The 64,118-nt window shown below is 69.3% G+C and overlaps 5 protein-coding genes across 20 annotated transcripts in view; all 5 read left to right on the forward strand.

Annotated features, from left to right (window-relative positions):
• The first annotated feature begins 1,126 nt into the window (after positions 1-1,126).
• TEX22 (testis expressed 22) lies at positions 1,127-24,555 on the forward strand. 6 transcript variants are annotated; one of them, XM_016121460.2, is made up of 4 exons: positions 1,127-1,391; positions 1,790-2,043; positions 9,473-9,601; positions 9,678-9,873. In XM_016121460.2, exons 2-4 carry the CDS (start codon positions 1,888-1,890, stop codon positions 9,831-9,833), a joined length of 441 nt encoding a protein of 146 aa, XP_015976946.1. In that variant the 5' UTR covers positions 1,127-1,391; positions 1,790-1,887; the 3' UTR covers positions 9,834-9,873. The 6 variants fall into 6 exon arrangements, with proteins under 6 accessions (XP_015976946.1, XP_015976945.1, XP_036094057.1 ...); XM_016121459.2 differs by lacking the exon at positions 1,127-1,391 and adding an exon at positions 1,419-1,562; XM_036238164.1 differs by lacking the exon at positions 1,127-1,391 and adding an exon at positions 24,537-24,555 and having other exon boundaries at positions 1,622-2,043; positions 9,678-9,841.
• MTA1 (metastasis associated 1) lies at positions 13,881-44,802 on the forward strand. Of its 4 annotated transcripts, XM_016121456.2 has the most exons (22): positions 13,881-14,008; positions 24,537-24,604; positions 29,220-29,313; positions 32,141-32,191; positions 32,262-32,388; positions 32,460-32,523; positions 33,609-33,726; positions 36,172-36,274; positions 36,504-36,603; positions 37,046-37,234; positions 38,492-38,566; positions 38,751-38,809; positions 39,145-39,260; positions 39,491-39,642; positions 39,728-39,917; positions 40,035-40,124; positions 41,132-41,284; positions 41,423-41,458; positions 42,891-42,902; positions 43,750-43,781; positions 43,989-44,140; positions 44,224-44,802. In XM_016121456.2, the coding sequence occupies exons 1-22, from the start codon at positions 13,981-13,983 to the stop codon at positions 44,372-44,374; spliced, it is 2,160 nt and encodes a 719-aa protein (XP_015976942.2). In that variant the 5' UTR covers positions 13,881-13,980; the 3' UTR covers positions 44,375-44,802. The 4 variants fall into 4 exon arrangements, 3 of the variants coding, with proteins under 3 accessions (XP_015976942.2, XP_015976943.2, XP_036094055.1); XM_016121457.2 differs by lacking the exon at positions 42,891-42,902; XM_036238162.1 differs by lacking the exons at positions 41,423-41,458; positions 42,891-42,902.
• Positions 44,803-48,285: 3,483 nt separating this feature from the next.
• Positions 48,286-52,784, forward strand: CRIP2 (cysteine rich protein 2). Of its 3 annotated transcripts, none has more exons than XM_016121513.2 (8): positions 48,286-48,425; positions 50,812-50,906; positions 51,020-51,077; positions 51,334-51,474; positions 51,552-51,620; positions 51,699-51,793; positions 52,033-52,090; positions 52,172-52,784. In XM_016121513.2, exons 1-8 carry the CDS (start codon positions 48,383-48,385, stop codon positions 52,237-52,239), a joined length of 627 nt encoding a protein of 208 aa, XP_015976999.1. In that variant the 5' UTR covers positions 48,286-48,382; the 3' UTR covers positions 52,240-52,784. The 3 variants fall into 3 exon arrangements, with proteins under 3 accessions (XP_015976999.1, XP_036094072.1, XP_036094073.1); XM_036238179.1 differs by lacking the exon at positions 48,286-48,425 and adding an exon at positions 48,790-49,021; XM_036238180.1 differs by lacking the exon at positions 48,286-48,425 and adding an exon at positions 49,073-49,846.
• A 4,688-nt stretch (positions 52,785-57,472) lies between these two features.
• On the forward strand, positions 57,473-60,845 carry CRIP1 (cysteine rich protein 1). 3 transcript variants are annotated; one of them, XM_016121493.2, is made up of 5 exons: positions 59,170-59,324; positions 60,142-60,236; positions 60,311-60,368; positions 60,570-60,616; positions 60,715-60,845. In XM_016121493.2, exons 1-4 carry the CDS (start codon positions 59,285-59,287, stop codon positions 60,608-60,610), a joined length of 234 nt encoding a protein of 77 aa, XP_015976979.1. In that variant the 5' UTR covers positions 59,170-59,284; the 3' UTR covers positions 60,611-60,616; positions 60,715-60,845. The 3 variants fall into 3 exon arrangements, 2 of the variants coding, with proteins under 2 accessions (XP_015976979.1, XP_015976978.1); XM_016121492.2 differs by having other exon boundaries at positions 59,254-59,324; positions 60,695-60,845; XR_004956165.1 differs by lacking the exons at positions 60,311-60,368; positions 60,570-60,616; positions 60,715-60,845 and adding an exon at positions 57,473-58,601 and having other exon boundaries at positions 59,254-59,324; positions 60,142-60,168.
• A 2,125-nt stretch (positions 60,846-62,970) lies between these two features.
• Positions 62,971-64,118, forward strand: part of TEDC1 (tubulin epsilon and delta complex 1) — a 6,245-nt gene continuing 5,097 nt past the window's right edge. For 2 of the 4 annotated variants that reach the window (XM_036238176.1, XM_036238177.1), the window contains exons 1-2: positions 62,971-63,711; positions 63,802-63,880. In XM_036238176.1, coding sequence (XP_036094069.1) covers positions 63,571-63,711; positions 63,802-63,880 — 220 coding nt within the window. In that variant the 5' untranslated portion in view covers positions 62,971-63,570. The remainder of the gene's footprint in view (positions 63,712-63,801; positions 63,881-64,118) is intronic. The other 2 variants (XM_036238175.1, XM_016121489.2) reach the window with 2 other exon arrangements.

A 64,118-nucleotide genomic window follows, 5' to 3' on the forward strand; every position in this document is an offset into this window, starting at 1 on the left:
GGAAGAAGGGGCCTCCGGGCCCAGAGTGGCAGGGCCTGTCTGCACAGAGGCTGGCGGGGTCAGAGCAGCCAAGGCCGGCCTTGCTGCCCTGGCCTCACTCCAATGGGAAGCCTTGGCTGCCCCTGGGGCCAAATTTTCGCTTCAGAGGGCCAGAGCCAGCCAGCCAGCCAGCCAGCCAGCCAGCCGCCTGACCTACACCTACCTGTTCCTTGACCCCTCCCCAGACCTGTCCTGTCCTTCCTGAGGTATCGGGAGAACGTGGCTCTGCAGGAAGCCTGCCTGAGGGCTGAACTTGGTGACACCCCTGGGTCTGTCCCTGCGGGCCACGGGGCCCCTGCCACCTTGCATTCTGCAGACCCTCATCCAGTTCATTGTGCATTGTTCGATTTCCAGAATGTATGTGTTGATAGTTTTTTTTTTAAAGAAAAATGACTAATGTACATAGCCTTTTTGAGGAACAGAGTCTGTCACGTGTGTGACCACGTGGACTATTTTAAGGTGCTGAAGCGACACTAATAAACCCGGGAGCACTCCCCCAGGCCCGCCCTCGCCTGCCGATTCCTCTCGGGCGGCCACCGCCCCCTCCCTGACCCTCCGTCCGTCCAGGCGCAGGCTCCGCCCTGTGTCAGCGCCGCGGGTAGGGCGCTGCCGGGGTGGGGGCGGGGCAGCCGGTCGGGGGTTCAGGGGGGCGGGGGCGGGGGTGGGGGGCGGCCAGGGGGCCGGACGACCTTGGGGCGGGAAGCGCGGGCGCAGGGCGTAGGAGGGCTCCGGCGGAGGAACCCCGAGTCCCGGCAGACGCCTTGGAGACGGCCTGGGGGCCGGGGCGTCTGCGAGGGGCGCCCCACGAGCACCGCAGGCCCGGCGGAGGCCCCGGGCCGGGCGCGAGGAGGCGCCGCCGACCGCGGTCCCGGGGGCCGGCGCGCGCGGCCGGAAGCGGGGCGGGGGGCGGGGCCTGCGCGGCGGAAGTGCCGCGGCCGGGCCTTCCGGGGCGCACCCCAGGGGACCCCGACCTCGCCCGCACCCCAGTGGACCCCGCCCCCGCCCCGCACCCCAGTGGACCCCGACCCCGCCCCGAGAGGACCCCGCCGACCCCGCCCGCACCCCAGTGGACCCCGACCCCGCCCCGCACCCCAGTGGACCCCGCCCCGCACCCCAGTGGGCCCGCCTCCCCATACCCTTACCCCAGTGGACCCCGGCCTTCTCCCACCGCCGTACTCCAGTGTGCCCCGCCCCTGGTACCCCAGTGCACCCCACTCAGACGCCGGAACCCCACGCCTTCCCATGTGTCCTCCCGACCCCCCAGCTCTGCCGCCCCCACCTGGCGGGCTCCTCTGCCCCGTCCCCGCAGTGGAGGGGGCGGCCTCAAGCCAGCCAGGCCTTGTGGCGTGGAGGTGAGGTCACAGGCGTCGTCCTGAGCAGGGAGGCGGGGCGAGCTGGGGCCCTTCAAGCTCACTGGCCCTGGTTCTGCGCGGTCGTGGGGTGCGCCTTAGGCGCCGGGGCCTCCTGGGTCCTGAGAAGGCGCCGTGTGCAGGCACACAGCTCAAGCCAGGAGGGGACCCAGGGTGGGAGGCCAGGAGGGCCAGGAGAGGGGCCATCGGGGTGGGGTGCTGGCTGCGCAGCTGGGGGGGGGGCGGGGGGGGTTGTGTGGAGGAAAGTGGCAGCAGCAGCTGGGGGACCCAGGTCATCCAGTGGAGTCCGCCTTGGTCTCACTGGCCTGAGGCCCACGGGTACTGTCTGGGCAGTGGCAGAGGCCAGTCTAGCAGAGCCTGACGCTGCCTCCATTTGCCAGAGGGGCCCAGGGAGCCGTGGGAACACAGGTGGCCTTGGGGACCTTTCCTCAGAGCCCAGAAGCACAGACAAGCAGGCTGCTAACTGGCCGTGAACAGCATGAAGCGTTTGCTTAAGGACCCCCCAGGGGAGAAGCAGGGACCCCAGCTGTCCCAAGAGCACAGGCCACCCTCTGCCCTGCTCAGCCCGACCCCAGCCTGGGGCCAGCGCGATGCCCAGAGCAGCATTCAGCAGGGACTGCAGACTCAGGACTGGGTAAGCTAAAGAGAGCCTGGCCTCTGCCCCCCGGGCCCGCCTCCGGAACCCCCGGAGCCAGCTCAGCAGGCGGACTGGTTGGGTGCGTGTGGGTGGACAGGGCTGAGTGGGGCCTGAGGACGAGCAGGTGCCGTGGCTGGGGCAGAGTTCAGCACTCCTGCAGGTGAGCACCCTGCCTGCCTCACCTCAGCACCCCTCAGGGCTGAGAGGGCACCCAAGCACAGGGAGCCCGGTCGGGAAGCTGCCCCCACAGTGGGTACCTGATGGCACCCTACCTCTCAGGTCAGCGGGCAGTCGTCTCTGAAAGCCATGACCAGAACATTCCTGGAGGCTCCGCTCATGCAGCCTCACACGGCAGGCCCCTCTCAGTGCCCCGCACTCTGTGACGCAGTGGCGGCCGTGACAGCAGAAAGCTGCCCCCGCCCCAAGGGACACTGCATGGGCAGAACGCGCCGGATGCTCCCGAGTTCTGCAGGGTGACCCTGTGCACAGGGTCGAAGCCTGGCCGGAGGGATCAGGCTGTGAACAGCCGGGCGCACAGGGTGCCGGCCGCGGGGCAGCGTGTGGCCCTGTCTGCGCGTGTCGGAGGGTCCGAGGCTGACGGAGGCGGTGGGAAGAGCGTGCACTCCCCGGCTGCCCAGTGCAGCTGCCACGTGCCCCGCAGCAGGCCCCTGCCTGGTGCTGGGTGACCACCAAACCCGCGGGCCCCTTGGCCTCCAGGAGGCTGACCTCTTAGGACAGACGGTTTGGGTCGCAGACACAGCTGTGTGTCTCCTGTTGGGGATGCGGGCTTCTGGGAGGAGGGGCGCATGAGGGGCTCCCTCCGGAGCAGGCGGCGGGGACCGGGGCCAGCAGCGTCCGAGCCACGTTCTGCAGTGGACGGGCCTGGTGGCTCTTGGGCGGAGCGCACCCCGGCACTCCGCGTCCGCAGCTCTGAGAGGTGGTGGGGGGCCAGGCTGGGCGGCAGGGGAGCAGGCCGGATGGGTCTGGCGGAAGGTGGCACAGGGGAGAGCGGTTCGGGTGGAGACCAGAGAGGGGTGCGGGCCTCTCTGCAGGCTCCCAGGACAGCACTGGGGGGCAGGGGTCCCGCTGTGTCCCCCACGCCCTGTTCACCTCTCTGGTGCCATCATCCTGCCTCTTGTGCCTGCTGCTCCTGGCCCTCGGGGACGTCACCTGCTCACTGTGGCCTCGAGGCACCAGGCCACCCCCCGTCTGACCATCCTGCGTGGTGCGCTTCCTCCCAGCCCCCCAGTGTGCCCGGCTCCTCTAGTTCTCCCCACGCCCGGCCCCTTTTCAGGCACCGTCTCCCGGCGAGCCCCTAGCCCAGCTAACATACGTCGATCCTACCTTCCCCTTCCCAGCCTGATTCCCAAGGGAGTCGCCCTCACCTCCAGGGGTCCCTGCAGGTCCCCAGGGCCCCCATGATGAGGACGTGCTCACAGAACACCAGCAGCCTCGGGCTGAGGCCAGAATCTGAGGACATGTCTCCCGACGTAGAGCCCCAGCCTTGCACAGAGGGCTGGGCAAGCCTGTGTCCCTCTGTTTGCTAATGAGCCTGCTGACGTCACCACAGAAGGCTCTGGGAGGCAGGAGCCCACAGGACAGAGCATGGGCGGGGGGCCAGCCAGCAGGAGGTGGTGACCACATCCAGCGGGGGCCCAGGCTGGGCAGAGCAGGAGGAGTGGCTGTCAGCTGTGTGGTGAGAGCAGGCGCTGCCCTGCCCCCCAAGCCTCAGTCTACTCACGCTGCTGGGCTCAGCCCCCCCTTTAAGTATGAATCAACAGCTGAGGGCACCACACGTTTGAAGGAAGCCTCTACCGTGACGGAGAACGAAACACCTCGAACAATAATGAGAAGACCCGCAGGGGTGCCAGGCGGGCAGGGCAGGGCTGGAGAGGTGCCCTGTGCCCTCCGCGGAAATCTGGCCCGTGCAGATCCCAGCACTGTGGAGGCGGTGACGCGGCACCGTGGGGGCCTGTGGCTGCGTCCGGTCAGTGCGGGAGGTCGGAGGTCGTCCGCGTCACGAGGGCCGGGAAGAGGGCACGACCATAGCCCTCGCGGATGGGAACAGGCCCTAGGAGACGGACCAGCAGAAAGGGCACGTCTGCCAGCAGAGCGGGAAGTCGCAAACCTGTTTGGGGCCCACTGTCACACCCGCGGCCCCACGGAGAGCCCCGTCGGGGGCGGGGGGGCCTGCGATGCGCACGTTCTCCTGGCGTGTCACGACTCGGTGTCATCGACGACCCAAACGCCGAGACCTCTTTCGACACGGCACCGCGCAAACAGAAAAACAAGGATAGATTCAGCCCCGGCAGAAGAGTGAGAATAGAGTCGAAGCTTCAGTTTTCAAAGCGAGAGGGCCCTGGCACGTGACGCGTGAACGGCGGAGCCGACCGGGACGTCTAGACGTGGACCCGAATGCCTGCGGACACTCAGGGAGGGGGACGGACCTTCCGGAAAGTAACGCGGCCAGCCGTCCTCCCATGGGCACCCCGGTCAGCTCCAAGCGTGTCGATGGTCCCTCTACCGCAGGGCGGGGCGGCGGGCCTTTTAGCCAAAGGGTAGAAGCCACAAAAGGAAAGACGGCTACATTCAACCATGTGTGTAAAGCGAACCGAACAGCTGCTGAGGCAAAGTGAGCGCCGTGAGCGAGGTCGAGGGTAACCGACGAGGGGCAAGACCCTGCAGCGGGGACAGGACAGACTGGACGTCCGCCTGCCAAAGAATGGTGTCGCGCCCTTACCTCAGATGGAAGTTGACTCCACGTGGACCAGAGGCGTGAGGGAAGAGCTCAAAGTACGAAGCTGGGAGAAAACACAGGAGCAGGCTTCGTGCCGTTGGCCCCGGTGGTGACTTCTTGCATCTGGTGCCAATGGCACAGGCAACAAAAGTAAAGAGATGAACTGGACTCCGTCAAAACTCATCGGAGGACACGACGCACAGAAGAAGTCGACCTGCGGAATGGGGAGAAACGTGCAAGTCTTACTGATAAGGGGTTACTATCCAGAACGTTGAGAATTCCTACAACTCAAGGAAACAAAACAAACCGACTCAAAAATGGACAGAGGGCTTGAGACGCTTCTCCACAGACGTGTAAGGGGTCAAGCCCACGGAAAGACGCTCAGCGTCAGTCGCGGCCGGACGCCACCTCGCACCCGTTCGGGGGGCTGTGACAAGTAAAACCGAAACAGGGTGTGGAGAGACCGGGGCCCTGCGCGCTGCTCGCGCGGACGTAGATGCTCCCGCGTCTGGGACACGGCACGGAGGCGCCTCGGAAAACTAAACGTAGGATCGCCGTGTGGCCCAGCGATCCCAGCTGCGCGTTGGAAAGAATGAGACAAGCGAGCAGGCATCTGCGGCGTGATTCATGACAGCCTAGAGGGGGAAGTAACCCCTGGGGCCAGTGAAGAGGAACTGTGACTCGGCCTCAGGAAAGGGTGGACTCGACACTTGCTGCGGCACCGATGGACCTCGAGGACGTCACGCCGCGTGAAACGGACCAGACACGAAGCACGAATGCTGTGCGAGCCACCGGCACGAGCCCCCGGTGGAGGGCCCTGCGGGACGGAGGCCCACGGCGACAGGAAGCAGGCGGTGGGGCCGCGGCCGGGGCCGGGGCGGAGCGCGGGTGTGTGACTGGGCAGGCGGTCCGTGGGGAGGACGCGGCGGCCCGGGGACGGGCAGGGGGGCGGCAGCTCCGCGCCGCGGAGGCGCTCGGTGCAGCTGCGGTGTGCGCTCCGGGGCCGTGGCAGGGCCTGTGCGTGGTGCCGCGGCAGAAACGCAGAGGGGAGAGGAGTAGGAACGAGACACCGTCCGAGGACGTGCAGCTGCCCACGGGGACCAGGGCCCGGCAAGCGAGACCCATCAGCGGTGCTTCCGGGAGCGAGCGGGCTCTGGCTTGGCCCAGGGGAGGGAACGAGGGCGCGGCGCCCCAACAGCCGCACGGCAGGCACGTGAGGGCTGAGCCCGGGCGCGCAGGGGGCGCGAGCCGCGTGCGCCCGGCAGGAGTCCCAGGAGGCCGCGGGAGCCTGGCCAGGCGGCCGGGCCCTGGCGCCCCGCCGGCTGAGTGCGCGGCGCGGGCCCCTGGGCTGGACACCCCCGGACAGGCGCGGCCAGCAGGTTGCGCTGAGAACGGAGGTGAACGCGAGCACCTTCCCGAGGGGAACCCAGGCCCCTTCCTGTCCCCAACACCCAGCGCCTGCCACGGGCACCGGCCGTGAGGCCCAGAGGCAAGACATGAACCGCGTACGCAGAGCGCCCGGTGTGGGGGCACACAGCACAAGCCCCTGCGAGAGAGGCACGCGGCCCCCGGGACGCACAGGCCTTGCTCAGGGGAGGAGCCCCGGCAGGCGTCTGGCGTCGGAAATAAATGAAATAAATTTACTTGACAAAAATATGAAAGGCGAGGCCCGAGTGTTGGCAAGGGGCGGGGGTCGAGCCAGTGCCCCCTGCTGGTGGGAGGTGCGGGGGCGGCCGCCAGGGTGCCCGGCTGTCCAGGAAGAGCCCACGGGTGGGCCCCGGGAACAGCCAGCTGCGCCGTCCCCTCAGCTGGGGGCAAGAGCGGTACAGCCGTGACAGCACGTGATTCAGCCCCTTAAGAACCGCGTGGAGCTGTCTCAGGCGCGAGCTCAGGGAGGAGCGGAGGGAAGAGGCGATGTCCGCGCCCCCCGCAGCAAGGCCAGCGCGGAGCCGCCGTCCCCGGTGGCCGTGGGGCGGGAGGGGCGGGCGGCCGGCTGGGGAACGAGCCGGAGCCGTCCGGGCTGCGCTGCGCTCCGGCCGGGGGTCGGGGCCTTGGCCGAGGAGGCCTTACCAGCCGCGTTTTGTCTCTTGGGGAGAAAACCCGAAGCACGTGTGGGATCGTTCGTTCGGGGCAGCGAGTTCCGGAGTCGCTAAGGATGGTTCCTCTGCATTTCCCATGTAATTATCCTTCGCAGTTTTAAAGTCGTCACCTGCCTAAGGTTGCGCTGGCACGGCACAGCCCTCCCTCGCTGCAGGGACCGAGGGCCCCGGACGTGGCCGAGGGGGTGGCCCAGGTGCAGCGCCTGCGGCCCCGGGGCACAGAACCGTGGGGTTTGGGGACACCTCAGTCGTAAATGTAGAGAGAGATGACCAAAGTCACCACCCCGAGGATTTAATGTGCTTTTCTGAGAAGAAAATGATCAAGGGACAAAATCGGTAACGACAAAAAGACGTAACAGATTTGGGGAGCACGGCCACCAACAGGTTTGGCTGCCGGGTCCTTGGGTGTCGAACATAAGCAGGGAATTGCCTTCTTTCTGCTGGATTTTAAGGGACCCACAAAGGGGACCCCCTTGTCCCTCCTGAAACCTCGGAGTATGGCAAGAAGGGCGTTTGAGCAGCAGACGTCCCCAGGATGGAGACCCAGAGAGGCCGCAGCAACAGAGTGTGAGGGGAGGAAGCAGGTGGCCGAGTGGTCACTGACGTCACAGCAGAAGGGCCGGACGGCCTCGTCCTGCAGAGGCCCGTGGCCTCCGTCGCAGGTGCAGGGGCCCAGGGGAAAGAGGATGGGTCAGCGAGTAGGTCCCAGAGCCTCCGGGTAGGAGACGGGGGTACAGCTGCGGAGGCCGAACGAGAGACTGTCGGGCGCAGAGGCCCCACGGGGACACAGGGACAGGTGTCTTCAGAGCAGCCGCGGGGCAGGGGGGGCACCGAGCGGCTCGTCCCCACTCGGCAGCCGCTCGGTTCTCCCCCCAGAGCAGGGAACCTGCAACGGAGGGGCAGGCGGGAGCCTCTGCTCTGCCGGCACGAGCTCCTCGGAGGAGGAGGAGGAACCGTCCCCTGCCCACCACGCGGGAAGGACCCCGTCCTGCAGAAAGGAACGCTCAGGAGTAAGACAGCTCTCGGGACACGAGCAGGGTGGCACTGGGCTGTTGGGTGCAAGGTCTGGAACCTGAAATTGAGGAAACTGCCCGGAGAGCAGGAGAGGCAAGGAACGGGAAGTGGGAGGAAAGGAGAGACACCGGGAGGAGGCTTCCAGAAGGCCCCGCAGGCGGCCGAGGAGCAGAGTCCGTCATCAGAGACCTGCAGAGCATCTTCTACCTGGGACAGTGGTGGAGAAGCTGCAGGACACGGGACCGAGAGAAGGCGGCCGGCGCCATCTGGGAGGAGCGGCAGCGAGGCTGCCTTGACCCCGACGGGCGGGTGACGGGCAGGTGCGCGGAGGGAACGCCGCCGCTCTGGGGCTCCGCGCCCAGCAAGACGCCTTTCGGGAGGGGGCAGAACAAGTGAGACAACAGGCGGGTGTGGGCCCGGCCGACCCTCGCCCGGTTCTGAGGACAGGCCTCGCGCGGCAGGGAAGCGGCCGCGGGCGCAGCCAGGGGCACAAAGGCAGCGTGGGCAGATGGACGCTGCGGTGGACGGGCCCCCGCCGCGGCCGCCACTCACCGAACCAGGCTGAGTCGACAGGCGCCCACGACGGCGCCAGGGCTGGGAGCCCGTGAGCCGAGCCGCGTGACCCGGATTCCTGCTCCGTTCGAGAAGACGACAGCGGCCCGGTCCCCTTTGGACTTCGCCGAATTTGCATATGCACCATGGTGACACCGGAAGACCAGAAGGAAAGCCGCTCCGAACCCGTGGAGGGGACCGGGGCGCAGAGACAGCACCCGGTCGGCCCAGAGGAGAGCAGCGAGGGCAGAGGAGGACTCGCGAACCAGGTGAGACGAAGCTCCGCGAGTGGGCCCGGCTCCCCGGGGCAGGGCCTGAAGGCTGAAGCCAGCGCGGCCCCTGGTGCATGTGCGGCCGGGGAGCGAACCTGGGCGCCCGGACCAAGCGGGGTGCAGACCCACGCGGACCGCCTTCCGCCGCTCACAGCCGGCTTTGCCGCACGCTCTGCCCTCTGCCCTCGAGGGGAGTCAGGGGGGTGCGCCTTCCCGCAGGGCGGACGCCACCCACTGTCACGTAACCTCGAGAGCCCCGAGTGGCCGTCTCCATGGACACGACCTGCCGGGATCTGAGTGCGCCGTCCTGCCCCAGGTCACAGCCCCCCGCCTCTGAGGTTCTCGCTCCCTTGGCCGGCGGGGTGCCTGGGCTCAGGGGCATGGGGTGCCTGGGCTCGGGGGCCTCTCCCGAGGCCGCGACAGCTTGGCCCGTTCTCCCACCTCCCCCGAGCGTGCAGCCGGGCTCAGGCGCCACGTGTGGGCCGGGGCCTCTGCCGTGGGGGCCTTCGCTGTCCGCGGCCTCCCGGTGGGCAGAGAAGCAGGCTAGGTGCTGGGCTGGCGTCCGGACGCAGAGCTACTGTGCAAAGCCACCAAAGGCCCCAGGGCCAAGGCGCGCCTGCCGTCCTGGGAGCCCGAGCTGCACCCTGGAGGGCTCGGCATCGCCCCTACCGTGCAGGGTGCAGAGGGTCGAGGGTCGGCGGGTGCAGGGCCCCTGGGCGTACCTGGTGTGAACCGCTGCCCTGTCACTGCAGGTGTGTGAGCCACCGCCAAGCAGTCATCGGAGCCGCCACTGGAGCCTGAGCATCGAGGAGCGCCGGCAGCGGGCCTCCCAGGGCGGCTGCGAGAGGCGGAGGGCCGCGGGGGTCTCCCTCCACTGCCAGGTGCGCGGGGCAGGCGGGGCGCAGGGGCCGCCCCTTCCAGCTGCACCCCGCCCCCTGACCCTCCTGCCTCTCACAGGAAATCATGCAGATTGTGGCCCAGCTGGTGTCTGAGGACGTGGACAAGGACGTGCTCATCCCACACCCACCCAGATCCTCGGAGTCCACCCACGCCTTCCACGCCTTCCTGGCCCGCAGCTCGCCTTTCTGGCAGAACGTGACCTTGGAGCCCTAGGCCTCGAGGTGCCGACCTTCCTAAGAGCCTGTTCAGCTGATATGTGTGTTGCAGAGCCTTTCCTGGGGGTTCTGGGGGAGACTGCCACAAATCAGGGTCCCTCTGGGCTGTTTCACATCCAGCCGGGGACCATGACGAGCCAAGGGATGAGCAAACCGGTCCAGGGGCACCACCGGCTGCCCCCTGCAGAACGTGCACTCTGAGGCTTTGGGAGCCACTTCCAGGATGGGGGTGTTGCCCCAGCCCAGCCAAGAGGCACCTGGAGGGGCCCTGGGGACAGGGCAGGGCAGGGCTATGCCAGGAGAGGCTGCACACAGCTGCCAAGGGTCAGCATCCTGGGGACAGGCAGCTGCGGGCAGCCTGGGAGGGCCAAGTTCATGACCAGCTCTTTTGCTGGCCTGGGCAATGGTATCTGGGCTGGGGAGCCTGGCCCCCATGAGGAATTGGGTGCCTACCTGCACGGGGCAGTGAGGGGGTTGGGACCAGCAGGCCTCCAGGAGGTTGGGGGTTTTGAGGTCATGAACTGTCAGGTACCAGTGCCTGTCCAGCCCTGGGGTGCTGGTCTCACACTGGGCCCTGACTCCAGGGGGCCCACAGTGGCACACATAACCCAGGGGCTGCAGGAGGCAGGCGGCGCTGAACACAGGGGCGGCTTCGTGGAGGAGGCGGTACCTCCCCACCCCTGCACAGTGAGCTCGTTGGTGGACGAGCCAAGAAGGCAGTGTGGGCGGAGGTCTGGGGGAGCTGCGAGGAGCTGGCCCGGGGCCCACCGCGCTGGTGCAGGGCAGGCGGGAGGCTCCCGAGGCAGGGCTGCATCGGGGGGACCAGGCTGGCGGCGGGAGGAAGTGGAAGGGGGCGGAGGGGGTTGGCGGTTCTGAGCTCCGAGCTCTCGTGGGTGGAAGGATAGTGGCCGGGTGGGCACCATCCCCTGGACTCGGTGACCAACTATCGGGGGCCTGACCGCTTGTGCGGGGCCAGCGAGGTGACTGACTGTCGGGCTGACTGCGCTTGCGCGGGGCTGGCGAGGAGGACGGGGCTTTGGGCACGGTGAGCTGGTCAGCCCCAGGCCGGGCTGAGGCAGTGCTGCCCTGGCCTCACGCCCCCCGCCGGTGCCCGCCGCCCGGAGGCCACTCCCCGCCTGCTGCCTGGGTGCTCCGTGCCTCCTGCCCGCCCCCCTCCCCCTGCCTTAGTGCAAGACTCAGGAAGCCTTTCCAGGTCACACAGCCAGGCGCCCTCATTCTCTCTGGGGTCCCCTGAAAGTTATTTTGATTCAGGCCTGTGCATTTTTCAGCCTCCCTAGAGTGAGTGGAAGGCCAGAGACAGTGGGGTGGTGGGTGGACGGGGGTGGGGGAAGATTAGGCAGGGCTCTGGAGGGTCTCTGGTCCCCCTCCCCCCCACCAGACCGCTGACGATGAAGTGAGGGACAGGCGTCCGGGACGGACCCCGCCCCAGGCCAGCGCAGCGTCAGCAGGTACAACGGAGGCGGCAGCTGCTGAGCGGCCTCGCGGACTCCGCGTCAGTCGCCCGAGGTCCAGGGGTTCGCTGGTCACCCTGCCGGGGTGCTGGACGGCCAGCCCGCCGCCCTCTGCGCGGCCTCAGCCACTCGCTGCACAAGGGGCCGACGCTCCTGCGCCCTCGGACGGCCCCTGCGCCCGGAAGCCCGTCGACTGCGTGCCCCTCAGCAGCTGGGTTAGAACCAGCTTTTACATTTTGAGACTTCAGGTTCTAGATTTGAAAACGTTTTCCTGGGCCTTGCTCATCCGGGGGGCGGGGCCTGGGAGGTGTGGAGGCTCAGTGTGCAGGTGCCGAGCGCTGCACGGCTGTCCGGGCCGCCCGGGCCGCCCTCCGCCCCGACTGGTGCAGGTGCTGGGAAGAAGGTCCTGGGCGGGTCATGCCCTGGGCTCCTGGGGCCACGGCCTGAGCCTCGTGCACCACTTCCGGTCCTGACCCCTCTGAACCACCAGCGCCCTCACAGGACCGTGTAGCCACTGCGTGCCATTCGTCCCCTCCCCTCTGCCACCAGGGCAGGGAGTTCAGTCACCCCGGCCCTCGCCTCGAGGGCGGGGCCAGCAGGGGGCGCCCAGCCAGCCGTGGAGGGCCCAGTAAACCGCTGGCGTTGCCGAAGCCCCAGCAGCCTCTCCTCTTGTCACTCCACCGTCCCGCCCGGCCTGACGTCCCTGGCACCCGTGGGACTCTGCACACACGTCCCCGGCTGCTGAGTCTCACTCCCGGCAGGCCCTGGGGACACTCCCGGCTCCCAGCTCCTCTCCCTGGGCTGTGGCCCTCGTGGAGAGCCCGGCCCCCCACCCCCCACCCCGGCCCCCGCGTTTGCTGCTGCTGCTGAGTCGTGGACGAGTTCGGCCGCCTTCACGTGTCAACCCTGTTCTGAGAAGAGTCTCTTCACTCTGCTACCGAATGGGCAAATGTGTCTCTTTTGCAGCGTATCCAAGATGCGTCGTCTTGGCCGTGAGCTGGTTATGGGCTCGGCCTGTCTACGACCAGCTTCTTCCGTCTGGAGGGGGGAGGCCAGGTCGGGACGCTGGCGTGTGGTGTCTCCTGAGACTTCATTAAATGTCACTCTGCTTTGTGAGGAGCACATCTTATCTCATGGGGAGACCTGGAATTCAGGTGGCCTCCACCACACGCCGGCCCCCCAGGGCCTGGCTTCCCGTGAAGGTCAGCCTTGACGGCCACCGTCCAGCAGCCCTTCCTCCTCCCTGCTGCCCACTGGACGAAGGGAATCCGTGGGCTTCTGTCCTCGGCTGGGTCCAGGGAGCGTGGCCGTCAGGCCCAGGCCTCTCCCGTCCCTGAGGGGGGCAGGCGCCCCGGGAGGCCGGCCGTGTGTGGCTCTCGACAGCCCGGGCGTTTCTCGGTAGTCCTGACTTCCCGGTCGCTTTGTTGGGTGGAAGACGATTCTCTGCTGCAGTTTTGCTTTCCAGAGGAGACGCAGGCCACGAAGTGAGGACAGGCTTGTGGGCAGGAGGGGGCCATTCCACCAACACCCGTCCCTTCAGAACCTCACGTCCTGTGCCTAAGCCCTGCCCCCGCTTCTCCCTGCACGCCTGTCACAGCTGGGGTCCCAGCCCCCGGCAGCCCCACTCTGCCCTTCCCAGCGGAGTTCCTGAGACTGAGATGGTGGCCCGACGGGAAGCGATGGGTAGTGGCATCATGCGGCATGCGGCCCCCTGGCTCCGGGGACCCTTGCCTGGCTCTCACCTCAGCACATGCTCCGGGCTCCTGCCCACCTCCACCGCACCCTGTAGGGACCTGTCTGTCCCTGGGGCCTCCCCCAGCACAAGGCACCCTGTGCTCTGTTCCGGGGCCCCTCTTGACCTCCCCTCCGTGTCCCATCATGCTCCTCAAACTGGACCTTGACCCCTGCGGCTACACCTGAGTAAACGGCAGTCAGCAGCCCCGGGGGCCCCCCACGCCCCACTTCCCTCCGCCCCCCAGCAGTGGGCCTCCACCCCCTCTGCTTCATGCCCTGACCTCCTCCTCGGGGCATCCACACCCCCATCTTGCCGGCTCCACGCGGACTGGACTGCACAGCGCTCTGGGACCCGACCAGCAAGCTCGGGCACGGGCGCCCCGAGCCCACGGGCTGGGCCAGCAGGTGCTGCGGCGCGCACGGCCGCCTCGGCCCCCCTGTCCCCGGGCACGGCCGCCCCGGCCGCCGGCTCCGCTCGGCCGCGCCGCCGCGGCCCGTCCCAGGCCGGTCTCCCAGGGAGGCGCTGCCGCCGCGAGAGCGGCCCCCCTGGGAGGTGGGGGGGCCCCCAGACATGCGGCCATGGCCGAGGGGGCTGGGCGAGGAGAGCGGGGACCGGGGCCGGCCTGGGCGGGAGGCGCGGGGCGCGTCACGAGGCCGGAGCTCGGCCGCTGGGCTCGCGGGCCGCGGGGGGCGCGCGGGGCCGCGCCGCGGGCGGGAGGGGGCGCGGGGCCCCCCGCGGGCGGCGGGGCGGGCGGGGCGCCGCGCCGAGACCCCGCCCCCGCGTCGCTCCGCCCCTTCCTCTCGCGCCCGCCGCTCGGTCCCTGCGCGGCCTCGGCGGCGGCGGCGGCGGCAGCGGCCCCTTTAAACCGCCCGCCGCGCCCCGCCCGCGCCGCCGCCTCCATTTTCCAGGCCGGCGACCGCGCAGCCCGCGGCCCCGCCATGGCGGCCAACATGTACCGGGTCGGAGGTAAGGCCGCCGCCGCCGCGCCGGGCCTGTCGCCGCCGCCGGCCCCGGCCCCGGCCGCGCTCGGCCGCGCGCCCCAAACCGCCGCCCCGCGCCGCCCCCGCCCGGCGCCCGCGCGCCCCTCCCCCCGCGCGCCCCTCCCCCGCCCGCGCGCCCCTCCCCCACCCGGCCGTACCCCCCCCTGCGCCCGCCCCGCACCCCACCGCACCTCTCCGCACCCCGCCGCGGCCCGGGGCTGGGGAGCGGCGCGGAGCGGCGCCCCCGGGCGGGGTGGGGGGCTGAGCCCACCTGTTGGGGCGCCTGCGTGGCTTGGGGGCCCTGGCCAGGAGCGGGCCGCGGCGCCGAGCATCCTTCTGGGCCTGGCGGCCCCCTCCGCGAGCGGGAGCACGTGGCCCTGTGAGGTGCTGGCTGCTCCCCTCTGAAACAGGAGTCGCGGGGTCGCGGGGGTCCCTACCCAGGGCTGCAGGGCTGGCCGCAGTGCGGGGGGCAGTGGGCCCTTTGGGGATGGGAGCCCCAGGCCTGGGCCGCATTCCTCGCTGAGCCCAGGGCGCCTGAGAACTGCGTGTGTTTGGGGGCTTCCCCAGCAGGATCCCTTGGGGGTCCTCAGCAGCACACTTCCAAGGCACCCCCGAACTTTTTCCTGCCTCCAGCACCCCGGAGCAGCAGGGAGGTGCTTTGCAAGGGTAGGAGAGAGGCCAGCAGCCCCCTGCCCCTTTAGGCCCTGATGGGGCTTGTGCTGGCCTGGCCCAGGCCCTGGGGACTTTCTCCTTCTGGGACCCCAGGAAGCCCCCCGCTTTGGTCCTTGTCCCTCTTTGTGGGGCGGGGGCGCTGGGACTCTGTGGCCCTGCTTTTCCATGGGATTCCAACCCCGTCCTCAGGCGGCTCTTCCTCAGGGAGATGGGACCCATACCCACTTTCCGCCTGTGCCCACCCTTGCTTGCCCACCTTTGGCTGAGCATGTCCAGCAGGAGCAGCACTGGCCTCCCTCCGAGGCCGCTTCTGCCCCCTCCCTGGCCAGCTGACCCCTGGGTGTCCGGGGTGCCTGCCTCCAGCCAGCCAGGCCCCCATCTGAGCAGTGGGTCCACAGGCACCTGCCAGCGCTTGGGCCTCCCCCTGCCCTCAGCCTGAGAGGCTCCTGGGAGGGGGCCGGCGCCCACTTGGCAGTAGGCCCCTGCGGGTCACATTGGGCAGGGGTGCAGGAGTCCTACAAGGGAGGGGGCCTGTCCATCTCCCACCTGGGAGGCAGGAGTGTCACCGCGGGAGGTGACGGGAGGTGCTTTGTCACACGCCTTTGGGAAGGCCCCATCACAGCACCTCTGCCCCCAGGCTGACACCCCCACCCTCAGGTGCCCAGCTCGGCCCCTCCCTGCCTCTGTGCACTCCCATGGGTCACTTCCTGCAGCGCAGAACCCTCCCCCCCACCCCGTGCAAGGCCTCGTGGCTTCTGCTGACAAGGCCTGGCGACCCCCTGCCCACCCGCTGCTCCCCTGAGGTCACCATTCAGAAGGCCATCAGGCAGCCACGGCCTCACCCTCCCACTACAGTCTGAGTGTTGGCTGAAGGAGTGACCAGGATGGACACGTGGAGGCCGCGGAGAGGCAGGGTCGGCCGGGGGCCCGAGGCCCGCAGCCCCCAGCCCTGTGCCTTCACCCCTGCCCAGCCACTCTTCCAGCCCCTGCCTGGTGGGGCTGCCGCAGGCCCTCCACGCCTGTCTCTGGGGCCTGTCCCCAGGGGAGCCTTCCCCACCCCACACAGGCCCTGGACCCCGGCTCAGGGGGGTCCCCTTGACTTGTGGGCTGTGTCACTTGGTCTTTAGGTCTCTTACCAGCTGAGAACTCGGCGGGGGCCTGGCCACCCCCAGACCCTCCTTGCTTTAGCTTCCTGAGGTGTGGACAAGGATCGCTGCCCTGCGATGGCTCCTCTGGGGGAGGCCAGACTGGCCCCAGGTCTGCCTGTGCCCCTGTGAGGGTGTCCTGGAGCCCCCCCAGGGGCTCGTCTTCAGTGTGCTCCCTGTCCCCGTGGAAGAAGCTGCATCCAGCCCCGGTGTGTGGTCAGGAACCCTGAGGGCTGTCCCCAGGGTCCTGCAGGGCTGGCGGTCACGGTGGGGGGTGATGGCAGCTGAGCATCCCGGTCTAGGTGCTGCTTGCCCGGGGACAGGCGCCAGGAGGACGGGCCCTTGCCCTTCGGGGGGCTGTGGCCTGGGGGAGCCCCACAGGGGCGGTCTGGGGAGCGACCCCCATCATTACTGGGCCCCAAGAGCAGCCTTTTCCGAAGGCGCCCGACTCCGCAGGACACGAGCTCAACTGGGGTTTCGGGGAGACAGTCTCGGCACAGGTGCACGCCAGATGCTGCATGGGACACGCCAGTGTGGGAACCTGCAGCAGCCGCCTTCTCGGGGCGTTCGGTTTACCTGGTGGACCATCTGCGGGGCAGAGGCCGGCCGTGGGCAGAGGCCCGGCCGTGGGCAGAGGCCGGCCGTGGGCAGAGGCCCGGCCGTGGGCAGAGGCCGGCCGTGGGCAGAGGCCGGCCGAGGGCAGAGGCCGGCCGTGGGCAGAGGCCGGCCGTGGGCAGAGGCCGGCCGAGGGCAGAGGCCGGCCGTGGGCAGAGGCCTGGCCGTGGGCAGAGGCCGGCCGTGGGCAGAGGCCTGGCCGTGGGCAGAGGCCGGCCGTGGGCAGAGGCCTTCCGTCGGGCGTGGCGGGCAGGCAGGGCCAGGTGTGGGTGGCAGGTCAGGGTCTGCGGCCTCTGCTCGGCCCTGTGCTCCCAGGGGCCTTGGTGGCCCGAGGGCACCGTGGGCAGTCTCCTCTGCACGTGCTGTGCCCAGGTGCCCAGCCGATGTTTGGCCGCTCGTGTGACTGACAGGCTGGAACCGTTTCCCGTAGGTTTTTTTCTTTTTTTCTTCTGTTGCAAGAACTTAACACCCGTTCTTTTGGGTGGTTTGCTTTTTTAAAAATACACTTTGAAAAAGTGACAGGAACACGCCTGCTGCTGGGCAGCCCGCGGCTGGGGCCCCTCCCCCCGCTGGAGCCCGGCCGCTGTCGGGAATGCCGTTTCTGTTTGGCTGTTTGTTCTAAGCTTTTGAGCGGATATATGAGTCCCCAACTTCAGACGTGCTAGCCTGGGGCCCACCCAAGCTGCCCCCAGGCACTGGGGCCCTAGGCGGGGTGCAGGGAGCCCCGCAGGGTGGCTGTGCCCATTGGGGCCTCCTGGTGGCTTTGAGGGAAAAGTTGGGCTCTTCGGCTCTTGGATTTTAAAGAAGCAGGTGCTGCTCAGCAGCCCCTCACACCTGGCCGGGGGGCGGGCGGGCCCCTTGGGGTCTCTACGGTGCCTTCCCAGGCAGCCAGGTCGCATGGACTCGCTGGCGAGAGGGTGCCTCCTCCAGGCTGCCTCCCGCTAAAGTGGGGGCATACCCGCCAGTTTGTGTTCCGACTCCCGGGAGGAAGCACCCTGGGGCCCCAGCCCAGCCCCAGCGTGCCTGCTCGGGGCTCGGACGTCTTGGATTGTCCCGCGCGTGGGCGCACGTTTTCCTGGGTCTGGGCTGAGAGGGCTCCGCCCTGTGAGTCCGTGTGTGGCCCGCAGGCGGGGCTGCTTCGTGCCCGGTCCCTCGAGTCCCCGCAGCAGCTGGTGGCCTCGGACACCACAGGACGCACACTCACCAGGCCCCCTGCAGCGCCACGTTCTTTCCCTGCGGTGGGACACCTGGGGATGCCGCCTGCGTCTGCTCGTCCTGGGCTTCCCCCCGCCCCCCTCGATCATCTCCAGCCCCTGCCCGGGGAGACGGGGCTCCTGCAGCCTGGCCCCGTGCTCCGGGATCCTCTGGTCTCCGCGCCTCTGCCCGGTGGCCCCAGCTGCCTTTGACAGCCACCCCCCCCCACCCCGCGTCACCCGCACACCCACACAAGCGGAGCCTGGCCAGGCTCGGGATCCCAGGTCCCTCTTGCTGCGAGGGGCTGTGTGCAACAGGCCTGAGGCACACAAGGGCAGCACCTCCGGGCAGGGACCCACACCCTCAGGGCACCCCTGGAGCTCGGGGCGCCTGCTTCCCTGCCCCTCGCTGCAGGCGGGGTCCCCGAGAGTGTGCGTGTGGGCCCCGGGATCACCAGGGCCATGCGGGGGGACGGGGCCAGCACAGAACCTGGCGGTGGTCTGGCGGTGCAACATGCTCCCAGCAGGGCGGGGCACGTGCGGGGCTGTGGGGGGTGGGGGGTGGGGTCCAGGTGGGGACTGCTCTGTCCCTGCATCCAGCAGCCGCGTCTAGGGGGACATGGGGTCACCCGGGCTCCAGTGCGGGGGCGGGGCCCGGCGCATCCAGTTCCCACAGGACAGGACGTGAGCCCCGCCCCTGTTCCAGCCCCCGCTGACGAGCGTCCCTCTCCTGGCCTGTCCCGCCCCGCATGTTCGCCGGTTTGGGATTTTCTTCGGACTGTGCCGTTGCCGTGCGCATGCGCTGACGTGCCCTCGGCGTCCGGGGTGCTCGGAGGCTGGGTGCGCCTCCCGGAGCACCGTGGGCTGCGTGAGGTCCCTGAGCCCGAGCCCCGGGCCGGTGTCCTGAGCTCTGTCAACAACTCAGCTGTGTGCACCGAACAAGGGCGTCCGCCAGAAAGCCCCACGGGACCGTGACGCGCCCGTCGGCGGCGAGGGGGTGACCAGGGGCTGGCGGCACCCGGGCCTGTGCCCTAGGAGCGGGGTCCGTCCTCGCCCATGTGAGCAGAGCTGGCACGCCCCTGCTCAGGCTGTGTAGACGGCAGTCCAGGCCCAGGCCGCGTGGTCGAACCGTACGCGCACGCTCGCCTTCACGGGCGGCCACCAGGTGTCGCCTGGTGGCCGCCGCGCCTGCCTCCCGCGTCCCACGTCCCGGCCCCCGGGCGCCCCCGTCACCGGGCCTTCCTGTCCCTCACGCCTGGCAGCCGAGCCGCACTGCGGCAGGGCCGGCCGCGTTTCCCCAGGGACGGCGCTGTCGGGAACATCTTCGTGTCCCCCGCCGTCCCCCTCGCCCCCGTGTCCTTGGTCAGGCGTCCGCACGCATCTGCACGGGTCTCAGCAGGCTTGCGTGCGTGCTTCTCGTGGACTTCCGAGAGTGGGCGCCGCGCTCTGCATTCCGGGTTTCGGCCCTTTATCAGATGCGGGCTTTTTTTGCAAACTTTTCTTTTTCATAATTGGTGCGTGTTGTGTGTCTGTGAAACCTGCTTGACCTACGGTCGCAAGGAGTTTATTCTGCGTTCTTAGAGAACTTCTGTGTTTTGGGGCTTTGCCCCGACGTTCGTGAGCCCAGCAGTGCACCTTTGTGGGAGGAGAAGGCGAGGATCCGGGCGTCTGTGCGTGTGGCGTTCTGCGCGCATGCGCCCAGCTGTCCGGTTGCCGCTGCTCGCGTCCGGCTGCGTTGTCTGGTGGCCCCCTTTGTCCCCACTGGTCCGCCTGTGTCCCTCTGCGGTACGGGCGGCCAGACTGCTGCCACGTCAGCTTGCAGGCGGGTCACGGTGGCCCTCCAGCTTTGTCCTTTGAAAGCTGCTCAGGCTGCCCTCCTGCCCGGGTCCCACTGGGGAGGAAGCGTGGGATTCTGATTGGGGCTGTGCGGATGCCATCGCAGGCCGGGCTGGGGGAGCCGGCAGCCTGGCCAGCGCCGAGTCCTGCCACACAGGAGTGGCACGCTGTGGCCCCTGCCGGTCACTGTGCCTCGCGAACTGAGAATGGCTGACAGAGTTGAAAGGAGGTACTTCACGGCGCGTGAAAGCCGCGTGGAGTCCGGCGTGGGTGCCCGTGGTGGCTTCCCGGAGCGCCCCGCCCTCAGCAGGGCGTGCGGCCTCCAGCACCGTGCGGCGTCCCACCCTCGGCTGACACGGCACTGCAGACGGTGCACGGCGCGTGTGGGGCTAACACAGTCCCACCTCGCGAGACGGGAGCGGCCGGAGGGCGATGCTCAGGGTGCGTGGCGTCGCACAGGTCGGTGCCCGTGGCCCGATCGCAGTGTCTGAGGAGCTCGCTTCTCCGCCGAGCGGGGAGACCGTGCGCCGGCGGGGGCACGGCGAGCTGTTTGCAGCCGTCGGAGAAGAGTGTGCGGGGAGGCCAGCCGCCGCGGGCAGGCGCGCGGTGCAGGTCCCGGGGCTGTGGCCGGGGCCTCGGCGAGGCGAGGCGGCAGCGTGCCCAGGCCTCTGCTTACCGAACCGGCCTGCGGGCTGTGTGACACCCCGGGCAGAGCGCTCCACCAGGACGTGACGGCGGCTCCGGGCCAAGCCGACTGGGCTGCCGCGGCCCCGACGGCTGGTGACGTGTGACCTCGGGGAGTGTCTTGGCAGCGGTCCCCATAGGAGAGCGTCAGAGGCGGTGATGGTGCAGGCGGTGTCACCCAGGCCGCCAAGGGCCCGCCCAGGACGGGTCACGGGGGCTCCTCTCAGTTGGACTTTCCGCCTTCCGATCTCGGGCCCGGGCACACCTGGGTTTCGAGCCTTTGGGTTCAGGATGGGGACCCCACAGCCCTCCGGGCCCCGCCGTCAGGCTCAGACGGAAGCAGGCCAGCCGCTGCTCTGGGCCCCGGGCCCCGGGCTCCGTGCCTCTGTCACTTCATGGCTGGTTCTCGTGATGACCCGCATGTCCCACGTGCGTGTGCACACGTGCTAGTCGTGCGCCAGCAGATGTGCACACGCGTGTGTCCCCTGCACGTGTCCTGCCTCTCGGGGTTCCCCGCTGTTAGGCGTGCTCGGAGTGGTGGTGACGAAACATGGGAGCAGGGGCGAGGCACCGAGGGCCCGTTGTCCCCCCTGCGGGACTTGCTGGGGGCAGAAGGCATTCGAGTGTGTCACCTCGGAGCCAGCCATGTTGGCAGCGAGCTCCGCCTGCCCTCGGACCTCCTGGACACCCAGCCGAGCCCTGCCGGCCCGCGCGGCGGTCACGCGCAGTGACGTCTCGTGCTCAGGAGGAGGCGGAGCAGGCGGCGGTGCAGGCGAGTCTGCCATGGGTTCACGGCCCTTCGCAGAAAACCGGAGATCGTGGACGGCGGCATCGCGCGAGCGTGGGCTGTGGCGGGTCCTTCTGGCGACGACTGAGTCGGGATTGCCAGGCGCTTCCTGCGGCCCCCTCGCTGCCGAGTGAAGGCAACGCGCTCCGCGCTCGCCTGGCTGTTCCCTGGGGCCTCGTCGCAAGTGCACAGGAGGCGTCTGTTCCCGGACCGCCCGCCGCCGAGGGCTCCCAGGCGCACGGGGCCCAGCTGGCTCTGCCGTGCACCCCCGGCCGCACTCGGCCAGAGACCGTCCCCAGGCTCCGTGTCCTCAGAGGCCCCGTAGGACCCACAGCAGCCGCAGTCATGGGTCTCGGCCACAGCGACAGGCTGGCAGAGGCCGGGCGCACGCGGCCACTCCTCCACAGTCCTGGGCCGTGCTGCGGGAGTGTGGCTCCCCCGGCCTTCACGTCCAGGGTGATTGTCCAGGTGGGTCGCGTCGTCCTGACTGATCGCCGGCGTGCCTGGCCTTGGCTGCTCAGTCTCCGGCCCATCAGAGGTCAAGCTGACCTCCGACCCCACCACAGATCATATCGTTAGCGCAGACTGTGGAGCCCTGTCCCCAGGGGAGCCACTTCAGAGCTTGGAGGGGCCTCCCCGGGCCGCGCGAGGCCAGACTTCCTGGGCCGTGCAGGGCGTGGGCGGCCGGCCAGCTGCGATGCCCTTGACCACGCGCAGGATGCGGCCTTGCTGAGCCGCAGCTCTCCGGAGACCCCAAATTTCCACAGAAACAACCACGTCCCCACACGTGGTTGCTCTGTGCCCTCCACTCGGCGCCATACGCCCGACACGCACTCACCTGCGGGGGCCTGCGGGGGGCGCAGTGCCCTGGGGGCCGCGGCCGCCTCTTGGGAGGTGTCCCAGGCGTGGTCCACTGTGCTGCTCGCCGTGGGTTTTCCACAGCTGCCTCCTGCCAGGTCGGCGTCCCCTGCAGCCCCTCGTCGGCCAGAGCATTTTCCCGGAGTGCGCTGGGTGTCTGTCGTCGGGCGCTCTGGCTCTGCCGAGACGGTTGGTCGCCGGCTCGCGTGTGCTCTGTCACCTTGATTTTCAGTGTCGGAGCACCCTGTCCCCAGAGGACCCCGGGGTGGCCGTCCGTCCCGAGGAGCCCGGGGCGAGCGTCTGCCCCGAGGAGCCCAGGGCGGCCGTCCTCACAGGTCGCTGTCTCTGCTTTGTGGTTCTTCTGCGGACTCGGCTCCGCGTTCGGGAGGTGCGGCGTGGGCCTGTGTGCTGGTGGCTGGCTGCAGGGTTGGCGGCATGGGCCCTGCGAGCCAACTGGTGGGTGTCCCCTCCCCTTCTTCCCGGGAGAGGCGAGCGGAACCAGTGTTGAGTCTCCCGTGGGTGCTGGTGAAGCTGTCTGGGCTGGAGGCTCCACCCCCGCCCCGTGTGCCCTGCCCCCTGTGCCCCAGGCTCGGTCCCGCGGGAGCCTCGCACCTCATGCTGTGGCGGTCGTGATGCCGCCCCCTGCTGGCGTGGGCGGGGTCTGCTGGCCACTGCCCCTTTGCTCCTGCCCAGGCCGTTCGCGGCACCCCCGGGGGCCGGCGCGCCGAGGGTCCTGCAGCTCCGCCGTGTCCAGTGCGCCTGTCCCCACTTGTTCTCCCTTCTCTCCTGCCCGCCGTTGGCTCCACGTTTGCTGAGCCACCACGAAACTGCCACCGCGGCTGTGGGACAGCCCGGTCCCCCAGGTCCCGCGTGGTCACCCGGGCCCACCTGGCGTCGGGCGCCGCACGCGGCCTGTGTGACCCGCAGGGCACCGGCGCCCTGCGAGGCCTCTGCCGTTGGACAGATGGACAGACGGGGTCCCCGCGGCTCTGTCTGTCCCCGCTGGCGGGGAGCTCTGGGTCGGTTCCAGTTTGGGGCGCACGTGGGCCGTTTGCTCGGGTGTAGCTTGTCTTTTATTTGGCTCCTTAGATGAAAGCTTGGGTGGCGGGCGTGAGAGCTTTTTATGAAAATCACTTCGTTGTGACGTCGTTTTCTCTGGGCCAAGTGCGGCCGCCGCGTGGGGACAGGGCAGCGGGTCCGGGCGTCGCGCACTGCGGACACTGCCCCTCCCGGGCTCGCGCCCGGCCCCCCGGCCCCCCGGCCGCGTCCGGGCTCGGCGTCACTGTGCGCCCGCGGGTGTGCCGCACGAGCGTCCTCACAGGTGCTTGCCACAGGTGTGTCCGCAGCAGGCGGCGCCTCCCGGGGTTCAGCAGCCCCGCCGGGACCTCCCGTGCGGACGAGGCCAGCCTGGGTCCTTTGGCATTTGCTGGCCTTGCCGCGGTTTGCCAGATTGGGGCCTAGCTGGGGCCGTTTGGGCCACGTCCAGGCTTTACTCAGATTTCAGCCGGGGTGAACGTGTGGGGTCCCCCGTGGGCGACCCGGGGCAGGGGGGGAGGCCTTCCTGGTGCAGGTTGCTGGGGACCTGGGCCAGGTGGCAGGCCGGCAGCTGGGTGGCCTTGTGGAATCCTGGGCTTCCCACCGTGGGCCCCTTGGGAATTTCTGGGAGACTGCCAGCCCCTCCTCGGGGCCTGAGAGAAGCGAGAGCACGTGGGGTTGGTTTGTGCACACCTGCCGGGCGGGGGACCGGAGGGTGGTGGCCTCTGGGCCTCCTGGTGCCGTGCTGGCCCCCCACCAGGGAGGTGGAGGGGTGCCCGGGGGCCTGCGCGCGCCGGCGCCTTGGTCCGGCGCCCTCTGGTGCCTGCCACGGCCACGGGCTGGTGGTGTCCTGGCCCCCGGCCTCGCCCAGGAGGGTCCGGTCCCTGGCCCTCCCTCAGCACCCGCCACATGGTTCCGGCTGCGTCCTCTCCCCAGAGGCGTGGAGGCCTCAGCCCCTCCCTGCACACCCGCTCCCGCCTGAGGGCGTGAGCACATGGGGGCCGGGCCCCCGGGTCCGGGGTGGCGGGTCGGGGGCGGCGGCAGGAGCACGTGGGGGCCGGGCCCCCGGGTCGCGGGTTGCGGTTCGGGGCGTCGGGCAGGAGCACGTGGGGGCCGGGCCCCCCTGTTCCGGGGTGGCACGGGTCGGGGGGCGGCAGGAGCATGTGGGGGGCCGGGCCCCCGTGTCTGGGTTGCGTTCCGGGGCGGCGGGTCCCGGGCTGTCGGTCGGGGTGGCTGGTCGGGGTTGGCGGCAGTGTCAGGTGGGGGCCGGGCCCCGGGTCCGGGCGGCGGGGTCTGGGGGTGGCGGGTCGGGGGGTGGCTGCAGGAGGCACGTGGGGCCGGGCTCCCCCCGCGGGTCCCAGGCTGGCGGGTCCGGGGTGGCGGGTCCGGGGTGGCAGGTCGGGGGTGGCGGCAGGAGCAGGTGGGGGCCGGGCCCCCGGGTCCGGGCTGGCGGGTCGGGGGCGGCGGCAGGAGCACGTGGGGGCCGGGCCCCCGGGTCCGGGGCGGCGGGTCGGGGGTGGCGGCAGGAGCAGGTGGGGGCCGGGCCCCCGGGTCGGGAGTGGCGGGTCGGGGGTGGCGGCAGGAGCAGGTGGGGGCCGGGCCCCCGGGTCCGGGGCGGCGGGTCGGGGGTGGCGGCAGCCCCGCGTGGCAGTGCCGCGCGGTCAGTGACCCTCCCTCGCCTCCTTGCAGACTACGTCTACTTCGAGAACTCGTCCAGCAACCCGTACCTGATCCGGAGAATCGAGGAGCTCAACAAGGTAGCACGCGCGTGGGCGGGTGTGCGTGCGTGCGCGCGTGTGGGCGTGGGTGTGCGTGCGTGTGTGTGGGCACCGGGGGGGGCAGCGCTCCCCCAGCCTCCGCCTCGTTTTCAGGAGCCAGGGCGTGGGTCGCGGACCGGCCACCGCCTGCTCCGACCTGTTGGTGGCCTCGTCCCCAGGGTCGGGCCCCAGGCCTGGGTCCTTGCTGGGCGCCCCTGTGGGACGTGCTCAGCAGGGCCTGAACAGAGCAGCAGTGCTGAGAGGGTCTGGGCTGGATGGTTCCGAGGACCAGCCACACGCCCGGGGTCCGGGCAGAGGGGCCTCGGGGCCTTGGGGTGGGTCCTGTCACCCACCTCCCTTCCCACTGGCCCAGGACACCCCCACTTCCCGCCACGCCTGCGTAGGCTGTGGCCGTGCCCAGGAATGGCGCCCAGAGGCCCCTGGGCCGGCGCTGTGGGGGCATGGCCTCAGGTTCCAGCCCTGCTCCTTCCCCTGCTCAGCCAGAGCCCCCGCCACCCCGCCAATGGGTAGTGCGGGGGCGTGGTGCGTCCCCTCTCCTCAGACGTGGCCCTGGGCCCTGCAGCTCCACCCCCCACCCCCCACATTGTTACTTGTGCCAGCGACGGGGGGCCTGGCTGCGCCTCTTGGGCTTTGTGGCAGCATGGCTTGGAGTTTGGGACGCGGCCGGGATTGGGGCAAAGGTCAGGATCCCCCAAGGCTCAGACTCAGCCACAGCTGAACCCTGACCTGTGGCCTGGCTCACCAGGGGCCTCTGGCTGCAGTGTCTGCCCCAGGGCCAGCGGGAGCGGGGTGCCCGGCGCCCTCGGCTGGGCCAGCAGCGAGCAGTCAGCCGTCTGCACTTCGGGGTGTGCTGACTGGGGGACGTGAAGAAACGGTGCAGGGAACTGGGGTTCACCACGGTGGCGCGGTGGGGAGGCTGGGGAGGGTGGGAGCAGACGGCACTGACCCCCCGGGCGGCGGAGCCATGCTGCCCCGCCCTCCAGCCTCTGCGTCGGCGCCCGGAGCGCCCATCCCGTCCTCGTCACGGCGGGGAAGGGGGTGCCGCCAGCGGTGAGACTCCGGGCTCCCAGGGTCGGAGAGCAGGGGGCTCCCGCGGGCACAGCGCCAGCGTCCGCTCTCACCCGTGACACCCCCTGAAATGGTCAGAAGGCGGGGCCAAGGCCCCGGGAGCTGCGGACACAGACGGGCTCCGGCAGGTGCAGGGCGAGGACGTGGAGGCTTCCGGAAGGGGGTCGGCATCGGGCAGGGCCACGGGCCACAGAGCCCCGCCGCGGGGCCCGCTGCCTTGCCAGCCACTGGCCCAGGTGCATCTGGCGACGTGGCCTTGGCCCAGCCAGGCACAGCCCAGGGCGTGTGGTTCCGGCTGCAGCCAAAACAGGCCTGAGCCGTCTCTGCCCCCTCGGCCAGGGACCGGGGCAGCAGCCGTCAAGCAGGGTGCGGGGAGGGTTCCTCTCCACACGCCCAGAGGGGTTGGGGTCCCTTCCCCACAGCAATGTGGGGGTTCATCTCCACACACACGGCAGGGTTGGGGGTCCCTCTCCATACACACAGCAGAGGGGCTCCCTCTCCGCAGAGCCCTGCCCCTTGGGGACAGGAAGGTGGCCCAGAGGCAGCAGATCATGGGAGCCTTGTCACGGGAAAAGCCGACCTGGACAAACCGAGAAAAGCAGCCGCCACCCGAGCAGAAGGGCCCGGAAGCCAGCGAACCACTCGTGGTCCTTGACAGACGGGACCCTGGGTGGGCGGCTGCGGGGGAAGGTGCAGCCCTGGCGTTGGTGGTGGAGGGGGGCTGGCCGAGGGGGCCGGGCGCCCCGGAAACCGACCCACGCAGGGCCAGGGACCAGGGTGTCCCGGTGCTCATCCTCCCCACACCGCGTCCTGCGGGCAGCCGGCGTCCAGTGCGGGGACAGCCAGGTGCTGCCGGACGCCCTCACGGCAGCCACCGCCTCAGGAGTGTGCAGCCCGAGGACGCACAGTGCCCGGGGTCCCGGGCAGGGCAGTGGGGGACACGGGTCTGAGGCGTGGGGCGCACCGTTGTCTGGGGACCCGGAGCAGGGCCACCGCGCCTCCGGGGACTTCGCTGAGGCTCATCCCTCAGCGCTGGCTGCGCCGTGTGCAGCGGCCACTGCTGTGGCCACGGGCCGAGGGACGGGTGGACGGCCAGCAGAGGCGCCGCGCGCCCGGGGCTCTGGGTGCTCGTGGGCTTTTCAAGGGGTCGTTGCGGTTCCTTCTTGGAACCGGCCCTGGCTGCGTTGTCATGTTTACGTTGTCACAGTGAAAAGCTAAAGCTTCAGGATACTGAGAAGATTGTGGTTGGAAGGAGAGAGAGGTGGGGTGTGGGAGCATGGGGCCGAAGGGGACAGACAGACCCAGAGAGGCAGCGGGTGGCCCGAGGCTGGGGAGGAGCAGAGGGCGCAGCCACAAGGGACACGTGGCCCCAGAAGCTGCCCGAGGCGTCTGGCCGGCTTGTCCCGGCACGTGCTCAGCCTGCTCCCCGGCCACGCCCTGCCACGAGGAGGCCGGGGCCTGGGCCCTCGGAGCAGGCAAGGGCGCACAGCTGTCCAGGCCTCTGCTGGGGACCCGTGGGGACCGCGCATGGGGCGGGGGCTCTGGGCGGGCTGAGGAGGCAGACTGGTCGGAGAGCCGAGGCCCGGGGACCGGGTGGAGCACAGGGGGGACCTGGGAGCAGGATCCGGAGTCTGAGGTCTGTGGGTCCCACCTGGGCAGGGGGCACACGATGGTGCACCGTGCAGCAGGACACCCCCAGGGCCCAGACCTCGCAGCCCGGGGGCGCCGTCCTGGGGCGTCTGTGAGCCGCCGCGAGCCGGCACCCGCGGGGCCGTGCGCCGTGTAGTCTGAGCACGGCCCGCAGCTTCGGGCCGGGATTTCCTGGGAGGTGCTTTGGCCAGGCTTCTGGCTCAGGCAGCGTTTGGGCGCCTGGGGTGACCAAGGGTCCTGCCAGGCGCGGGGCCGGTGCTGGCGGCTTACGCTCACGGGCGTGAGGAGCCCCAGGACTCGCTGTCTTTCCGGAACTTCTGCTTTTCTCAGTTACAGTCGACGTACAGCATCGTGTTAGTGTCAGGCGCGCGACACAGCGATTAGACGTTTTTATTACTCACGAAGCGGCCACGCGGAGAAACCCAGGTCCCGCCTGACACCGCCACGTTGCGCATGCCGCGACTCCTCCCGCGCCCCCTCCACGCACCCCGCCCCACGTCTGGCCCCTCCCCCTCCACGCACCCCGCCCCACGTCTGGCCCCTCCCCCTCCCCCTCCACGCACCCCGCCCCGCGTCTGGCCCCATCACAGTGCTCTGCGCCTGCGAGCTCGGCCCTGTCGTTTGTCCTCCTGTTCTCTGGACCCCACGGGTGACGTGTGTCTTCCTCGGCCTGACTTACTCCGCTCGGCACCACGCCCTCCGGGTCCACCCACGCTGCCGCGGGGGGGCGAGGTCGCGCTCACCCGCGCGGCCGAGTAGCGTTCGTTCGACCGCGTGGCCCCCTCTTCTTCACCCATCGTCCGTCGGTGGGCGCCCGGGCGGCCCCCGCATCTTGGCTGTCGCAGCGAACCCGGGGACTCACGCGTCCCCTCAAAGCGGTGTTCGGGGTGTCTTCAGGTGGACACCCAGCGGGGGGGGGGGGGGGGGAGGGGCGGCTCCTTCTTCGCCTCTCGTGAGAGCCTTGATTTTAAGCCGCAGTTTGTCTGGTGCAAGTGTTGCTTCCCCAGCTTTTCTGTCTGTCTGTTCCATTGTCTTGAAAGGGCGTTTTTCGTCCCTTTCCATCTGTCTGTCTTTGGGTCTGACGTGCGTGTCTCGTGGGCAGCGCAGGGAAGGGTCTTGTGTTCTCATCCGTCCAGCAGCCGTGGCTTCCCCGGAGCATTTCATCTGTTTGCACTTAAAGTAATCGTTGCTGGAGACGTAGCGATTGCCACTTTATTCACATTTTTAACTTATTTTCTCAAGTGTCTCTGACACTTCTCGTGACATAAGCTTGGTGGGGAAGAACTCCCTTGGCTTTTTCTCGTCCAGGATTTTCTTGGAAGATTCCTGGTCTAGCAGAATTAAGTAGCTGTAAGTTAAGTGCTTTCCTCAAAGGTAAATTTCAGCATTGTAAACCGTGGTCCACAGAAGCCTTACACGGGGGCGCGACCCTCGCGCTGTCACTGAAAACTTCCAAGCGCCTCTGCCCCGCGCCTGCGCCCTCCCCTCTCCCGGGCTCGGCGACCTCTGTGCCGGTCCTTGGACCGCGCCCGGGCACCCGGCCCTGCTGTCACGGCGCTGGGGCGAGGACACTCCAGGCCCCGGGCACGCCTCTGCTCGGCACCCGGGGTTGCTCCTGGGCGCGACCTGGGCCGGTGGCCCCCTGTTCTTGACGCACGGCCTGCGGGAGCTGCCGGGGCCAGGGTCTGGTCATGGCCGACCTCGCGGGGGGCCGGGTTCACCCAGATTCAGGCGAGCAAAGCCTGTGGGGGAACTCGGAAGCCTCAGGCCCCCCAATGGCAAGGAGGCAGGGCTCTGGGAAGCCGTGCACCCCGGGTCCTGTGGACCAGGGCCGCCCGGCTCGGCACGGCCCGGGGTGACGCCCTTGCTGTTGCAGACGGCCAGCGGGAACGTGGAGGCCAAGGTGGTCTGCTTCTACCGGCGGCGGGACATCTCCAGCACGCTCATCGCCCTGGCCGACAAGCACGCCAGTGAGTCCTGCCCCGGGCCCGCCCCCTCGGAAGTGGGCCCCGGCCGTGCCCCTTGCGGGAGGTGCGGTGGGGGGGGGGGCATCTGCCTGAGGTGTGACCGACCGTGAGGCTCAGGTCTGCCGGACCGCGTCCTGGGTGCCGCAGGGAAGGGGGCCTCCTCCGGCTCTCCGGCTTTGCCGCGGCGAGCAGTGCCCTGCAGGCCGGAGCCTCCGAGCTCCCTGCTCACCCCCAGCTCCCAGCTCAGCCCCGCGTTCCCCCTCTAAAGCCAGCGACGGCGACTGGCGGGCGGGCTCCGGCTGCTCCCCTCAGCCAGGGCGGCCCGTGTGGCCCCCACGCACCACGCCCCAGTCCTCTCCTGCAGCCGGGCGGGGGTCGCCGGGCCTCTGCCCGGGGCTCCCCTGAGCCTGGAGCGCTGAGGTCTGGGCTCTCGCGGCTTGGAGTGTGACTGCCGCTGGTCCCCTGGTCGCTGGGCTGAAGGGCCACGCTGGGTGGCCTTGCTGCTGGCCATCCAGCCTGCAGACAGCCAGCTTCCTAGCCGTGAGTTCACCGGTGGCGTTCCTGACTCTGGGTGGCACCTGTAGCAGCCTGAGCAGCGGCAGGGTCAGCGCAGCTAGGCTGGGCCCCCAGGACAGGCCCCTGCGCCATGCAGGGCGGCCGAGGGCTGTGCGGCGGGCCCCGCGGCGCGCCTGGCCGTAGTCGCGAGCAGCGGAGGGCCCGGCTCTGGTGCAGTTTGTGCCTCAGGCGGCTCCACATCCGGTGGTGGGTGGCAGAGCTGAGCCTGGGGCTCCGCGTCAGGGGTGGGACGCAGCGGCTGCTCGGCCTGCAGCCCTGAAGCCTGTGTCCCCCGCCCCACGTTCTGTGGCCTCCAGGTGCCAGGGGAAACGCGGGGGCCTCGGGTCCCCAGCTGTGTGCTCCATGGGGCGGCACTGGTGGCTGCTGGTCCCTGCTCCACGTGGTGGCCGGGGTCTCGAGTAGGCTGGCCGGGCCGTGAGCCTGACACTCCCGTGTGGCCCAGGGCAGTGGGCTTCATGGTGACTCGGGGTCATCACTGACCAACGGTGTCCTGTGTCCACTTCCTGGCCAGAATGATCCCAGGCCTCACCCCCTGCATGTGTGGCGCACTGGCCACAGGCCCAGGCTGCCTCGCTGTCAGGCGCCCCGGAGGACGGCCAGTGGCCGCGAGGGCTCCAGGGGGCCTGGCTCGTGCTGCTGGCGGGCGGCTGTCCCAGGAGGGCTGCGTTGGGGCAGGGTGTCGGGCAGCAGAGCGTCCTGGCCGGGCCGTGGGGGGCCGAGCTTCAGGGAGCGCACGTCCTGCCCGGCGGGGCCCACGGGGCCCCCCTGTGTCGGGGGCGTCCGGCCTCTGCCGGCCGTGCCGCGTCGCGGTTCTCCTGCAGGAGCCGCGTCCGGCCGGGCTGTCCGCGTGTTCGCGAGTGCGCCGTGCCCGGCATCGGGGGCGGGCGGGGACATGCGGGGCCCACGGGACCTCTCAGCTCGATCCAGTTAACTGCTGGGGTTTCTCCTGGGCCCAGGGGCCTGAAGGACAGCCCCCCTCCCCCCTGCCAGGGCACTCGCCCCATGCGGGACAGCGGCCCTTCCTGGTGTCCTCCAGGCCACCTCCTCTCAGCCCTGGCCCTGCGTGGGAACCAGAGCAGCTGCCTCAGGCCACAGCGGGTGTGGCCACGGCCCCTTGCCCCCCACTCCCGCAGAGCTGCTCCCCTCAGAGCTGGAGTTTGCCTGGGGAACTCTCAGACATTGGCGACAGGCCTCCCGGAACCGGCAGAGTTGGTGGGGCGGGAGCCTGCGGGGCGGTGCCGAGCCTGCCTGTGCCTTGGGGGTGAGGTCCCCCAGCTTTGAGCCTGGGGCCAGGACCCCCCAGTCCCAGAGCACGGGGTCTCCATGCCACTGGCCACCGGCCCTGGGTTCCCCGCCTGAGTTCCTGGGGGCTGGCCCCTCCCCGGGCTACGAGCCCAGCCCTGGCAGGGTGAGGGGTCCAGGAGCCACTGCGGGCTTGTGCTGGGCTGCGTCTGTGGACCCTAAGAGGGCGCGGGCCCTGGTTCGCTGCCAGGCAGGCTCTGGATGTAGGTGACGTAAGCAGGTGGGGGTTGCTCGTGGGTTCCTGGGAATGGGCAGGGAGGTGAGGAGGCGGGTAGCATGGACACTCGGCCGGCCAGCCGTGTGGCCTGCTGTTTGGAGCAGACCCAGACCCCACACAGCACCCCCCCCCCAGCCCTGGGGCTCCAGGACTCCCCACAGCTGCCACAGGGAGGCAGCAGAGGACCGTGGGCCCAGGTGCGGCAGGGCCCAGAGTGGGAGCCAGATGGGAAGTGGCCTGGCCCTGCCAGCTCTGTGCAGGCCAGGGGAGGGCCGTGGTGGGCTGCAGTGGGGAACGCTGCGCTGTACCCCGCCTTTGGGGCCTGGGACGGAGGGCCGGGGTTCAGCTCTGTGGCTCCCCAAGACGCTGCCCAGAGCGAAGGACAGCAGCCGAGCCCGTGCCGAGCTCCCTGTGCCCCTGCCCGGCCCCCGGGCGGCCCTCCAGCAGGAGGCACAGGCGCTGCCAGGGGCCTGGGGACCCTCCCGCGCCCGGCCGCGCACCTCAGGAGGGTCTGGCTCCCCTGCCTTGGGGGTGGGGCAGGGCGCCCGGGAAGCGGCCCTGTCGCCGGCCCCTCGGATCCTGCTGGGGTCCCGGGCGCGGGCACCGGGGCAGGCCGCGCCGAGGCCGGCTGGGCGGGGTGCCTGCAGTCCTGGCCCTGTGTCCACCCTGCCCGGTGTGCCGCCCCCGCCCCGGCGGGGCAGGGAGCTCACCCGCTGCCTGGTGTCTGTCCCGTAGCGCTGTCAGTCTGCTACAAAGCCGGACCCGGGGCGGACACCGGAGAGGAAGGTAAGGGCCCCGGGGGGGCCTGCGGGGCGGGCCGGGGGCCTGCGGGGCTGGCTGACGCCTGGCCCTTCAGGGGAGACGGAGGAGGAGCTGGAGAACCCGGAGGTGGTCGACCTGCCCGAGAAGCTGAAGCACCAGCTGCGGCACCGGGAGCTGTTCCTGTCGCGGCAGCTGGAGTCGCTGCCCGCCACCCACATCAGGTAGCGGGCGGGCTGGCGGGCGGGCGGGCGGGCGGGCGGCCCCGTGCCCTGACGGCCGCGCTCTCTTGCAGAGGGAAGTGCAGCGTCACTCTGCTCAACGAGACCGAGTCGCTCAAGTCCTACTTGGAGCGGGAGGTGAGGCAGCCACGGGCGGGCAGGCGCGTCTCCCCACCCCGGCCCCGCGAGCAGGGGCTGCCGCCCGCTTCCCCACGGGGCCGCGTCCACCTCCGGATGCTCGTCTTGGAGGGAGGGAGGTCCCGGGACCGGCGAGGAGCCCGAGGGACCTCCCCGAGCCCCCCCCCCACACACACGTTGTCGCCTGCCAGGGGCACTGCTTAGTGTCGGCCACCACCCCCTCCTGTGACACAGCCCAGCTGTCTTAGGCTCAGCGGGACGCGGCGGGTGGGAGCCTAGTCAGGAGTCTAGGAGGCCACCAGGAGGAGCTCGGCAGGCAGCGAGGGACTCCGGGGGACGTCACGTGCCTGGCATGTTTGGGGAAGGTGGCCTGGGTCCATGTGGGAGGGGCCGTCGTGACCTGTTCTCCCTGGAAGCCCTAGGCAGATGGCAGGAGCAGGGGCCCCCAAGAATGCTTCCACTCCGGAGGGGTGCTGTGTGCAGCTTAGAAATGCCCCTTAGCAACAGCCCCACGGGCAGTGACGGAGCGCCTCGTGCGCGCCAAGGCCGCTGTAAGGCCGCGCGACCGGCCGGTGCACAGCTGGTCCTGGACCAGCGTCGAGGGACCGGTGTCTGTCTCCAGGTGAGGGCACCTGTGTGCCCTTTGCCCGTCCCTCTCACCTGTTGGGAAGGGCGTCACCCTCACGTGGGGACGAGCACGTGCGTCCCGCGGGGCTAGTTCAGTGCTGGCCTCTCGGGCCTCGGGCAGGCCGTGCCCGGGGGTGCGCGAGGGGCCGGGGGGGCAGCGGGAGGCCGAGTACAGGGGCGTGGGCTGCACCCGCGCTGCGCACGGCCCGCGCGCCGGCCCCACGCTCCCGGGGCTTTTGCCGCTGTGAACTCCCGTCGGTTCGAGGGTCAAGCCGCTGCTGTCGCAGAGACGCGACGACCCGGCCGTGGCTCGTGGTGGTGGCTGCGCCCGCCCTGCCGGGTTCCCAGCGGGTGCCGCGGCCCGGCCGTCACGTGGCTGCCCCCGGCGGGCCCGGGCTCCGCGCGCAGCACTCTGGTCGGCCGAGCTCCCGCGTGCCGACGCCTGTGCCGTTTTCCAGGACTTCTTCTTCTACTCGCTGGTCTATGATCCGCAGCAGAAGACGCTGCTGGCCGACAAGGGGGAGATCCGCGTGGGCAACCGCTACCAGGCGGACGTCAGCGACCTGCTGCAGGAAGGTAGGGCGCGCCGGCCCTTGCCACTCAGCTCGAGCCGCGTTCTCTTTGAGTGGGTCGCCCGTTTGGCTGACTCCTGCCGCTCGGCCCGTACGGTGGAGGGACACGGCCCCGGCTCCCGCCTGCCCCCCCCCCCCCCGCCTGCAGCGGCCCCGCGGCCCGTGGGTGGGCTGGACCCCCAACAAGCAGCAGAGGCCGGAGCGAGGGGCCGCGGTGACCGGAGGCCGTGTGTCTCGTCCTCACGAAGGCCGCCTCCCGCGGCTGCCGCAGCGTGGGGACGTCCCGTCGGTCTCCCTGTTCCTAAAGACGCTGCCCCTTTCGCGGGCCCGCCTCCGCCACGTGGTTGCTGTCACCTGCCCTCCCGCCATCCCTGCCTGGCTGTGACGTGTTCTGCTGAGGCGGCGTGTGGCTGGCAGCCGTGTGGTAGGACGGTCAGCCCCCCTCACGGTGGCAGCCCGCGGCGACGCTCCCGCACCGTGCCCGTGTGCGGGCGTCTCCCCCTGCGGAGCCGGTCCCGCGTGGGCGTCGGTGCTTGGTGGCCGGGCCCTGCAGCACACACAGACAGACGTGGGCTGTCCTCCTGGGCCCCGGCTCCGGCTGGCCGGGGCTCTGCTTCCCTGGCCCCCATCTGCCTGCGAGGGTCCCCGGACAGGCTCGCACCAGCTGACCGCGGGTCCCCTCCCTGAGGCGGTGTGGCCGCTCCTCCTGCCACTGGCGGAGCCGGCCAGCGGGGCCTCGGCTCCCGGTCCTCCCCGTCCCGATGGCCTCCTCCAGACGGGCGATGCGTCACCTGTCTGGCCTGGCCTCGGGCGCGTTAGCTTACACACCCCCCCCCCCACACGCGCCCCTCACGCCCCTCACCCGCGCCACACGCACACCCCTTACACGCTGCACACACACGCCTGGACGCACACCCCTTCGCCACACGCACACGCTTTCGCTTGGTGGCGGGTTTTGTCGTCTGCCTTTCGGGGCTCCCTCTGCCCACACACGTCCTGCCTGCTCCTCTGCGCAGCGGGGTACCCTGCCTGGGGCGCCGCCCTGGGTACCGGCACCCGTAGGGGTCTGTGGGGTGCTGGTCCCGCCTCCCCAGTCTGCCCGAGGGTGGCGGGCCTGGTGTCAGCCACGTGCCGTCGGGAGCTCGTGGCTCCAGGGTCAGGACCTCGCTCTCTGGGCAGCGGCCCAGGCGCCGGGCCCAGAACGTGCCTCGGCTGCTCTCAGCAGCGTCTCCGACCGTCAGCCTCTCGGTCCCGGGAGATGGGGCTTGGGCTGAGAGGAGCAGGGCCTCGACGAAGCCCCTTCCTGTGTCCCCACCGCCTGGGCTGCCGGAGCGGAGTGGGGACGGACCGGCTCGGGCTTCGTGCGCCCCGGGCCTCCCGGGGCCCGGGACCCTTGGCAGTGAACGACGCCACACGTCTGTCTGCCTTGGGTGCTTTTCGAATCTGGGAGTGGCGCTCTGAGGGCCGGAGCGAGTTCCCTGGGCGGGGAGGGCGGGCGGGGGCGCGGGCGGTCACCCTCCAGCCCTGGACACTGGAGGAGTGGGACACTAGTGTCCCCAGGTGAGGCCCCACCAGGAAGGTGTCCACCCCGGACCCCAGGAGAACCCCACAGGGGCCACGCCACACACTCTGCCTCAGAGCCGCCTTGACCCCGACCTCCAGGCGAGGGTCGTGCGCCCTTCGACCTTTGCCTGGCGCGTCGTGTGCAGCTGTGCCGCCCACACGAGCCCCGACACGCAGGGGCTCCCCAGGGTGCGCCAGCGCTGCGGGGGGCCCCGTTCTTGGTCTGGAGGTTCGTCATTGCCGAGAGCAGAGGGTGCTGAGCGGACTCGTGGACGGGCCTCGGCAGGACGCTCGCCGCGAGTCACGGCCCCCTCGTAAGAGCCCCGCTCAGTCCAGAGCCCTCGACGGCCCCCAGGACAGAGTTCCAGCCCCTGCCCAGCGCCTTGCTGCCTGCTGGGGGCGGGCGGAGCCCTTCGGGCACCGGGCGGGCCGTGGCTGTGACGGGGCTGCGGCTCGGGCCGCTCGGGGGTCAGCGGTGTTGGGCCGGGAGTCGCGTCTTCCCTGTCACCCACCTGTCGCCGCCCCCTTTACCCAAGACCCTGCGGTCACTCCAGCCCAGGCGCGTGCTGTCTGCAGGCGTGAAAACCCTTCGTGGACAAGTGTGCAGCTGGAGCGCTGTGGCCCGCGCGTGCGTGCGTGTGTGTGCGCACACCCGTGGACGCATGTGCACTCGTCTGTATGTGTGCTTGCGTGCATGCGTGTACGTGTGCACGTGTGTGCACGTGCCGCACTCCGCCTCCAGGCCGCTGGCCGCCCCTCGCTCTCCCCGCGCCAGCAGGCCCGTCCCCGTGGGGCCCGGGAGGCGGCAGGCCCGCGGCGTGGACGGGCCTGGCGGGAGCTGCCGCGCCGCCTCCGTCGGCCTCACGGGGCTGCGCCGTCTCCGCAGGGGAGGAGGACGGCCGCGACCAGTCCACGCTGGAGACCAAGGTGTGGGAGGCGCACAACCCGCTCATAGACAAGCAGATCGACCAGTTCCTGGTGGTGGCCCGGTGAGTCGGGGCCGCGGGGCCCCGCACGTCGGGTAGCTTTTAAGGTGTCTTCTCCTCGGTTCCTGTCCCTGGTGCCCTGGGCCACTCTGCTCAGCTGGCTCCTGGGGACCGCGCTGGCGTCCCCTGCACCTCTACCGGCTGTGTGTTTGCGTCCTTCACACGTCCAGGTTTGGCCCCGGCCACCCCTCCTGGGCTGGCTCCAGTGGGCAGTGTCTGCCTCCCTCCCCAGGTCCGTGGGCACCTTTGCTCGGGCGCTGGACTGCAGCAGCTCCGTCCGGCAGCCCAGCCTGCACATGAGCGCGGCCGCCGCCTCCCGGGACATCACCCTGGTGAGTGGGCCGCGGAAGGACGCCCGGGGCCCCCAGACACCGTGGCGGCCAGCGGCTCCTCCCAGCGGGCAGCTCGCTGCCCGGCACGCTTTCTGCCCGGGGTCCCTCTGCACCAGCCCAGGGGGTTGGTCGTGAGGAATAGGGTCATCACCGCTGTACGTGGGATCCATTTGCTGGCCATGGGCCCCGGGCACAGGCCTAGCTGAGCACCGCCCCCCCCCCGCCAACCTGACCTGGAGGGGCGCTTCCCAGGGGCTGGGTCACCCCAGGGGCAAGCCTGCCTCCGTGCCCGGTCTGGGCAGCCCGTCCTCTCTCTGAGCTCTCCCGGGGCCCGGGACTCGCCCTGTCTCCTGTCGGGGGCCGGCAGGCCTCGCAGGGGCCCAGACCCGGCTGGGCACGGCTGGTGCAGGGAGGCCCGGTGACACCGCGTCTCTGGCCGCAGTTCCACGCCATGGACACGCTGCACAGGAGCGTGTACGACGTCGCCAAGGCCATCTCCGCCCTGGTGCCGCAGGGCGGGCCCGTGCTCTGCCGGGATGAGATGGAGGAGTGGTCGGCCTCGGAGGCCAGCCTCTTCGAGGAGGCCCTGGAGAAGTACGGAAAGGACTTCACGGACATCCAGCAGGACTTCGTGAGTGCCACGGGGCCCACTCAGCACCCGCGCTCCCTCGAGGCCCCTCCCCAGCCGCAGCTCGCGGGGCTCTGGCGGGGAAGCCGACGGCCGCCTCTGCAGGGCGTCCCTGGGTCCTCGCGGGCTTTGCAACCCGCACTCGTGGGAGTTTCCCTGGGGGTTTGTTGCTCCTAACCAGCCGGGCGTCTCCTTGGCGTCCTTGTTCTGTGGCCCTTGAGGGTGTCCGCCCGTCCGTCAGTCGTGGGCATTGCCGCGGCGGGGCCTCCGCCTGGGGGGCCCTTTCCTGCCCTCACGTGTCTCTGAATCACGCACTGTCGGAAGGGGCGGCCTGCCGCCCTGCCATGGCAGGCCTGACGCCCACATTCCTGCAGAGGTGGTGTGTGACCAGGGGCCCGAGGCGGGTGGCTTGGCAGCACCCTCACGGCAGGGCAGGCGGTGTCTGAGAAGCCTCCGCATGGTGGCAGAGGCCCGGGGTGCAGAACGGTGGCTCGGGCCTCATGTCGGTGGGTAGAGTCAGCAGGCGCTCCGCCTGCTCGGGGGGGCTGGTGGCCATGCGAGGCAGACTCGTCCGGGACTCTCTGGGACCCTGAGCTGTGATCAGGATCTTCTCAGACCAAGATCAGCGCTGGGGTACAGGGGGGCAGCCAGGCTCACACAGTGGGTGAGTGCCACCCACCTCACTCCGTCGCCCACGCATCCAGAGGATGTGGCGGGTGAGCCACAGGCACTGGGAGACTCGGGGTGGTCAGACTCCCGCCTCGGAGACCCCTACTCGCCGTGTGGCGGGAACAGGGGGACAGTGTCAGAGTTCTCTCCGTCGCGAGCCCCCACGTCTCCCGTGTGGTCATGGGGGGCCGGCCCCATGGCCAGCACAGGGGACCCGGGGCGGCAGAAGCTGCTGCGCAGGCGCGAGCTGGCTCTGTGAGGGGGGCTCCAGCCCTCGGGGATGCGGGGGTGACCCCAGGGTGGGCTCCCGCGAGGCGCTCGGCTGGGGGCCGTTCTGGGGGGGCGCCGCGTAGTCACAGGCCGTGGCGTCACGGGACTGAGCGCCGTGTGGGCGGGAGGTGCCTCCCCCGAGCGATGGCGGCCGGGGCCTGGCGGCAGCGTGTGCCCGCGTGAGACGCGTTGTAGGAAGTGTGGGGCTCACCCGGCAGGCAGCGTCCCGCAGGCCTGACGGCCCTGCTCGCGGGGTGCCCTCCTGGCGGGGCGTGGGCGGGCCGCCGCACTGGGCCCACCTGACGCGCCGCCCGCCCACAGCTGCCGTGGAAGTCCCTGACCAGCATCATCGAGTACTACTACATGTGGAAGACCACCGACAGATACGTGCAGCAGGTGGGTCCCGGGGCGGGCGCTGGGGCGGGCGCCGGGCCCGGCCGAGGGTCGGAGGGCACCGCTGCCTTCCGCGGCAGAGCCCGTGCGGAACTTAGGTGATCTTTTATAAGGCAGACTTGGGGGACAGCAGAGCTCCCCTCCTGCTGCCTGCTGGCCCTTCTGACCTTCTGTTTTGTGTTTTAAGAAACGCTTGAAAGCAGCTGAAGCAGAGAGCAAGTTAAAACAAGTTTATATCCCCAACTAGTAAGTGCTCCTTCCGCCGTCCTCCGGGCTGGGGGTGGGGAGGCCGGGCAGCCCTCGGCCTCACAGGCTGCACAGTGCACAGGCGTCAGGGCTGGACCTGCCCGCCGGGTTGAAGCCCTGAGCTGTGCCGAGCACCTGGCAGACGGAGCAGGGGCGTAGACAAGGGCTCGGCGCCCCACGGGAACCTCTCGCAGGACTCGAGGGGGAAATGGCGCAGCCCAGGCGACAGGTCGGCGGTCTGGACGGGGCCGCCAGCGTTCCGCGCCCGGCTTTCTTGGGGCTGGGCCCGACCGCAGGTGCTCCCGTGACGCCCTCCCTCTCTCACTTGCCCCAAGTAACAAGCCAAATCCGAACCAGATCAGCGTGAACAACCTCAAGGCGGGTGTGGTGAACGGTGCAGGCGCGCCAGGCCAGAGCCCCGGGGCCGGCCGGGCCTGTGAGAGCTGCTACAGTAAGTGCCCGGGGCCGGGCCCGCCCCAGCCCGCAGCGGTGGGCGCTGCCCGTCCCAGGACCGGCCCGGGGGGCGGGGCCGCGCGGCGCCTGGCGCCCGGGGAGCCCTGCCCTGGACACGGGTGCCCGGCCCCGGGTGGGCGGCCGGGAGCGGGCGACAGCTGTGTAATGCTCTCTGCCGTCACTGGTTCTGCTTAAGAACCCGCCTGTCTCCAACTTTGTTGTCCGTAGCCACCCAGTCTTACCAGTGGTATTCTTGGGGTCCCCCTAACATGCAGTGTCGTCTCTGCGCCTCTTGTTGGACATATTGGAAGAAATATGGTGGCTTGAAAATGCCAACCCGGTTAGATGGAGAGAGGCCTGGCCCAAACCGCGGCACCATGGTAAGTGCCCCGCCCCCCGCGCGCGGCCCCCCGCCCCGGCCCGCGGTCATGGCGCTGTGTCGGGGCGGCGCGCCCCCTTCCGCAGAGCCCCCACGGCACCCCAGCCCGGAGCAGCGGGAGCCCCAAGTTCGCCATGAAGACAAGACAGGCCTTCTACCTGCACACCACCAAGCTCACACGGATCGCCCGGCGCCTGTGCCGTGAGATCCTGCGCCCCGGGCACGCCGCCCGGCACCCCTACACGCCCATCAACAGCGCCGCCATCAAGGCCGAGTGTGAGTGTGCCCACCTGCCCGGCACTCTGTCCGTGGGAGGGAGGGTGACCACCTAGGGCGTGCTGGCCCTGGCTCCCCCACACCCCACCGCAAGGCCCTCACGGTGTCCACTCACAGGTACAGCCCGGCTGCCCGAAGCCTCACAGAGCCCGCTGGTGCTGAAGCAGGCTGTACGGAAGCCTCTGGAAGCCGTGCTCCGGTATCTCGGTGAGCCTGCCCACCCCAACAGACCCAGGCCCTTCACATTACCTCCATGCTGCCCCTCCATCTGCCACCCTCAGCTGCTGCCCACGGCCCCTGTACCCCCATGGTCCTGCCCCCACGGCTTACTCAGCTGGCGTCCCCAGCCTGGCTTCCAGCCCCCCTCCCCTCGTGCTCCTGCAGTGTCTGGGGGGCTGGGGTTCCTCCGAGCCCTGAGCCCGACCAGTGTCTTCTGCAAGTGCCTCCAGGAGGGCATGCCCCTGCTGGGTGGTGGGGGGCGGTGCCCCAACCAGCAGCTGCACACAGGGGTCTTGTGGCTTGGGGACCCCGGTTACGTCCATTGCTGCCCATCTTCTAGCTTTGGCCACCACCAGGCCAGCCACAGCTGCAGCCATAGGCGATGAGGCCGGGGGCCTCAGGTGGGGTGGGACCAGGCCGCTTCGCTGGACTCAGGACGGCTTCCTGAGTCCGTTCCCCTAGCGTGCAGGTGACTGTCCTTCAGTGAAGGACATTCCAGAACCGTGAGCTAAGTGTGTTCTACCCAGATACCAGTGGCTTTGGCATCGTGTGCTATCTGGGGTCTTGGTCCTAGAGCTGGCCTCTTCTTGTTTTGTGGGAGGAGGTGGCCGATGGCACCCGAGAACCACTGAGGGCTGCCAGGGGGCCCACCCTTGGAGGGGTGCGTCCTTGGCCCAGTCACTGGGCTGTTAATTGGTCCTCTGGCCAGTGGCCTGGGCCTGCAGGCTTCCCGTGGGCTTGCTTATCTGTGGGCTTTCATCTGGAGCCCGTAAGCTGCCGCCGGTCACCCAGTGAGTCTGGGACTGACGAGCCAAGGAGCCTGCCCCCCACCCCCGGGCTGTCCCCTGCTCCCCAGACGCCCTGAGGTGCAGGCAGGTGGTACTCCGGGCGGGCACCGGTCTCTGGGTGGTGGGCAGGAGTCATCCTCAGCCTCACGTGCCTGGGTCCACCGTGCTGCCCGCACCCATGCAAGGCCTGCCTGTTGCTCCCGGCAGAGACCCACCCGCGCCCTCCCAAGCCCGACCCCGTGAAGAGCGTGTCTGGCGTGCTCGGCGGCCTGACGCCCGCCAGGCCGGCCCCCGTCATCAACAATGGCTCCCCCACCATCCTGGGCAAGAGGAGCTACGAGCAGCACAATGGGGTGGACGGTGAGTCCGGCGGGGAGGCCCGGGGGGCCCGGACGCCAGGCGGCGCATCCTGTGGCCCCGGGCGCCTGGCCCCTTGTCCTCCCCAGCGCCCGCTGACCGTGTCCTCTCTCCCTCTCTCCTGTGGTCGGGCGCTGCCAGGCAACATGAAGAAGCGCCTCTTGATGCCCAGTAGGGGTAAGGCCATGGCCGGCCGGCGCGTGGTGCTGTGTGTGCTGTGCTCGCGCATGCGTGGTGCGCGGCGGGCGGCTCGGGCGCGTCCGCGGGGCAGTCCACGCGGGCCAGGCCGCGCTCCCCCGCCCCTGTGCAGTCGTCACTTGGCGAAGAGGCAGGCACAGCAAATGGGCCACCAACTCCCCAAACGGCGTAGCCTTTCCCCAGGGGGTGGGGTGGCATTCCTCTCTTGTCCAGGCGCCTGGTCAGTGGACTGCCCTCGACCACGTGGCCCCGGCGGCCCCGCTGCCCGCCCGCACTGTCTGCCATCGCACTGTCTGCCCGCATGCCCTCAGCTTCCGCTCGGGCGGCCGCCTGCGCTGTGCCTGCAACGCGTGCGCCCTGCCTGGTGGGCGGTAGATGGGCGGAGCTGCGGGCGCGGTGGGCGTGGCTGAGCAACGCTCGCCAGACCCGGGCGGGCCCCGGGTACAGCGTCCTCCGGAAGGGGACAGGGACCTAAAGAGGGGTGGGAGAGGCCACCTTGGGACCTTCCTGCCATCAGATGCCAGTTGGCAGCGGCCTCAGGAGTGAGGCCCCAGATGGCCCTGCCCGCGGCCGTCACCTCCTGCGCTGCCTTCGCCACCTCTGCTGGGTGGTCACGGGGCGGCCTTAGCTTGGGGGCCAAGAGGCATGTTAGCTGGGAGGGGCCTGCACCAGGGGGGCTTGGCCAGCCTCGGAGGCCGCAGCACCCAGGTTGGCCTGCGACCATGTGTGGGGGAAGGTGGACCTGGAGCCCCACCGGAGGGAGGGGATAAGGGAACATGCTCTAAGCTCCTGCCGGCCCCTAGAGACGGGGTTCCTGGGTGGCATGCCAGTATCACGGGCCAACCAGGGGAATGTTCCCGGAGCCCTCCCCAAGCTCAGAACTAGAGGGCTGCTGGTCCCCTCGGGGCTGACCAAGGTCTTGGGGGCTTATGGGCATGGACATGCGGGCTGGACATGGGGACTGGAAGGTGGCAGTGGGCAGTGGTCATCCAACCCAGCCCTGTTCCCTTGGCACACTGGGCACGTCCTGTGGGACCGGCCAGCGGGTCCAGTGCCCGGCCGTGCCACGTCACCTGCCCCGGGCGGGCACTGGGAGCGTTGCCGTGAGGCCTGTGGACAGCTGCAGGCCCCTTGGTCCACGCCATTAAGGAACAAGAGGGACATGTTCACATCCTCTCGCGGGTTTTTCCAAAATCGGGGTGCTTCTGCATCGATTTATCTCAGAAGTGTGGGTCCCAAGTGCCAGCCTGGAAGGCACAGAGACGGGGAAGCGTGGGCTGGGGTCTGGGCAGGCTGGCCCTGGCCGCTGGCGCCTGTCAGCCGGCTCACGCGCCCGTCCCTGGCCCCCACGGGCCTGCGTCCCCTCTAACGTGACGTGTTTCCTTCCTTCTGCCACCCGTCACTCTGATAGGCACCTACCTGGGTAAGTACTGCTGGGGGCCCCCCGAGTCCGGGGCAGTGCGCAGGGCGCTGAGACCCGGCTCATGGCGGACAGCGGTCCTGACACCCGCTTGCTCACGGTGCTCCCACAGGCTGGCACGCCCGCACTCGGGCACAGGGCGGCCCTGGCCGCCCTCAGTGGGTCCTGCCCCTCAGCTCAGGTCCTCACTCAGCATGCGTTTGGGGATCGGGGGTCCAGTGGTGTGGGCTGTGACCTAGGATGGGTCCTGTCCTGACACATGGCAGAGGTGTATAGCTCCAGACCCCCAGCCACAGGGCAGGAGCATCTATGACCTGGCCAGGGCCCGACCACCTGGCTCCTCCTGGAAGCTTCCACCAGCTCCTCTTGGGGTGGCCTGCTCCAGGGCCAGTGACGGCAGCCGGCCTGGGATCTGAGTGGTGCTGGCTGGGGAGTGGCCGCCCTCCGAGGGGCCTTCTGCTGCCACCTGGTCATCACGTAGACCAGTGCCCTGTCTCGGCTGAGTCAGTAGCAGGGGTGGAGGCAGACGGTCTGCATGTGGGGCGCGAGCTGTCAGCTCTGAGGTTGCTGGCCTCCTGCCTGGAGCCCCAGCTTGTGCCTTTTCAGACCAGAGGTGGCCCTCAGAGCCCCGGAGAATTGCGGGGCCACCAGAGACTGCCAGGGCTGGGCCAGGCCGATGGCAGCTGAGGCCCCTGGTTTCCCAGGTCCTGCCTGGGTGTTGGATGCGGCTTGTGGGGGTGGGGACGGGGGCTTCTTGCCTCCCTGGGGCAGGCTGGGGGGCCTCCGCGGGGATGTGGGTGCAGGACGTGCCAGGCTCCAGCCTCACGCTCTGCTCTCCCTTTCTTGTCAGGCTTGGCGAACCACGGCCAGACCAGGCACATGGTAAGGGGGGGCCCCTCCTATGTGCACACGTGTGTTCGCAGCCCCCTGAGCAGGCAGCTCTGTCGGCATCTGGGAGGGCTAGCAGAGGGCCTCGGGCTGCCCATGCCCCCTGGGTTCTGGGTGTGCCGCTGTCTGCAGGGCAGCTGTCTGGTGCCCTCGGGTGCAGTGCGGAGGCCTCAGGGCAGCCCCTCCCTCCCCTGGCCACAGGGACCAAGCCGGAGCCTCCTGCTCAACGGTAAGCCGCACCCCACCAAAGTGCGCCTGATCCGGGGGTGCTCACTGCCCCCTGTCAAGCGGCGGCGGATGAACTGGATTGACGCCCCCGACGACGTGTTCTACATGGCCACCGAGGAGACCAGGTGAGGCCCGCGGGGCCGGCGTGGGGGGCGGGCAGCAGGGCGGCCGAGTCCCCAGCACTCAGCCGCCGCCCGCCCGCCCACAGGAAGATCCGCAAGCTGCTCTCATCCTCGGAGACCAAGCGCGCCGCCCGCAGGCCCTACAAGGCCATCGCCCTGCGCCAGAGCCAGGCCCTGCCGCTGCGGCCGCCCCCGCCCCCGCCCGTCAACGACGAGCCCATCGTCATCGAGGACTAGGCCCCGCCCCCCGCCCGGACCAGAGGCCGCCCCGCCCGCCCGCCCCCCGCCGGTTCCGGTAGCCCCTCCTGCCCTCGCCTGCTCCTGGGGCCCTGGGGGCTCGCGGCCACGCACCCCCGCGCCCGGGAGCTGGTTTAGCTTTGTGTTACTTTCTGGCCGGAGCGAGTGGGGAGCGGCCCAGTGTCCGCGCTGCGGGCTCGCGGGCCGGCCGCAGGTTTTGTTGTGTTCTGTTGAAGGTGCCATTTTAAATTTTATTTTTATTACTTTTTTTGTAGATGAACTTAAGCTCTGTAACTTACACCTGGAATGTTAGGGTCGGCACAGCCAGTGGCCGGCCGAGCTGCCTGGTGGGGTTGGCCCCTTGTCTTTTCAAGTAATTTTCATATTAAAAAAAAACAAAGAAAAAAAAGTCAAAAAGAAAAAACCAACCAGCCCTCCTCGCGTCTTCTGTCCACGTGCACCCTCCCGGCCCCCAGCCATAGCAGGAGTCCGTTTTGGATGAGTGGCCGCCCCAGGCCCCCCTGCGTGCCAGGTCCAGTGACCCTCGGGGAGAAGCCCCGCTGAGCAGTGTGCGGTCCGTGGCCATCCTAGTCTCCAGGCTGGGCTGGGGGCTCCGCCACCACCTCGCCTCTGCCCACACACCTGCCTCCCTCGGCCTGGCCCACTGCCCACCACTCTCCCAGGGGGCGGGAAGAAGGCTACTGGCAATCGGGGTCCTCACACAGTAGAACTGAGACCATCTGTCCCAGGAGCAGGTGGCCTGGGCCTGGCCAGGGACCCAGCCCCCATGGCTGTGTGGCTCCCTCCCTGCTGGGGCGGCCAGCGCAGCTGGGGTGGCCGGCCACTGCCCTGCGCCTGACAGAGTCTGCCCAGCTGTCCGAGGGTTCTGCCGGGAGCACAGAGCCAGAGGTAGTCCAGCAGGTGTGGGTTTGCCCAGCAGGTGTGGCTTTGCCATGTGAGAATTTGCTCAGATTTCAGCGAGCCGCTCCAGCAGTTCTCAGAAACCCTGCCACGGGCGGCCCCCTCGGGACAGGCGTTGGCAGCCAGTGGCTGGAGGAAGGGGTCTGGGATGGCCCCTTTTCAGGCTGCACTATTCAGCTGGCCCTGGGTGGGGGTCCTCACCGTCCCTGAGCTCTGCCTCCTGCTCCCCTTGTCCCACCGCGAGGTGTGACATCTCAGCCAGAGAATTAAAATAGAAGCCGCTGCTCCCTGGCTGGAGACAGATAAGGCGTCTGGGCCTCCCTCCGGCGGCCCTGATGGGCCACTGGTGACAGACCAGGGTGTCTGAGTGGCTGTAGCACCCCCCCCAACCCCCCCCAACCAACTCTAATCTGCAATCCTGCCCACCCCCACACACGGCCCCCACTGCCCAGCACAGACTTGTGGTATCAGCTGGGAGACCAGGCAGCGACCTTGAGAAGGACTGAGCTGGGTCGGGAAAGTGGGGCATGAGGGGGTTGGGCTCTCCCCAGGCCCTGCCCTCCTGGCCTACCCTTGTCCCCTCCCCTCCTTTTCAGGCCCAGGGGGCTTCCTACTGCCTCTCCACTGGCCCTGGCCAGGTGGTCTCCACTCATCCTGGCCAGGCAGGCCAGCCCAGGCTGCATCCTCTGGGCTGCTTGGGGTCTGGGCTGGAACTCAGCAGTGGGGAGTGGGCACAGGCTGTGGAGCAAGGGCCCCGGGGGCCCAGGGCTGGGCTTGCCAGTTTTGCCTTGTTCTTGGAGGCCAGGCCCAGGGCAAAGGGTAGCTCAGGTGGGCAAGAATCGTCCACGAGGAGCCTGGGGACCTACTGAGCCTGCACCTAAGGCCCCTGCCTGGCCTTCCCCACCCCTCTCCTGCACCCTTGGAGCCCAGCCTTGAGTCCCTCCCCAGGATCCTGCTCCTGTCATTTGCTGACGTGACCAGAACAGGGCACATGAACACGGGTGCCCCACAGAGTGCCATGCCACTGTCGCCCCAGGAAAGGGACTGTCCCCACACCTAGCCTGGCCAGCTCAGCCTGCCTGCTTCCCTCGAACCTGGCTGGCAGCCTGTACCCAGCCCCAAGTCCTACTCACTGGGAGTCCCCCTCTCCTTGCCCCACCCTGTCACCCATGGTAGCCTCATGGTGGACACTGCTGCTCTCTGTCCACTGACCAGTGCCCCTTCCGTTCAGGCCCGGAGTTGCCCTGGTGCAAGGGGGAGCCTGTGGCCTGGGATCTGCCCCCGCCTTCCGCCCCTTGCCGCATGCCTGTCCAGTGCTGGATGCCATTCTTCCACTCCACCTCCATTTACTCTCCAGGTGGGGCTGAGGGATGGGGCGGGGGCCCTTCCTCCCAGAAGACACCTGTGCAGGCTAGCCCTGCCCCCCACAGCAGTGCTGCAAACTTCGGCGGCAGGATGGCGTCAGGCACGCCGGAGCTGGAGAGGGCACAGCAGCCCATGCCAAGTGGCGGGCAGTGAGCCATGAATTATTCAGAGACACCCGACACCTGCCTCAGGAGTGGGCTGAGAGTGATCTGTGGGGAGACCCACAGCAGGCCACCCTGTCCAGGGAGGCCACCGTTGAGGCCTTCTGCCGCTGTCCCTTGGCTGGCACAGGGCCAGAGTCGGGCGCAGAGGGAGAGGGGCTGGTCAGGCTGGTCAGTCAGGCTTGGGGAGAATTTGTTTCAGTGGCTCTCGTGAGTGCAAGGAGGGGACGGCCACCCCAGGGAGCTGGGCCAGGGCTGGTGCCAGGAACGCCCGGGTTGTGGAGGCCAGGGGACACTGGCTTGCGCATCTCTCCACAGACGCACCTGGCACCAGAGGCCTGGAGCCAGTAATGAATGGCACCAGGCCCCAAGTCCTGTGATGGGGCAGGTGCACCAGACAGAGAGGTAGACAGCCTTGAACACGCACGGGTCCCTGGTCATCTGGGCCTGGGGCAGCAGCTGTCCACCTGTCAGGGTGAGGCTCAGCAGGGGGCTGGGGATTCAGAGAAGGGTCTATGGGAAGGGGAACCCTAGGGAGGAGACGAGGTCCCTCCAGGACCCCCAGTGGTCCGGGGGAGCAGTTAGGACCGGTCCTGCAGGCTGAGTGGAGGCAGGGAGGGCTAGCAGTGGTCACGCAAAGCCCGTGTTGGGGGGAGGACTGTGGGGTCCCAGCACACTGGCCCTCCCGGAGGATGCTTTGGGAGGCTCTGCGGTCCTGGGAGCTGAGGGAGAACGCGCAGTGGCAAGTCCGGTGCTCCCCATCCCTTCCCCCTCTCTCCTCCGTCCCTACCGCCCCCTGGAGGGCAGAGCTCCGGGAGCGCGCCTTCAGCGCCCCAGCACAGCCCCGCGCGTCTCCTGGCTGCCGGTCGCCCCCGCCTCCTTCCAGCGGCTTTTCTCTCGCTGTTTTTGGAAGTGGCGGGCGCCCTGCCCTCCCGCTGAGCCTTCGGCACCACCGACTGTGTGGGGCGGGGAGGGGGCGGGACCGAGCCTGGGCCGGGTGGCCGAGCCCGCCAGGAATCCAGCTCCGATCCCGCCTCGCGGCCGTTGCTACAGAAACCAAGCAACAAAGGGAAGCGGAGAACGCGGCAGGGTGGGGGTAGGGTCCTCCCGGGGGGAGCCTGGGCGCCAGAGCCTGGAGTGGCGGGCGGGTCCGCCCTCGGGGCATTCGTTTGTGTGTCCAGGGGCCGCCCTTCCGGGCCGAGGCCCGGCTGGCCAGGACTCCCCCCAGCCGAAGGGGCCGCGCACTCCCCGCCCCGCCGCCCCGACGTTGCCATGGAAACAGGCAAGGCGCGGGCGCGCCACAGCAGAGGCCACCTCCCGCGCGAGACCGAGGGGCGCCAGGCAGGTCCGGCTGTCCCCCGCCCGCCGGACAGGTGCGCCCCCGCCCGGGCGGCTCCCCCACTCCCGGCTGCGGCACCCGGGGGACGGGATCTCGACGCCCCGCCCCGGTCGCGAAACCAATGGGCTCTCGGACAGCCGGGTGGGCGGGGCGGGCGCGGCGGCGGCGGCGACGCGGAGACGGGCGCGGGCGGAGGGCGCGAGCCGACAGGGCGCACCGACCATGGCCTCCAAGTGCCCCAAGTGCGACAAGACCGTGTACTTCGGTGAGTCCCCCGACTCGGCCAGTGCCCCGCCGCCCTTCGCAGTCAGACCCCAGCGGCAGACTCGCGCGCCTAGCGCTATCCCGCGTGCGCCCGGCCGCCGCCCCGGGATGCGCGGCCCCGACCCGCCTCGCCGCGCTGCCCACGCGGGCGCAGCGCGAGCGGCCACGCCCGAGCTCCGAAGCGGCCGGCGGGGCCTGGGCGGGAGCGTGCGACCCCCCGGGATGAGGCCGGGGCGCGGGAGCGTCGCGGTCCTCCGGGCGGTGCCGAGCGAGGCGGGGTGGGGCGGGGCCGCACGCTCCCGAATTTCTCGGCCCTTCTCCGTGGACACGTGGCCGGTCCGGCGTGTCGCCAAGCTGTGACCCCCCAACTCGCACCGCAACCTCTGGCCATGCGGGGCTGCGCCAGCTCTGGGCTGTCTGGACTCAATCCACGCGGGGGCGACCTTGGCCTCCACCTCCCGCGTGTCCCAACGCGCTTCCTTCCTCAGCGCCAGTTCCCTCAGGACTTTCCCACGGGTGGGGCGCGGTGGCAAGCGGGTCTCCTTGAGCACGAGCGGACACTAAAGTCCAGGTGGCCAGGCCCCCTGCCTCCTCAAGGTCAGAACAGCCAGGGACAGGGGGGAGCGCAGGATGGGAGGGGGCCTGTTTCTGTCAGGCTGCCGCCCCTCCCCCCCAGGCGGCACCTCCTGGCGCTCGCTCACCCGTTGACTGGCTTGCTCACTCCTCCCTCCTCCTGGCTGATCCTGACTTTGCCAGGGCTTCAGAGTCGCTGCCCACCTACCACCCCGCCAACACCCATACAGAGGGAAGACTTGATGCCAGAAGCCAGGATAGCCGGAGGGTGGGGACAGGCAGGGCGCCGCTCCCTGGTCATCCTGGGGCAGCGATCAGGGTCCTGGATGGGGACGAGCCAAGGTGAAGGAAACTACTTGGCTTCCTGGCTGACAGGCCAACGAGGCGGCTGACGGTTGTTTGCTGTTCCCAGAGCGGAGGGACCGGATTTGGCCTGGAGTGCTTCTGGCCTGGCCGGGAGCCGAGGGGCTTCCGGCTGCCGCCCTGGGAGCCCTCCCTGCCCTCTGTCCCCATCCCAGCGAGGGCTCCTGCCTGTCAGGCTCAGGGTGGGGGACAGTCCCGGGGTCTTGCTGCTAGCCCTACTACCCACGACTTTGTCCCCAGCCAGGCTAGCTCGGGACCCTCTGTCTGGGTGGACAGTCCTATGAACAATTTAGAAAAGGGCTTCTGCCAGCTCGGGTGGCATGGGCTCCCAGCAGAAAACACAGGCAGCTCAGACCCGCTGTTTCCTGTCTGTCCTGGCCCAGAGGCACTGCTGGGGGGAGGGGGCTGGGATCCTGCCCACCCAACCCCCACCCCCGTCCAGGCTGCAGCCCGCGTCCCCGGCTCCAGCGGCCAACACCCCTGAGTGTAAGCAGAGTAGAACCCCCAGAGGACCTCAGGATACCATGCCTTTGTGCCCCAGCAATGGTGTAGCTGGGTGGGGTGGTGGTTCCCTTCCGAGCCATTAGACCCAGTGAATTCTGTCTTCCCAACCTGCCCAGTGGGTCTGAGGGCCATTCCCGTGAGTGGCCACGTCTCGCAGCTGGCGGTGCAGCTTTGTTCTGGCCGCCCTGAGTGGCGGCTGCTATGGCCGCCACTGGCCAGCGGCACTGGGAGAGGATACGGCTGGCGTGGGGTCCGGTCACCTTGGGTTCAGCCAGCCCCGGCCTGCCCCAGCAGGGACCTGGGAAGGGCCGGAAGAGTGGCTGGTCCTCGGCTTCTTCGGCTTCTTCTCGGGGCTCTGCCAGACTCCACCCTGCCTCCTCCCAGCCCACTGGCTAGGTCCCTTCCCGGAATTCCTGCTGGGCTCTGGCCTTTCTTCCTGTGGTGTGGCCCTGGGGAGGCCCCCTCCACTTCCGTCCATTGGAAGGTGGCGTAGGCCATGGGGGGATGGGGAGGGCACTGGACCCGACCCTCAGCAGCTGGTCCCAGACCTTGGGTGCCGGAGCGGCAGCTGGAGGCAGGGGGGTGGGACTCTCAGGGCCAAGTGTAGACAGGCAGGCGTCCTGACCCTTGAGGGTCCCACGGGGGGTGGGGGTGGGGACTGGTCTCCCCTCACGGGGTCTGGGCACCCCCTCAGCAGAGGGGCTCTGCCGACTCTTTTGAGGCCTGCCTGGGAGACTTGTGTGAGGGACGGAATTGAGGCAGGTGTGAAACTGAGCTGGGACTCCATACCAGATGCCTGCTTCAGGTTGCAGCCCCGGGGCAGTGAGGGTGCCAGAACCCCAGGGACAGCGGGGCCCCTGATGTCCCCTCCTGCCCGCCCCAGGGCAGTGAGGGTGCCGGAGACCCTGGGGGACAGTGGGGCCCCTGACATCCCCTCCTGCCCGCAGCTGAGAAGGTGAGCTCCCTGGGCAAGGACTGGCACAAGTTTTGCCTCAAGTGTGAGCGCTGTGGCAAGACGCTGACTCCGGGGGGCCACGCCGAGGTGAGCCCCACTCTTGGGCTGTGATAGGGGGCTCGGGGCTCTCCCCACCTTGGGGGGCGGGGTCCAGGGAGCCTCTGCGCGGCCCTCACCCCTCGCCCTCACCCTCTGCCTAGCATGATGGGAAGCCGTTTTGCCACAAGCCTTGCTATGCCACACTGTTCGGACCCAAAGGTGAGGCCCGGGGGGCCCCAGGGGGCAGGGCCCATAGGAGGCCTGGGGCCGTGGGTTCCCCTGCTCCCTTTTTTCCATGCTCTTCCCAGAAAGCTGTCCCCAGCCATGTGCGCCCCCCGGGGCTAGGGTCCCGACCCGGCAGAATGGACGGTGGAGGGCCTGTTTTGGAGACGTCCAGTGGGGTGTGAGGGCCAGGGGGTGGACGCTGAGGCCACTGGCCGCAGCCACCCACCCTGCAGCGCCTGCCACCGCACAGGGGTGAACATCGGAGGTGCTGGCTCCTACATCTATGAGAAGCCCTCTGCAGAGGGACCGCAGGTCACTGGCCCCATCGAGGTCCCCGCAGCCCGAGCAGAGGAGCGCAAGGCGAGTGGCCCCCCAAAGGGGCCCAGCAAAGGTGCGCTGGGCTCTGGGTCTGGGGGGAGGCGCGGGAGCGGCCCAGCCCCCCTGACCCCTCTCCACGCCTCGCCCCAGCCTCTAGCGTCACTACGTTCACCGGCGAACCCAACATGTGCCCTCGCTGCAACAAGAGGGTCTACTTTGGTGAGTGACCACACCCAGCCCCAACCTGAGGGAGGTCTCCGCTGTGGCCTCCGCCTGACCATCTCCCCCATTTCCCAGCTGAGAAGGTGACGTCCCTCGGCAAAGACTGGCACAGGCCGTGCCTGCGCTGTGAGCGCTGCGGAAAGACGCTGACTCCAGGCGGGCACGCGGAGGTGAGGGGCGCAGGGGCGGGGCCCAGGCTTGCCCCGAGGGGCGGCGCGGCTGCCCCCTGGTGGCCAGAACGCAGCCTCGCAGGCGCGCGGACGCTGGGTGGCCCCCAAGCAAGTGGACTGGTCTTGGGCCTGGGAGCTCCAGGGCTCCCAGGGAGTGGGCAGGTGGAGGACAGAGAGGAGGCCACCTAGGGAGTGGGGAAACAGTCTGGACCCCCGCCTCACCCCAGTCCTTCCCCCAGCACGATGGCCAGCCCTACTGCCACAAGCCCTGCTACGGAATACTCTTCGGACCCCGGGGTAAGTGTGTCCTGACTTGGGGAGGCGCTGCCCCCTCCCCCCGCCGCCCCTCCCCACCACCCTGGCTGCCTCTGTCCGCAGGAGTGAACACTGGAGCCGTGGGCAGCTACATCTACGACAGGGACCCTGAGGGCAAAGTCCAGCCCTAGGCCCACAGCCCCGCCCAGGGGGCACGGCCCCTGGCTGGGGGCCCCACTGCCTGTCTCTTGGGGGGATATGCCCGGCTACCCAGCCCCGTCCCAGCACATCCTGCCCCCCAGTCCGGGGCCCCCACCAGGCGGCGTGGGGAGGAAGCCGCCTGGGCCGGCTCCGGACCGGCCTGCCCGTCCCCACGTCCGGCTGTCCCCCCTTGCGTTCCAGCACCTGCTGCCCCTTTCGTACCCTTGCGGCTCTGTGCCCGTGTGTCTCGTGGCCCCATGTGTCCCCGTCTGTGTATCTCCAGGGCCCTGGGCGGATCACTCTGAGGTGGCCATCAGCTCTCCCCTCCTGCTGCCCCGCCCCTGCCCCACAGTGTTATTTATCTCCCTTTGCCACTGTGGCCACAGCCACACACCTCACAGTGTCCCTGGACAGGGCACCCTGCCAGGGCCCTCTGCTGTCTCCCACACTGCCTTGCAAGTGCCCACCTGCCACCCTCACGTGGTTCACACTGTCGAGATTTTTGCTGTTAATAAAAGGTTTGAGGATTGCAGGACCCGGCACTGTGTCTCTGGTTGGGGGATGGACATGAGTCCAGGACCGGATCCCTTTGTCCCACCCACAAGTGCTCCACACGCCTGGGCTCAGCTCCACGTGGGGCAGGTCCTGTTCCCAAGGTTGCTGGTGGTGGGAGGGAGGCTTTGTTTCGGGCTGTGGTGCCAGCGCAGGGCGGGTGGGCAGCTGAGAGGGGCCAAGGCGGTGGAGGCGGGATGCACCCTGGGGGCGGGGTCTGGGTGGGGGAGGAGCTCGTGTTACGCTGAGCTCACCGCCGGGAGCGATGGCACTGAGCCTGACCCCTGGACATGCTGACGCTGGTGTTAGAGCCATGAGATGCCTGGGTCCTCCGGAGACCCAGAGGTGGGAGGGGGGGCCGGGGGTCAGCCATGGGAAGGTGGCAGAGGGCATGTCACGCGGAGGGAGAGATGACGGGTGACCGGAGGAAGGGCTCTCGGCAAGGTGGGGACTGCTTCAGCCCAGGACTGAGCCTGCAAGTCCAGGTTTGGATGGGGAAGGGTGCGGTCAGGCCGACACCCCACACACACTGCCTGGGCTGCGGCTCCGGCGACGTGGAGGCCTTTGCCGTCGGTCAGCCTCAGCACTAGCGGCGGCCTGAGGGCAAGGGCTTGAGTGCCCCTTGACTGGGCGCTACTGCTCAGCCGGCGTCCCCGAGGCTGCGTTTGCAGTGATACCAACGTCGCTTGCGGCCTCTCCGGACCGCGCAGGCTCTGCCCTTTCCACCTGAACCCCTCGGGATCTCCTGGGAGCCCCCTCCTCGCGGTCCTCCTTCGCTTTACTTGCTGCTTCCGGGCAGCCCGCCAGAGGGCGCGCGCCGCCTCCGCTCAGCGCCCTGGCTGAGGGCGCGCAGACCTCCCCAGCGCGTCCCCAGCACCAGGCCCGCTGATGCCTGCCCTCCCTGGTGCCAAGGGCCTCCGGGCCTGGTCACCTCTGGGCCCAGGTCCCCAGCCCCATAGGCGGCCAGCTCCTCGTGTGTCCCACATCCCAGACTTTGACACAGGCCCCTCCCGGCCCACGCTCCAGCCCGCAGGCTCACACCGCTGAACCTAATGCCAAGTCCTTTGTCCGAGGAGCAGCCATCCGTGTCCCTGGGGGGTGGGTGGAGCGAGCGGCTCCGTGTCCCGCAATGCCAGGCGCCCTAAGTCTCCAGGCTGGCCCTAGGAATGCAGCCAGAACGTGAAGGGCAGGCTGGCCTGCATGGGGGTACCCTAGGAACCCCCAGTTCCCCACCCAGACCGAGTACTGCGCCGGCGGGGCACCCGGCGCGCGCTCGGAGGAGGGGTTGGGACGGCTCCCCTCCTCGTCCCCACCTCCCGTCAGGCGGAGGCTCCGGGTTGAGAGGTCGCTCCGAGAGAACTCAGTTGCGGCCCTCGCGGCGGGCTCAGGGTGTCGGATGGGAAATTCCTGTCCTCTGGGGGGGTGGGTGCTGCAGAGGGCAGCAGCCTGGGCCCCTCCCTCGGGAGCCTCCAGTGGAAACTATGTGGGGAGGAGACGAGGTGGGCGGTGCGCCCGTCCCTGAAGCCGGGGAGGGGCGGGGCCTGTTTGAGTGGCAGGCCCCGCCCGGCCCGGCGTGGGCGCGAGGTGCCGCGGTCTCCTGCACCGAGGATCGGCTCGGCTGTGCCTGGACGTAGAGCGCCCCCACCCTGAGTCTGGCCCGGGAAGGCGCGCCCCATTTCCTGCGGGCGGACGCGCCGCTGTTTGTTTCCAAGGGACTGTCATGGAAACCGGGGCGGTGCCGCTACCGTCGGTCTCCGCGCAGCGTCCCTGGGAGCGTGGGTGGGGGCCGCGGTGTCCCCTGTGTTCCTGGGGTTTCCTCGGTGGCACCAGCTCCAGGAAGTCCCCCCACAAGCTAGGTGTTTTCTCGGGCTCCCGCAGCCCTAGACGTACCCGCAAGATGCACAGGGGGGAGAATGGGCGGCTGTGGCCTGGGTGCGCCCCGCGTCCCTGCCCGGCCTCCACTAGCACCCCTCCAATTCGTGCCCAGCCAGTGAGGCGGGCCTGAAATGCCTTCTGACCACTTCGCTGCTCCCCAGAACACCAGGGCCGCCCACAGCACCGGGGCCTCCTCCACCGTCCTGCTTCCCAGCCGCGCCGCACCTGCCACCGGCCCAGTCTTCCTAGGACTCCTGCACCAGGCCCCTCCAGGCACCGCTCGCCTCCCGCCTCTGACCTCAACCTCCGGCCAGGCATTTGTGTAGGGCCCGCTGTGTCTGCAGCTCCCACCACCCCAAAATCCCTGAAGCCTATGTTGAAGGCCCCCCACAGACTTCACCTAGCTCAGACTGGCCTGAGCTTCTTTAGAATGGGAGGGGGTGCATAACTTCCTCCTGCCCTGGGTCCAAGCAAGCTCCAGCTTCCTGGCCTTCCTCTGCAGCCTGGGGCTGAGTTCCAGTGACCCTGGTGGCCGGGCCAGCGAGGATGGGGGTGGGGGAACCAGGGCAGCCAGGTGTGGGCAGCACATTTTCCCAGGGCTGGCCGCAGGGGTGGGCTCAGGCCCAGCAGTGGGACTGGCATGGCTGGAATTGTAGGCGGTTTTGCATGGGCTTTGGCTCCAGGAGGTAGAGGTTCCTGGAACCAGGCTCAGCATGGAGCAGGGGGAGGGCAGGGGCACCCCATTTGTGGACCACAGGCAGGGCTGGCTGAGGGAGCACAAGGTCGCATGGGCCCCCCACCCCTGCACCCCTGCGCACACCCCTCCTGCTTCCAGGAGAGGAGGCTATAGCGATTTTTTCATCTGGGTCCAGATCAGTAAGCAGAACCCTTCCCCCCATTCCTTGGGGCCAGGAGGGGCGTTGGACCCAGCAGGCCCACCCTGGGACCAGACCTCGGGGCAGACAGGGGGTCCCTGGAGACAAGCTGCTGAAAATAGGCCCTGGGAATGTCTGAGCGTCCCTGACTCAGCCAAGCCTAGAGGAGGGGGAGGGGCAGGCAGGGCTGGACCCTGAGGGCCCAGCAGTTGTCCTGGGGTGTGCGCTGACCACAGCTAGGGCACCTATGTGCTAGAGCCCAGGCGACCTTCAGCCTTAGGCAGGGACAGTTTAAACCTGGCCACACCCCTGGCTCATCTCCAGTGAAGAGACCTGGAGGCCGGTGGGGCACTGGGCGTGGGCTTCAGGGGAGAGGCCAGAGGCACATGCCAGCCCGCAGAGGGAGGCCCTGCATGGCCTGCCCAGCTCTGCAGAGCAGAACTTTCCTGGGGGGCGGGGGGCTGACCCTTGCTGGTAGACTCCTCAAAGGTCACTGGGGCCCAGCGCCGCGGGTACACGCAGCCTGGGTCCTGCCTGGTTCCCTTCTTCATCCCCAGCTGAGCCTGGTTGGAGCACAAGCAGGCGAGGGTGCACACTATGCAGAGGGAGGTGGCCTTGGGGGTACGGCCAGAACCCTGCAGTGGCCTCCCCCAGGTCTCGGGGGCCCGGGGTGTCCTTACGTGGTCTTGGCACAGGGCAGGATGTTCTGGGCACAGAAGCAGCCTGGGGCAAGTGGCTGGGTTGCTTTGCTTCCTGTCCTGGCCACTCTGTCCCTCCTGCTCCAGGTCCCTGCGCCTGCCGGCTGGTGCCAGGAGGGAGAAGCGCACAGGGCCGCAGTGCTGGCAGCTCTGCGGAGCAAGCTTGGGGGGCTGCACCTTGGGGGGGCGAGGGGGTTTAGTGTGTCCCTGTTCATGCAGCAGTGCTAACAGCACCCCAGCCCAGAAGGCTGGGGTCAGCAGGGGAGGGCCCGACGTCATGTCGAGCTGGCAAGAGCTAGACCAGGCACCTCGTGGAGTCCAGGTCTTGAGGGGGGCATGCTGTCAGGCCCAAGGCTCAGGTGGGGCGCCTGGACACATGCTCTGGGGGAGGAGGCAGGAGCTGGGGGGCTGCAGCTGGTGAGGGATCTGTACCCCCCGGGGGCAGGCGGGATGGGTGGGGAGCTGGGGGAGTGGAAGAGTGTGTCTGCCTCGGAGTGGAGTGTCTGGAAAAACCGAACGTGTGCCAGCCAGAGGGCGAGGCCCGTGGCCCCCCTTGACACCCCCCATGACCATGGCAACAGGCAATAACAGTGGGGAAGGAAGGGACTCATCTCGTGGTTTCAGGGGGGCTCCCCCTCACAGGGCGGGGTTGGGTTTGCGGTGTGGGGGAGGGCGGGTGGAGGGGAGGACAAACCTGGCCCCCTGCCCCACCTGCCCCAGACGGCGTGGGCAGGACATGGGAAGCGGCTGCTCAGAGAGGGCTGTGCGCACAGCCACAGAGAGACCTGGGTGGCTGCCCCCACACGCGGGTACGCCCCAGGCGTGGGGACACACACACGAGTGTCTCCAGGCACCCCGTCACTCGCTGACCCCCTTGGAGGCCTCTGCCCAGCATGCCCATACAGGGTGCCCTTCCCAGGGAACCACAGTGACGTGTGTGGCCCTGTGACAGACACCCCAGCTCCCCAGCCCTCCCAGGCCCTGCCGCCCCTCCCCTCCTGCCCGGTGTCCTCCCCCCTCGCCTCTCCCACTATCTCCCCATCTGAGCCAGGAGATGAGGTCAGGACCCGCCCTGCCTGCCTTCGGCCCCAGCACCAGGCACAGCCCAGGGAGACACCGAGGACGTCAGGCTGGTGGCCTTAGCTCCAGAAGCCACAGCGAGGTGCCCACGTGCTGGGCAGAGAGGATGGCGGCCCAGAGTTGACCGTGGGTGTTGAGGCTTCAGGGCCGGAGCAGGCGGTGTGGGTGGGGATAGACTGGGGGCTCCACCAGTGCAGGCCATGCACCCCTCTCCTGAGGGGGCTGGGAAGCCAGTCACCAAGGGGTCTCGGGCCCTGGGCAGAACTGTGGCCTCAGAAAGGGGGTCAGAGGGAGGAGAGTGACTGGACAGAGGTGTGGGGAGCAGGACGCAGGGCCGTGGGGTCCAGTGTGGCACTCTCAGCAGGAGGAGACTCTGGCATGTGGCCTCTGTCACCCCTGAACCCTGGAGCTCCCACCCTCATCCCCGGTGGGCCTCCTGGGGGAGGCAGAGTGCAGGTCCGCAGGGTGTCGGGGCGCAGGCACCCATGGCTTCACACGTGTCTCCTGGTGCCAGGCCGTGGGGATTGAGGGCGGATGGGTGGGCTTCCGGGAGGGCGAGGAGGGGTCGCTGGGTGCTGTCAGGGCTGAATGTCCGAGCAGGGTGGCCTGGAGCTCCTGTGGGAGGGTGGGCTCCAGCATGCCATGGGGACGGGGACGGACAGGCCCAGGGGCGATGTGTTTTTGAAATGGGCGTGTTGAGGGTAGACGAGGACACCGTGATGGTGATGGCCGAAGGGAGGGACCGTGGACAGAAGGAGGAGAAGCCCCGGGCTGTGGGCTGCGGGGGAGGGGGCGAGGGCTGGCGCTTCCGTGCTGACGCGGGTGTGGTGTGGGGCCTGGGGAGCAGGGAGCTGAAGGGCCCACACAGACAGGCCTTTCCCCCAGCAGCGGGAGGGGGCCTGGACGGCAGTGACGGGAGAGGGGAAGGTTCGGCCACACACGCTACAGGGCAGAGATCTCCCAAGGGGCCTGTCTCTCCCGCCTGCCCCCCCTCCCAGGGGTGCGGGGGTGGGGGCCGGCCTCTCCCCTGGGCCGCAGCCAGAGTCAGCGCGCGGGCCCACCCGGCTCCGCGGCGGGTGGGAGGCACGGTCTCTGCCTGGCACTGGGAGGCGCCGGCCAGCCCGGCTTGGATGGCCGGCTGCTGGAGGCCTCCCGGGCCCTGGCGCCCCACCATCCCCGACAGGACGCCGCGCCGCGCAGGCATCGCTGTCTCCGCGGAGGGCGGGGCGCCCCGTCTGGTCTTCCGAATTCCCCGGGGACGTTCCCACTTCGGTCCGGAGGATTTCCCAGGACCAGCAGGCCGGGAAGCCCCGCGAGGGCGGGGCGGGCCCCGCGGTAGTTCTTGGGGGGCTGCCAGGCTGAGACCCCCTGGCAGGTGTCTCCAGCCCCCTACCGGGAGAGCGTGGTTGTAACGCGCGCGGGGGGCGGGGCGGGGTCAAGGGGCGCGCGCGAAGCTCTCCCGCTGTTTTCATCTGCATTTCGGAGGGGAACCGGGCTTCTCCCCGCTCCAGAGAATCTCCAGGGGCTTGAGCAGGTGCTAGGGGCCAGGGACCGGGGGTGGGGTGCGCCGTCCTGCTCCTGCGGAGCCTCCTACACAGATTCTGGACCCTGGGCGAGAGGCAGGGCTGGAGCCTCCTGAGCAGCCCCACCCTTCAGTGAGTCCCCTGGGGTCCCGCGCGCCCCCACCCCCCGACCTCTCCAGCCTCTCCTCGGTGGTTGGCTCGGCCCAGCGGCTGCTTAGAGGCGGGGGTGGACCAGATGACCTTTCCCAGCTTCCTGGTCTGCAGCCAAGGTTTCGGGGTCCAAGTCCCGGAATGAGGGGGCGGGGCGTGAGGGGCGGGTCTCAAAGGGGCGGTGTCCCCGGGTCCCTGAAAGGCGCGCACCAGGCGGGACCCACGCAGTCCAGCTCTTCTGTCTCCTGCAGCCTAGCCACCCTCATCGGACCCGCTGCCGCCATGCCCAAGTGCCCCAAGTGCGACAAGGAGGTGTACTTCGGTAAGCTCCCCCCGGCCCCACCCCCTCGGCCGAACCGCGGTACACCGCGCCACCCACGCGGAAGCGAGGACCCGGGGCTGCTGGGCCGGGGCCGCTCAGGGGCGGGGGCTCCGGGGCACCCTGAGCAGACATCTCAGCCCTGCCTGTGGCCACCTGGGTATGCAGGTCGGGACCCCTGCGTGGGGTGCCTCTGCCTGTCTCTGGGTCTTCCCGTGTTTGGGTTCTGCTCTCTCCCGCCTCCTCCCGGGCGCGCCCTGGGCGGGGACCCCTTGGGGCAGGAAGAACGCGGGACTCCACCGCTCCTGCCAGAGCTAAGTAAAAACAGAAGGCGAAAACTTGCGCCTGGGGCGCCATCCCTGCACACTCCAGTCCCCAGCGCCACTTGTCTGCCCTGAGCCCCGAGACCCACCCATGGGAGGGGCAGGAGGAAGTGAGAAGTCCCCCGCCCCGGCACCGAGAGGGTGCCCTGCAGGCCGCACCCGGTAACTGACACAGAGGTCAGAGGGCTTGACCCCACAGCAGGGACCTCCTAGCCTTCCAGCCCCTTCCCCTCCAGCCCCACCCGACCCTCAGAACCCTGGCCCAGGGCTTGAGGCCCCTCCCGTTTAGCTGGCTAGATTGGTGGACCACAGAAACTAGAGAAGCCGCTACAGACCAACGGGGTCCAAGGGCCATCTGAGACTTCGGGTGGGCCACCACGCGTGGGAGAGGGAGGCCCTAGGCAGGGGTGGCTGGAGCAGGTGGGCGCGTGAGCAGATGGGTGTGCCCTGTGCCCCCACAGCAGTGTCTCACGGGGGGCCTGTCTGTATCTCTGCAGCCGAGCGGGTGACGTCCCTGGGGAAGGACTGGCATCGGCCTTGCCTGAAGTGTGAGAAGTGTGGGAAGACACTGACCTCGGGGGGCCATGCCGAGGTAAGTAGGGCCTCAGGGGCAGCAGGCGTGTGGCGTTTGGCGGGGACAGACTCTAATGGGCCCTTTCTCTGCAGCACGAAGGCAAGCCCTATTGCAACCACCCCTGCTACTCCGCCATGTTTGGGCCCAAAGGTATGCTCTCCAGCCCGACCTAGCCCCGGACGGACAACCCGGCTCCCTAAGGCCCGACCCAGCCTCCCACGACCCAACCCAGCTCCCCAGGGCTCAACCCAGCCCCCACCCACAGCCAACCCAGCCCCCAACAGCTTGACCCAGCCGCCCATGCCCAACCCAGCCCTACAGCCCCTGACCTGCCCCCTGCTTTCTCTGCAGGCTTTGGGCGGGGTGGAGCTGAGAGTCACACTTTCAAGTAAATCCAGGTACGCCCCCATCCCACACCCCTCCCAGGTGGCCTTCAGGATGGGCCCCCAGTCCTGAGTGAGGCTTGCACTCACCAGAGTCCCTGTCTCTCTTGCAGGCTGTGGAGACCCCACCCCTGGCCTCCCGCCAGACCATTGTCCCTCCGGGCTGATGATTGCTGGCCTTAACCCTGGGTACCTGGGGCTCCCCTGTTATCCAGTGCCCTCAATAAACCCAGTGCTGGGAAGACCTGCCTGTGTGTGCCTGTTGCTGGGGATTGTCAGGGGAGCTGCAGTGGGGGTGCTGACGCCCAGAGTGGAGGGGGCTCTCCTGGGGGCCCAGCAAGGGCTGCAGCCCCCCGCACGGCAAGTGGCCTGGCTGCCCTGGATGGCCCCACGGAGGCTCAGCTCTGCAGCTCCAGACCCACGGGTGTCCCAAGCCCACTGGGCAAGGGGAGGTCTGACGGGTCAGCGGGAGCACAGGGCACGGCAGGGCAGCAGCAGGAAGGCCAGCCGTGCGGTGGTCAGCTGAGCTCACACTGGTTCCGTTTTTGAACTTCAGGGGAGTTGTGGTGGGGAGTCCTTGCCGGTCCTCCCCACTTCCTGCTGCCCCAACACGGTCCCCAGCCCCACCCCATCCCACTAGGCTCGGCCAGCCGTGCTTCTGCGGGGGTGTCCGTCTGGACACCATCGCCCCTTGTTTGTCCCCACCCTGTGCCCAGGGACTCCCAAGTGGCTGGTTGCCAAAAATGGGGCATTTGAGGACTGGCTGTGAAGCGATGGCTGGGAACTTTCTGGAAACTTCTGTGTCAATTCAAGCTGCAGCTGCAGACTCACTGGCCCCCCTCCCCCCTCAGAGCTCTCCCCGTTCGCCCTCCCATCCCACCCCTAGCACTCTGCCCAGGTGGACATGGCCCCTCCCAGGTTGCTGCTGACCTGAGGAACCCAGACAGGTCATCGTAGCTTAGCACATGGCCTGGCCCCTGCGCCAGGACTTTGGAGGCCTTACTGCAGGCCCGAGCTGGACTGGCCGTGGGGGCTGAAAGGCAGTGTGTCGTGTTGGGAGTGTGTGGGTGTGTGTAAGAGGGACTGGGTGATTCATGGAATTCCATGAGCTGGGAGCTGGCAGGCTTCTTGGTGACAGACGGGTTGGAGTGGGGAGGAGGGAGCAGAGACCGCTAAGCGAAGGCCAGGCCCCTCGGTGGACAGTAGTGGCGTAGAGGCCAGGACACACCGAGTGGGCAGTGGGTGCACAGACAACCTGCCCTGCCCTCTCCCCACACCCACTCCGCATCCTGCCCCACCCCAGCTCAGTCCAGGTGGGGCGGCTTCAGGTGAGTGCTTAGAGAGCCGACGCCTGCTGGATGAGAGGGTCGGCCAGGCCCTCACAGCTCTCACACGTGGGCTGAGAAAACATGGTCTCTGAAGGCTGCAAGGAGGGTGGCAGAGAGGCCTCTGTGCTGGTCCTAGCCCGAGCCAAAAGCGAACCCCGGAGGGGAGGGGTAAGGGCCAGGAGGAGCAGGCAGCAATGGCGCCCGGAGGTGAGCGAGCGGGCCAGCAGGTGGCCACTGCAGCTCCGTGGAGGCCGCAGATGACAAATGGCTGTTCCAGATGAGGGTGCTGGGGCGGACGACCCAGGGGCACTGTGGGGGGCTGGGGAGGAGGAGGTTGGTCATGGGGGGACATGGGTGAGGAGCTGGCTGAGCCTGAGAGGAGGCGAGTGGCAGAGGTGAGGACTGGGAGGGACGTGGGCATCTGATCCGACCGGCCGAGGCGGGGAGGGCTGGCGTCCGGGACGGATTTCTTTCTCTTTCCCTCTCCTCTCCCCTCTCTGTCTTCTTTACAGCTTCAAGGCACAGTGTACATGCCATGAAATTCACTAGAGCACATCCTACGGCTGTAACCAATTCACAGACTCTGCAGATCCAGTTCCAGACTCATGACCCACAGAAGTTCCCTCACGCCTACCTGCTGTCACTGCCCAGTCCTGGACGCTTTCCAGGCCACTGCTACCTGCTCTGTCCCTACACATTTGCTTCTCTGGAGGTCTCACACAACCACAGCACCCAGAGCCGCGGCCGTGCGGGGCACATGTCAGTGGCGCGGGCTGTCGCCGGCCACCACCCCACTGGGTGGGCTTACTGCGCAGCCAGCAGCCTTCGCGTCCTTTCGTTTGGGCTGTTCTGAGCAAGGCTGCGCTGCACTTCCGTGTCCGCGAGCACAGCTCTCACAGGTTCCGGGGCTGGCACTGTGCGTGTAGGCTAAGCGTGTGTCTAACTCTGAAAGAACCGCCGAGCTGCTCTCCAAATGTTCCTTCGAAGACCGTCTTCAATGGCGGGGAGAAGCTAAGGGTGCGGGACAGAGAGAGGCTGGGGGCGCGGGGCTGGTCAGACAGGATGGGCGGGAGAGGCTGGGCTGTGGGTCTGCAGATGTAGGTTACGGTGGAGTCACTGGCCTTCCGGGAGGAGCTACGCGCCCGCGAGCGGAGGGGTCGGGCTGGAGCGCGGAGGGAGGGGTCCTGGCGCCCCCTGGTGGCCAGGCCAGAAATGGCTTCGCGGAAGAGGAGGGTCTCCCCTGGGGTCCGTGGGCCCGCGGCGCGGCTCTCCGGACCTCTGGAGCTCCCCGAGCCTGGCCGCAGACTCTCCCGCGGTTGCTAGGCTGCCATTCGGTGCAAGGGGCAAGTCTGGACCAGCGGGGTTCGGTGTCGCCGCAGAGAGCGGTCAGATTGGGCCGTAGAGGGCTGAGCCCGCGGAGCTGTCAGCGCCGATTGGTCCCCACTAGACCGGAAGTGCCTCCACAACCGACACCGCGGGCGGCTCTGAGGCCGGGTGCACCGCTCATTGGCCGGTGTCGGAGCGTGGCCCGGCCCGCGCGGGGATTGGGTGCGGGCGCAGCAGAGGCGGCACCGGCGCGGCGATTGGACGCGGGGGCCCGCCGGCGGTGGCGCGCGATCGAGCGAGGTTGGTGCTGGCCGCATGGGGCGGCGGCGGCACCGGGCGGACCGGGCGGGTGCGGCCGGGGCGCTGCCCGAGGCTATCGCCGCGCTGAGTCGGGCGCTGCCAGCCGGGCCCAGCCCCGAGACCTTCCGCCGCGCCAAGTTCGACCGTCCAGAGGCGGTGAGGCCGCGGGGCGGCAGGCTGAGTGGGGTCTCGAGCAGACGCAGGGAGGCGGCAGGCACGCTGACCGCCGCCCTTTGACCTTCGCAGGCCCCAGCGCTTTGGCAGCTGCTCTTCTCCGTGCTCTCGCAGCTGCGAGCTGACAGCGCCTCAGCCTCGCTCAGCCCGGGTAAGCCCCACCTCCCCTCCAAGCCCCACCTCCCTCCTAAGCCCCACCCCTGGCGCTATTCCCCGCCCGCTCAATCACTGGCCCCGCCCACTCAGGCCTAAACCGGCCTTGTTAGCCCCGTCCCCGGTAAGCTTCACTCCCTGTAGTCCCTGTCCCCGCCCACCTTCCCGAGCCTCGCCCCCAGGTAGCCCTGCCCCCTCATCCTGGTTAAGTTCCAACGCCCCTGGGACTCTGCTAG

This window comes from Rousettus aegyptiacus, unplaced genomic scaffold (genome assembly GCF_014176215.1).
Source record: "Rousettus aegyptiacus isolate mRouAeg1 unplaced genomic scaffold, mRouAeg1.p scaffold_m13_p_21, whole genome shotgun sequence".
NCBI classification, from domain to species: Eukaryota; Metazoa; Chordata; class Mammalia; order Chiroptera; family Pteropodidae; genus Rousettus; species Rousettus aegyptiacus.

Bases quoted from the DNA above. Each gene is read 5' to 3' on its own strand.
- TEX22 (XM_016121460.2), top strand. From the start codon at position 1,888: ATGAAGCGTTTGCTTAAGGACCCCCCAGGGGAGAAGCAGGGACCCCAG. The intron at 2,044-9,472 runs GTAAGCTAAAGA...CTGTCACTGCAG, and splicing joins GACTGCAGACTCAGGACTGG to GTGTGTGAGCCACCGCCAAG. The intron at 9,602-9,677 runs GTGCGCGGGGCA...TGCCTCTCACAG, and splicing joins GGGTCTCCCTCCACTGCCAG to GAAATCATGCAGATTGTGGC.
- MTA1 (XM_016121456.2), top strand. From the start codon at position 13,981: ATGGCGGCCAACATGTACCGGGTCGGAG. The intron at 32,192-32,261 runs GTAAGGGCCCCG...CTGGCCCTTCAG, and splicing joins GGCGGACACCGGAGAGGAAG to GGGAGACGGAGGAGGAGCTG. The intron at 39,918-40,034 runs GTGAGTGTGCCC...GTCCACTCACAG, and splicing joins CGCCGCCATCAAGGCCGAGT to GTACAGCCCGGCTGCCCGAA.
- CRIP2 (XM_036238179.1), top strand. From the start codon at position 48,814: ATGCGGGGCTGCGCCAGCTCTGGGCTGTCTGGACTCAATCCACGCGGG. The intron at 51,078-51,333 runs GTGAGGCCCGGG...GCCACCGCACAG, and splicing joins CACACTGTTCGGACCCAAAG to GGGTGAACATCGGAGGTGCT. The intron at 51,475-51,551 runs GTGCGCTGGGCT...GCCTCGCCCCAG, and splicing joins CCCAAAGGGGCCCAGCAAAG to CCTCTAGCGTCACTACGTTC.
- CRIP1 (XM_016121493.2), top strand. From the start codon at position 59,285: ATGCCCAAGTGCCCCAAGTGCGACAAGGAGGTGTACTTCG. The intron at 60,237-60,310 runs GTAAGTAGGGCC...CTTTCTCTGCAG, and splicing joins CCTCGGGGGGCCATGCCGAG to CACGAAGGCAAGCCCTATTG. The intron at 60,369-60,569 runs GTATGCTCTCCA...CTTTCTCTGCAG, and splicing joins CGCCATGTTTGGGCCCAAAG to GCTTTGGGCGGGGTGGAGCT.